Source organism: Miscanthus floridulus, chromosome 19, assembly GCF_019320115.1.
Source record: "Miscanthus floridulus cultivar M001 chromosome 19, ASM1932011v1, whole genome shotgun sequence".
Lineage (NCBI taxonomy): Eukaryota > Viridiplantae > Streptophyta > Magnoliopsida > Poales > Poaceae > Miscanthus > Miscanthus floridulus.
Genome location: NC_089598.1, coordinates 26,545,996 through 26,618,084, shown reverse-complemented (window position 1 = coordinate 26,618,084; position 72,089 = coordinate 26,545,996). Strand labels below are relative to the sequence as shown.

Below are 72,089 nucleotides of genomic sequence, written 5' to 3'. Positions count from 1 at the left end.
CATGAGTTCAACATACTCTTCCTTCCAGTAGAAGCCTGAACATCGTCCACTGCCATCCCACTGAAATTAAAACAAAAAATTAGAACTTTAATCACAACCATCATGAAAATAGGTATAAACTAACCATAATCATTAAATACGATAAAATAACTCATATTGCGATCCGAACACTTGTAGAAGATACGATCCTTGTTGGGACCCTCCTTCTTCACTCGGTACTCCATCACAATCTTCGTCTCATCACGACACTTGCCGCATGGAATGAGAGGGAGGCCCGGCCTAAGTCACTTTGGAAACCCATGAGAGGTCGAGGACCCGGAAGCAGTTGCCATCTACTCTCTATACTTATTTTTTAATACACTATAAATTTCTCCTTTTATAAACAAATAAAATTAAGAAACTATAAAATTATCTAGATCTCTAAACAATGATATTTTTAATGGTCATTGTGTTCTCGTCTTTTACTGCGGCAGGTAAATAATTCATATGATATTTTCACAAATTAACAGAAGAATGGGAGTGTACACACATAACAGACTACTGCGACGATATCAGGACGTGTGAATAAATAACCATCCGTACTAGTTGACCTTACTTACGTGATCATCTCGGCGAGCATTTCTCCACCGGACGGCACCGTACTTGGCCACGGAAGAGCTCCAATTCTACGAGGAAGGGAACACGGTCTTCCACGACCGTTGCCGCTCTTCCTCGTAGAATCAAAGCTCCTCCTTGACGTCCGTTACCGCTCCGCAGAGAACATGCTCGCCGAAATGAACACGGTCCGCTAGTTCAACTAGTACAGATTTTCTATAATTTTCTAACTATTTTCTAAGTTTTTCATTTCATAAAAACTTAAAATAAAAAGTACGGTGATTGACAGACTACTACGACGATATCGGGACATGTGAATAAATAACCATCCGTACTAGTTGAACTTGCTTACGTGATCATCTCGGCGAGTATTTCTCCACCGGACGGTACCGTACTTGGTCAAGAAAGAGCTCCGATTCTACGAGGAAGGGAACACGGTCTTCCACGACTGTTGTCGCTCTTCCTCGTAGAATCAAAGCTCCTCCTTAACGTTCGTTACCGTTCGGCAGAGAACATGCTCGCCGACATGAACACGGTCCGCTAGTTCAACTAGTACGAATTTTCTATAATTTTCTAACTATTTTCTAAGTTTTTCATTTCATAAAAAGTTAAAATAAAAAGTACGGTGATTGACAGACTACTGCGACGATATCGGGACATGTGAATAAATAACCATCCGTACTAGTTGAACTTGCTTATGTGATCATCTCGGCGAGCATTTCTCCACCGGACAGCACCGTACTTGGTCAAGGAAGAGCTTCGATTCTACGAGGAAGGGAACACGGTCTTCCACGACCGTTGTCGCTCTCCCTCGTAGAATCAAAGCTCCTCCTTGATGTCCGTTACCGCTCGACAGAGAACATGCTCGCCGAGCTGAACATGGTCCGCAAGTTCAACTAGTATGGATTTTCTATAATTTTCTAACTATTTTCTAAGTTTTTATTTCATAAAAAGTTAAAATAAAAAGTACGGTGATTGACAGACTACTGCGACGATATCGGGACATATGAATAAATAACCATCCGTACTAGTTGAACTTGCTTACGTGATCATCTCGACGAGCATTTCTCTACCGGACGGCACCGTACTTGCCACGGAAGAGCTTGGATTCTACGAGGAAGGGAACACGGTCTTCCACGACCGTTGTCGCTCTCCCTCGTAGAATCAAAGCTCCTCCTTGACGTCCGTTACCGCTCGGCAGAGAACATGGTCGCCAAGATGAACACGGTCTGCAAGTTCAACTAGCTACTTTAACCTTCTTTCATGTAAATATGCAAGCTTCAAGTGATTTTAAGATCAAATTGCTTACAAATGAAAAAAACCACAATAAATAACCATATATATATATATATAGTGAACAAAATGAGATAAGACAATGGTGAAAAATGAGAGTATGAGATTGGTAACCTTTACAACTAAAGAATCGACGAAGAAATCGAAGAAATCGACGAAGGAATCGAAGAATGAATGGAGGAACAATGGAGGGAGGGAGGAAGCAAGAACACTACTGCAGCGAGCTTCAAAATGTGCTGAGCTCGGGCTCGGGAAGAAAGGAGGCGGCCAGAATATAAAGGGGGACCTTTAGTCTCGGTTGGTGGCTCCAATCGGGACTAAAGGTAACTTTTCAACCCCGGACGCAGCCACGGCCCAGGAGTAGACCTTTACTCCCAGTTGGATTCACCAACCGGGAGTAAAAGTATACCTTTAGTCCTGGTTGGTGGCTCCAACCAGGACTAAAGGTCCCTGCCACCTCTGTCTGACGCAGTAGCCATTGGGCAGGGACCTTTAGTCCCGGTTGGAGCCACCAATCGGGACTAAAGGTATTTCTAGTCCCAAGCGCAAAAAAATTCCAGAACTAGAGTCTATTTTAACCGAGGATCAAAGATCTGTTCTCTACTAGTGCCACCTGCTGCCGGCGAGCCTGTTTGGGCTGGCGAAAAACGACTCGCCGCGCACGAGCCAACAACTCGCCAGGAGCAAGAGGGCCCGTGCAGCGGCGGCGGAGGAGAAGGGACGCGACTTGAGGCGCAGTTGGAGGTGCGGCATGTGGAGGCCAACGAGTTGTACCTGCAGATGTTGTTGTGCGAGCGCAGGCCTGGCCGCTTCGTCCAGATCATGGACTCCATTGCCGCGCTCGGCCTGGAGGTCACCAACGTCACCTCCCAGGCTCCCACGCGAGAGCCTCGTCCTCAACGTCTTCCATGCCGGCGTACGTGGACCTGAAGCTCGAAGGGTAGGCGGCGCCGTGCGTCGCGGTCGCGGACGTGGGCGAAGGCGAGTGTGGCGAGCGAGTCCGCACGGCACAAGAGACGCGGTCGGAGGAGAGCGGGGAGATTACAGGAAATCTTGGTACAGCTGTAAGGTCGAGTCTCTGAATTTGTCGCGGCCTTGGTGGAAGGAATGTCATACAAATCCGCGACCGTACGTGAGCCCCTGAAGCACAAGTGGCCTCAACAGCGTAGGGATGGCGCAAGTAGTTGGTACAGCCTCATCGTCATCTGTGAAGAAGGGGGCGGCTGCTGTTGCTTTTGCGGCGGCGGCGTTTGGGTCTGCGTCTGCGTCTGCGTCTGCGTCTGCGTCTGCATTTGGTACGGTGGTGGTGCGATCGACCGCCGGAGTTGGAGAGGATAGATCCGAGAGAGAGATGGAGTTGGTTTTGCTAGGACATGAACGGGAGGCGTAACGTAAGACACTGAGCCTCTCTCTTCCTCTCCCACAAATAATAAGCCAACACAAACAATATATATTATATGTCGTGTCTGGGCGCGGCGTCTCTTGCGGCTACTTATAAGCAGCGGGCACCCAGCCCAGACCACATGCATGTGCCAACCCCAAGCCCGCCCCTTTTGGGACGAATCAATCGATCATGTACACCACACCATGCACACTAATGACGACACTATAGCAGCCACTGTCATTTTTTTTATTTTAAAACGAACCGCCTGAGGAGCTGAAGCAAGGGTATCGTCGTACCGCCCCGCTCGTCAGCAAGAAAGTAAGTGAGAAAGCATATTTTCTTTCGGCGAGAAAGTAAGTAAGTGAGCATATCGAATGAGAAATGCAAACTCCAACATCAAGCAAAGTATAGACCGACTGATATATACTAGCTAGAGATATTTATAAAATGGCCAATCAATATAATGAGAATATTATTGATTGGGGAGAATGGAGAAGATAAGCATATCCACTATTCGCAACTACGAAAACTGGTGACCTTTTGTCAACCTGTTCGGGAGGTCGTAAACGATCGTGGATTATTTACTGCTGGCTGGTTTGATGTGAGAGAAAAACACTGTTCCCAGCTAGAAATTTACGATCGTTTACGAGCAAGCGAACAGGCTGATGTTCCCTCCTTTCGGCCACTTCGCCACGATGATGACGTTTTATATTTATTTATTTTTACTAGGTAGCGCGTCCGTACGTTGCTACGGGACAACTAAATCTTTTGTACTAAAAACACACGGATCGCACGATAAGATAACAATACTGTTAAATTAAATACCGACGTCAAAGTGACATTTAATTCAAAAAGCAAAGTTCGTGAAATTAACATAGTCACGGAGAGCGCGACGTCGCAGGCTCACAAACTCTACTGTATAGACTTTTTCGTGATACGGCTAAGATAATATTTTATATCGGCAGAAAGAATTCTACGATATCCATTTCTTTCATGCGCCAATAAATCCATGAATAAATTCCACTGTATCTCCATATAAACATGTACACATAGGTTTGAGTATATATGTAAATAGGTTCGTGCCCGTACGTTGCTACGGGACAACTAAACTTTTATACTAAAAACACACGGATCGCACAATAAGATAACAATACTGTAAAAGTATATGACCAACGTTAAAGTGACATTTAATCCAAAAAGCTAAGTTCGTGAAATTTACACATTCACAAAGAGCATGACGTCGCAGGCTCACAAACTCTACTGTGTAGATATTTCCGTGATGCGGTTAAGATCATTTTTATACCGGCAAAAAGAGATTTCCGATATTCATTTCTTTCGTGCGCCAACAAATCCACGAATAAGTTCCACCACATCTCCATACCATCCTGTACACGGCGCTGGCAAGCGAATTAGCCACAACTTATGTAATTAATTTTATAATTAGCTCATGTTTAGTCCTCCTAATTGATATCTAAAAATTCAATGTGACAGGAACTAAAGTTTAGTCCTGGGATCCAAACACCCCCTAACTCTTGACTTCTGCTAGCTACTCACTTGCACCACCATGCCTATGTGTTTGCATGTATATACTCTAATGCCATAACATCTAATATGGTCTTTATTGTCCATCCTTTAAAAATATCATAACTTTAAGGTTGTTATTTGTGTATGCTGTAGGATTGGAATGTTTTGCACTGATCCATGAGGGTGTCCATAAGAGTCAAAATTTTTATGCCATTATGATGTCTAAGCTTACCAATCAGACAGAGACGAACTTGATTGTTAAAATATTTTCAACACTGCTTTCATATACTCCCTCTGTCCCAAAATAGAATTCATTCTCGCTTCCCGAGAAGTCAATTTTTTTAACTTCGACCAATTATATACGAAAGAATATTAATATTTATAATACATAATTAGTATCATTACATAGACCATTGAATATATTTTTATAATAAACTTATTTGGAGATATAAATGTTGCACGTATTTTTTACAAACCTAGTCAAAGTTGAGAAAGTTTGACCCGTACACATCCCATAACAACTTATATTTTGGAGCAGAAGAAGTATATGCTAATGGGAGTAGTCAACTGGAAGTCATGATGAACACAACAATACTTTCATATTATATGCTAATTGGAGCACAAAGAAACGTAGGGGAATGGACCTATATACGAATGGTGGAAATATTCGTTTAGAAAATTGCAGAAGGTTCACCAGTCTCACCATGTATAACCTGCACATCTTTTATTTGGCACCACTGATGTTCTCAAGGAGCAGCCACTTTTTAATTTCAGGTCTGCATGCTGGAAACACTAAAATTAAGGGCCAACCTCATTGAGTCGTCTTGCTTGATCTTTGCCAATTGTTTCCTTCCATGCATGATTATTGTTTCCTTCCATGCATGTGGCCTCAGGTGATTGATTTGTTTCCTTCAAAGCAGACGGGGATCGCAGGGATGACCGTTTCTTTTTCTATCGCGCGGGGTATTGCATGGCCGGAAGGGAGGAGTCTTGCTTGATCTTTGTCAATTGTTTCCTTCCATGCATGATTATTGTTTCCTTCCATGCATGTGGCCTCAAGTGATCGATTTGTTTCCTTCAAAGCAGGCAGGGATCGCAGTTTCTTTTTCTATCGCACGGGGTATCGCATGGCCGGAAGGGAGAAGCGACCCCAAAAAAAAGTCGCACAAAAAAATAGTCTTACTTTTAGTCTTTTTAGTTGTAGGAGATTATATACTTGCTCTAACGCAAGTGTTGTTCTTTTGTTGATGGACGACGTATTCTCCTCAATAGTAAGACATATATGGTAGTTTCATCAATCTCGAGATATATCAATCTAGTCTCAATCTCTGAGAGCCGCTCATAGAAATAGTATATGCGCAGTTTTATAGAGGTATGTGTGTATGCAAAGCTAGACAACGAACATTTCATAATACACTATATTTTTGAATTTGAAGTTTAAAATTTTCTAACGTTTGTGGTATAGACCGTGTCAACGTTTGAAGTCATTTGGAATTTCTAAACTTTAAATTTCAAAATCTATGAAAATATAAAATAGATATTTAGGACTGTAATGATTTTAGATTAAAAATTTATAAACAACAAAGTTATAGATCATATTGATAACTTCAACTTTTGTATATTTCAAGTCAACATTTGAGGTCATTCCATAATTTTAAAATTTGAATTTCAAAATCTAATGAATAAAAAAGAAGTTTTGACAATTTATATAGTTTTAAATAAAAAACTTGACAACTACAAAGTTGTAAGTCTCATTGAGCTCTACGGTTTTGATATAAAGTTTTCCTTCATCAGACTTCATGTGCAATGGTTATGAATTTTTAGATAACTATAAAAGGTTATACTGTAATAGTCTAGGGTATTTTGGTCACTTTAATTTCTCTCTCCCATCCACTCCTAGATAATACTCCATCCGTTTCAAATTATAAGTCGCTTTGACTTTTTTGTTCACCCATTTTGCTATGTATGTAGACATAATTTATATCTAGATGCATAGCAAAATGGATATACCAAAAAGTCAAAGCGACTTATTATTTAAAACATAGGGAGTATTATTTTAAGAGACATAGTGTCCAACAGCAAATTTCCATATTTGAAGAGTGTCTTCTAGCAAAGACAACATTGAGCAGTATCCATCGGCAAATACCGTCACTGAAGAGTGTCCTACAACAAATACTGTGATTAAAAACTCTACTTGGAGCCTTTATTATATTTGTTTTAATGCAATAAAGTTTATAGGCACCTCCAACTCATGGCAGACATGATTTTACTTCAGGTGCTAATTAAGCGTGGATCGGAAAAACCATCTAGCTAGGACGTCGTATCACTGGTATGTATATTTGGTTGCGCCGCCAGGCATCGTTGCCCGCCATGCAGCGGCCTCAGGCCATTGATTTGGATCACCTAGCGCTAGCGGTCAGGATCGATGATGTCTGGCAAAGCAGTTGTCTTGCAGGCCCCCAACTAGAAGACCCCAAATTTCAAAAAAGAAAGAAACATTATGCTCTAATGAGTAATGACAGAAGATATTTGTTACTGTAGAACACTATTACATATGTTTAGAACGCAAAATTTGATTCACGGTGACAATAACGGAGCAGCTGGTGTTTCGGTTTCCTCACGGTATACATTAGAACGCAAAGTTTGATTCACGGCAGAGATGCTGATGTTTCAATACAAAACAAAGAAAGGCCATGTGCATGCTGACCGAGGTGGCATGGTAGGGAGGGGGGGCAGGGGGCATACGGAGAGTTGAATAGGTATATCTGAGGTTGATAAGGTCACGTTGTCTACCGACTCAGAGTCGTTCATAAGGAATGGAATAATCACGTGAGCTACGCTCCAATGTCAGTTTCTTTGTTTTTGTACTATGTTGCTTCAAAATACCTCAAGGACAACTGAGATACGATAAATTCGTATACACGAAGGGATCAACTAAAAACTGCAAGATGAAACTTTTTCGAAATTCCCAGTTGAAGCATTGGATTATATATATGATGGTAGAACAAACTAATTTAACTTGAATTGGGTTGCCCTGAAGCATTGGATTACATATAGTGGTAGAACAAATGGATTTACCTTGGGTTTGGAGAACTTTTAGAGTAATATAATAAATAATAAACCTAACCATACGGAACGGAATGCCGTGACATCCCAATCCCCCGATCCCAAACCCCACAAACATTTGTGCCGCGCGCTGTTGCCCAACACACACGGTCAAAGTACTTTTGTTTTGTCCTAGCCAGGGACGAGCTAGGCAGATGGCCAATTATAGAATTACTTATTATATATAAATATATAATATATATATTGTGCGTGAGAGCAGCTCCAGTGTTAAAAACTGTAAAATGGAACCGAGAACAATTGAATATAGTCGACAGGTCGTTGTCATAGCAAAAATCGACTTCCAAAGTTCCAAAGTCGGTTCGACTGTTCTGGAATAAAATATTCGTCCGAGTGCATGTGCAATGTCTGTTCAGTTCAAGGAAGAGGATAAATTGATCCACCGGTATTGGCAAAACCAAAAGAAAGGCAAGCAAAACTTCGAAAACAAAAGGAGACGTGCGCATCCCTCCGCCAAGCCACCCGGCTGCGCAGCCCTTCGTCTTCCATCTGCCCCCCTGGCGCCGGCGACATTTTCACAAAAAAAAAAAGCCCGGCCATGGCCACAGCCGCAGTAGTTCCGCGAGAAACCTGATCGATCTGCTTGGATCGACGACCGCATGACCTTATTATCTGCTACCCTCTAATGTCAATTTTCTGATACGTGGCCAGATTGTTAGGGAGGGGTGGAGGATTGAGAGGAGGAAGGATGTGGACAGGGAGGAGAGCCATAGAAAAGAAGGCGAGAGACGAGGAAGCTTCCGCGAGGAGACGAGGCAAGGAGAGACCTTTTCCCCGTATACATCGGTCCCACGAAACGATGTGCACGCTGGTGGAGGCTATCGAACCAAACTTTTTTTCATTGTTCGTCTAATCGACTTGCGTGGCCTGTAGCGGTAGAACCAGCACACGAGCTGCAGAGAGGAGATCCACCAGGTAGCTCTCAACTGATTAACAATGAAATCCTCCGCCCAAATCACCCCAAGTAGTACTAGAATAGATAGACTGACTAAACTTGATGCAAGAAGTTAACACAACCAGCTCCACCCATCAGGCAGACACGATTTACATCGGATGCTAATTAAGCGAGGAAAGCAAGAACCATCTAGGATGGATCACATGCATGCTCGCACGACAAAAGACGAACGCGCTGTTCGCTGGAGCTTATTCAGAACTACTTTTCAGTCATGGAATAATATTTTTCTCTCACAACATTTTAGCATAAGCATCAGCATAAGCCAAATTTCAGCATCAGCGAACATGGTGGATAATGTACAGAGCTACATATAAAAAAACTTCTCCTAGGAACTACATAAATAGAGAGAAAAACATGAATAAAATGAGCATATCTAATCTAGTTTGATTTTTGTGTTCTAATTTAAAGAGGTTGTGAGGAGAAGCGTGGCTAAAAGCAAAAAGGCGTGCTGTTTAGTTTCTATTTCAACTTATTTTACCCGATAACTTGTCCAACCGGTCCGAGTTTGCCACGCCCGGTCAAACCGAACCTTACCATTGCATCTCTCCAGCTAACCATTGTCATAAGTCCAAGACAAACCCATAAAACCCACATCCCTTAGGGCTTGTTTGTTTGATCCCAAATCCAAGGGGGTGGAAGTGATTGAGAGGGATTTAACCCTCTACAAGTCAAAATCCTCCTCTACCCCATTCAATCCGTCTCATCTCAAGATCAAACAAACACGGCCATAAAGGGCAAAAGTGTAGGGTCTCCTGGAAAGGTCCCATTTGCATGAACTCCTCTTTGTAGCAGAGAAGTGTTCAAATTGCTACTTCAACTCGTTAAAATTACCTATACCAAGCCAAAGATAAATTAGAACACAATTTTAAGTTCTGGAGAATTTCATTTGTTGTCTGTGTTTCTAATCGTGGGTCACCATAAGTAAAAGTATATCCGAGGAGTTGAGTTTGGATCATCACACACAGATACATTGATAGATCCCTCATCAATAGATAAAAGATTGATTATAAGATTTTTATCCCAAAAAGAGCCCAGTCTCCACTAAGATAATGCTTGGGTATCCATGAACAAGGAAGGCTTAGTCTATTGCCATAGAAGGGCAAGAAAGCCTTTGCTCCTCACAAACTCACGTTTGTGAAGAACAATAGCAAGTATTGCAACAAGTGCAAGCTTGTTGGACATCTGGAGGAGTGCACAAGCAAGAAGGCTATATTGTCAATCAAGTTTGATTCTTGCTATGTGGTATACATGCATGCTAGATTTGTTAGTACTCAAATTGTTGGTGGTAAAAAGAATGCAATTTGGCTCCTAAGACCTTTGTAACTAACCTCCAAGAACTTAAACAAGTTTGTGTACCTAAAAAGAGTCGATTCTTTTTTAGGTGAATTATAAGATTGGAGGGAGGCATTAGGTGTTGTATAGTGGATGCACTCAACATATGATGAGTGATTACAAGATGTTCAACTCACTCAACTCAAATTCTTGTGAAGAATATGACAATATTACAATTGGTGACAATGGCAAGGGTAAATTTGTTGGCTTGGACAAGATTGCAATATCAATGATCTCTCAATATCAAATGGGTTGCTAGTTGAATCTCTCAATTTCAATCTATTATCGATGGCACAATTTTGTGACTTTGGATTCAAATGTCTGTTCTCAAGTGAATATGTGGAGATTACTAGTGTTGATGGAAGCAACCTCATCTTCAAGGGCTTTAGGCATGAGAACCCCTATTTGGTTGATTTTGGTGCTAGTGAGACAAAGCTATCAACATGCTTGTTCACCAAATCATGTATGGGTTGGCTATGGCATAGAAGATTAACACATGTGAGGATGAAGCAATTGGATAGGATAATCAAGCATGACTTGGTCAATAGGTTGGAGAATGTCACATTTGAGAAGGTCCGGTTGTGTAGCTCTTGTCAAGCAGGAAAGCAAGTTGGAAAAACTCGTCTTAGAAAGGCCATGATGTCAAATATTATGTCTCTTGAGTTGTTGCAAATGGATCTATTTGGATTGACTACATATGTGAGCATTGGTGGAAAACAATTATGTGCATATGAGAACATTGTAATAAACATACCCATAAGCCGATGTTTTCCATTACAATTTCGTATGTTCGCTGATAACCATCATATGGCACCACGATGAGCACATCTTCCCTGTGTGTCGGTGTTTGATGACCGGCAACTCGTCATGGGGTTACCCGAGACGATGGTTGGTGGGCTTCGGCATATGCAGAACTCGATGGTGAACGCAGAGACAACAATTTATACTGGTTCGGTCCGCTAGAATAGCATCCTAAGTCCAGTCTAGTGTGAATAGTATATTGCGCCCTGCGCTTGGGGTTTAGACCGTTGGGTCTGTTCCTCTTGCCGATCTAGGGAGCTTTGCCCTCCTTTATATACCCAGGAGGCAAGTCTCCTAGTCGGTTACAATGGAGGAGTCCTAGTAGGATTATAGGGTAGCAATGTTACTAGGATTACATGTGGGGAATCCTAGTCAAACTAGATCTTCTCCCTTCCTTGCGGGGTACCCGGAGACTATGTCCCACACTGACTCCATGTCCCTCCATCAGTCACAAGATTGGAGAGTTTCCCAAATGCAAATTTCAGCACATAATGATTATTAGTCAAAGGATGCCCTCCATCGGGTCTTGCAAACAGCACCCTCCGCTCATCTCCCCGAAGAGGTCTTTAATGTTATATGACTGGCCTGAGTAGAAACAGGCATCACTAGCCACTTCCTCACTGAACTTTAACCCTCGGGTATCTGAATCAAACTCATCTTCCTCCTCTTCACTTACCCTATCCATTGGACCCTTCATTGGCAACACAACCATCCTACCATCTCATGGGTTAACACAAGGGTGTTCTGTGAGGGGACACTGAGATCGTCCTATTCCATGACACAACTTTTGTTCCGTGGCTACTCTGCACTAACTGTGATGCTATTTTTGTCACCAGCTGCAACCATAGCACTGCTCACCCACACCTTTTATGCACCACCCAAGTACACCGCTGAAAGGTCCTAATGGCTAGAGTGGGGTGAATAGCCTATTAAAAATTTCTACAACAACACTTAGCAAACCGGTTAGACAAATATGAGGCGAAGCGAGTGTTGCGCTAGCCTACTAAAATTGTAAGACACCTACCACAATTCTAGTTTCTATAGTCTCTATCCACACAACGGCTATGTCACTACACTAAGTTAGTGTGCTCTCAAAGGCTAACTAAAGAGCCACACTAACCAAACTAACAAGCTCTCACGACTAGCTACACTAAAGAGCTTGACAACTAGTTTGCGGTAATATAAAGAGAGAGAGCAAGATGGTTATACCGCCGAGTCGATGAATGAACCAATCAATCACAAGAATGAATACCAATGAAAACCAACCACCTCGGAATCGAATGATGACACAATATTTTTTTATCGAGGTTCACTTGCTTGCCGGCAAGCTAGTCCTCGTTGTGATGATTCACTCACTTGGAGGTTCACACGCTAATTGGCATCACACGCCAAACCCTCAATAGGGTGCCGCACAACCAACACAAATGAGGATCACACAAGCCACGAGTAATCCACTAGAGTATCTTTTGGCTCTCCGCAGAGGAAAGGTCAAGAACCCCTCACAATCACCAGGATCGGAGCCAGAGACAATCACCAACCTTCGCTCGATGATCCTCACTGCTCCAAGCCGCCTAGGTGGCAGCAACCACCAAGAGTAACAAGCGAATCCCACAGCGAAACACGAACACCAAGTGCCTCCAGATGCAAACACTCAAGCAATGCACTTGGATTCACTTCCAATCTCACAAAGATGATGAATCAATGATGGAGATGAGTGGGAGGGCTTTGGCTAAGCTCACAAGGTTGCTATGTCAATGCAAATGGCCAAGAGAGTGAGCTTGAGTCGGCCATGGGGCTTAAATAGAGAGCCCCCATGAATACATCCGTTGGCTCCTTTGTCCAGTGAAACATGGGCTGACCGAACATGCCGGTTAGGTTGACTGGACGTAGGACTCCAGCGTCTGGTCGCCCGATGCTCGCCACATGTTATCAGCCTCAAATGCTGAGCACCCGATCTTAACGGCTAGTCTGCTTCGCGCCATGTGTTAAGTTGCGACCGGACGCACTGTTTAAAGTGACCGAACGCTCCATCACTGGAGTCCAGTCGTTTCCAGTAAGGCACCAGAGCCAGTTATTTTTGACCAGACACGTCTAGTCCACCATGACCGGACACGCTGGTGCGTCCATTCCTCCTCCTCTTCTCTGCACGCCGCCACGTCAGCAGGACCGGATGCTGAACAATGTTTAGTCAGAGTCCGGTCACCTACGTTCGGTCTCAGGCCGAGAGTAGCCCGAGTGCACCACTAATTTTATAAATGACCGAACGCTGCTCCCCCGAGTCCAGTCACCCCATGACCAATGTCTGGTCACTATTTTTCAGTGACTATCACCTCCTTCACTTCACCAACTTCTCCACCCTTGCTCAAATGTGCCAACCACCAAGTGTACCACCTTGTGCACATATGTTAGCATATTTTCATAAACGTTTTCAAGGGTGTTAGCACTCCACTAGATCAAAAATGCATATGCAATGAGTTAGAGCATCTAGTGGCACTTTCATAACTGTATTTCGATACGAGTTTCACCCCTATTAATAGTACGGCTATTGATCCTAAATGTGATCACACTCGCTAAGTGTCTCGATCACTAAACCGAAAAGCTCCTATCAATTTTACCTTTGCCTTAAGCTTTTTGTTTTTCTCTTTCTTCTTTCTTGAGCTTTTTGTTTTTCTCTTTCTTCTTTTCCAAGTCCAAACACTTGATCATCACCATGACATCACCATCATCATGATCTTCACCATTGCTTCGCCACTTGGAATAATGCTACCTATCTCATGATCACTTAGATGAACTAGGTTAGCACTTAGGGTTTCATCAATTCACCAAAACCAAACTAGAGCTTTCAACCGCACATGAACCCAAAGCTTCAAGTGGGCAACCTCCTCACTAGAGATCTCGTATCACGCTCACCTCGGAGCTCATGAGATGAACAAACCTAACTTGGCGTAACAAGCTTATCAACCGAATTGGTGATCGAAATAATGAAGGTACCTTGTCCACATATGTGTCCATGGAGTCCCTAACATTGTCAACAGATGGACGAGATCTACCAAAGCAGGTTTTGCTTCATAATTCCAACGGTGTCTCGCCACCACATAGCTTGCAAATTAGAAAATCTAGAAAGCCCTGATCTCTTACAATTCTAGGAACGACTGCCCCTAACAAAACCCTATATGTGTCTCGATGTGGTGAGAAAAGAGATGAGACACTCGCCGAGCATCTCATAGTAAGCACATCCCAGGTGGGTTCCCATGGCCATCATCCGCTCTGATCATCTAAACCCCAAAGCAAACCACACCGCTACCATAAAGTTGCCTAGCACTCCCCTCTGTCATGACTCTAGAATAAGAAGGTAATCATAGTAGTTTCATTTAACTACGGTGGTTAAGTCCTCATATTTACATTTATTACTAGTCCTTCAATAATAAGCATGTGTCAACACCAAGACACATCTTCAGGATGTACTAGTCACTCTCTTTAATTGGCTTATAGATGTAGGGTGTGTGTTTTGCATAGGAATGGACAATGTTTCTACAACTAGTACTAGAGTATCTACATTGATGTGGTGCGTGTATGTGTCATTGCTACAAGGTATGTTCATATCCACGATCAGTCTGATCCATGTCAGAATCCAAAATCCAAACAACTACTACTCTATTAGGAATGAACCAAGTTTCAACAGGTTTATTTTATTTTTATAAAATAAAAGTCATAGCTGTGGAAGATACTATATATATACAGAGAGGGGAAAAATGATTAACGTTACAATCGGCTTGTCGGTGCCTTTCTTCGTGTTTATTAACAACATGGGTGTTTACCTAATGATTAACATTTAACTGCCTTAACTTTTTCACTAATATATCCATCTATCTAGTCTAGTTGTAATTGACAAAGAAAAAGTTTAACACACTGTCCGGACTGATCGCATGAGATGATGTCTCTCTCATTCTCGCGCCTATATAAGTAGCCAAACTTTTTTTTGCGACTTGATGATCTTTCTCTTATAAATCTTTAGTGAGCAGATGAAGAACACAGGATGGGGCCGAATGCCACTCACACATCCTAATGTCATCTGAGACCTGTCTAGCTAGTACACGAGAAACTCGATTACAAGAGCGATTAGCATACATCAAGGAAAATTCAAAGAAAGCTGCACCACGGTCTTTTATCTCTTTAAGAATCGGATATATACTAGATCGTTGAGTGTCTACTGCCTCCCAGAGCTTCACCAATTCCTGGCTATCAGTTTCAACTTGCAGACGCTGGACACCCCTCTCCGTAGCCAGCAATATCCCATCCTTGCAGGCTAATGCTTCTAATGCTAGTGAGTCCAGGCCATATGGGTACCATCTCGCTATTCCACTCACAAAGCTACCACTGTGATTTCGAAGAACAGCATCGGTTGCCCCCTGGCTAGTCCTTGGATCAAACGCCCCATCCACATTGCATTTCATGCAACCTGTCGATGGTGTCCTCCATGTTGGTTTAGAAAACCTAGTCATCCTTTGCATAGCTTGTTTGGTGGTCTACCAAAAATCATGGGCCATATCCACCGCCCATTGTATAGCTTTCCACAGCGGCAGCTGTTGCTCCCCATGTTTTTCAGTGACTATCATCTCCTTCACTTCACCAACTTCACCCTTGCTCAAATGTGCCAACCACCAATTGTACCACCTTGTGCATATGTGTTAGCATATTTTCACAAATGTTTTCAAGGGTGTTAGCACTCCACTAGATCAAAAATGCATATGCAATGAGTTAGAGCATCTAGTGGTACTTTAATAACCGCATTTCGATACGAGTTTCACCCCTCTTAATAGTACGGCTATCGATCCTAAATGTGATCACACTCGCTAAGTGTCTCGATCACTAAACCAAAAAGCTTCTATCAATTTTACCTTTGCCTTGAGCTTTTTGTTTTTCTCTTTCTTTTTTTCTAAGTCCAAGCACTTGATCATCACCATGGCATCACCATCATCTTGATCTTCACCGTTGCTTCGCCACTTGGAATAATGCTACCTATCTCATAATCACTTAGATGAACTAGGTTAGCACTTAGGGTTTCATCAATTCACCAAAACTAAACTAGAGCTTTCAATCTCTCCCTTTTTGGTAATTGATGATGACCCTTACACAAAGATATCGATTAAAATTTAATTGAATCCATGTTGCTTGCCCAAGCATATTTACCATGTGTAAAAGGATATGGACAAGTTTCATAAACCCCGAATGGTAGCAATTGCTCCCCCTACATATGTGCTAAGAGTTTGGATAGTAGCTTGCACATATGTTTAGATAGGAAATGTAGGAGTCAATGTCTACCAAAAGTTGCTAAGGTATAAGAGATGGACCTTTAAAGTGTGATACCAATCGGAGTGCACCAATATACCATCTTTAGCACCATTAGTAACTAGATATACACAAAAACTAGAATACCCCATGAGATCAACATTAGAAGCAAGAGTCTAGTTTCCATAAAATGAACATAAGTCTAGTTTCTTAACCTATACATGCTAGTTTTTTATTTCATCATTCAACCCTACAACTAGCATACACCACACAAGCATGGATATTGAAATTTAAAACCTATGCCATGCAAGCAAATATATGAAATGCACATTCAAATACACCATACAAGTTTATGAGCTTGCTCCCCCTACTTGTGTGTTTAAAATTTTAATTGATCCTCTTCCTTTATCATATCTCTCCCCCCATGTCAAATTCTCCCCCTATCACCTATATCTTTGTTTCTCTCTTCCTTTGTTGTCTTTTCACTATCTTTGTACACTATTTCTCTCCTTTTGTCATCAATGACCACAAAGGTTCAAAATGTAGATATGTTGAGATTATCAATGTCAATCAATAGGTTGAGGACCATTTTCCCAAATTTGGTTCAATCTAGAATATTTGCCAAATATATTTAACTCGGTTTGATCCAAGGATAAGCTTATTCACACCTCCAAATAAGGGTTATCTTGTACCATGTTGAGTTAAACACTTATAGCTCATTTTCTAGATCAAACACTAGGTTTATAAGCCCACAAACATGTCATATGCTACCACTAGACCAAATTAAGCATAGAAGCAATAGTGGTACCATACAAACATCAAAATCATTTGATTTTCAAGAATGAGCCTATTAAATGTGAAAGATGACTAGATGCACTAAACATGTCCTTAGCAAGGATGTATGCCATACCAATCAACTTTTACCTTAGATTACTCGAATGAGAGGCATGTCATATAAGTAGGGGTGCATCAACACATATTTGAGAAATCCAATATGTTCAACTCATTTCTTAGCTTACAAAACCTTTTCTCATCTAATGGCTTGGTGAATATATCGGCAAGTTGATCTTCGATGCCTACACTCTTAATGCAAATGTCCCCTTTTTGTTGGTGATCTCTTATAAAATGGTGGCGGACATCAATGTGCTTTGTTCTTGCATGTTGAACCGGATTATTGGTTAACTTGATTGCACTCTCATTGTCACATAGCAATAGCACTTTCTTGAACTTGATTCCAAAGTCACTCAAAGTGGCCTTCATCCAAATTATTTGTGCACAACAATTACCAGCAGATATGTATTCAGCTTTGGCTGTTAATAATGCAACACTATTTTACTTCTTTGATGACCATAAAACTAGTGATCTTCCCAACAATTGACATGTGCCCGAGGTGCTCTTCCTTTCAACCTTGCATCCCGCATAATCCGAGTCAGAGTAACCAACTAGCTCAAACTTTCCTCCTTTAGGATACCACAAACCAACATTTTGTGTATGCTTCAAGTACCTCGATATTCTCTTTGTAATATTTAAATGACTTTCTCTTGGTGAGGCTTGAAATCTTGCATACATGCATATACTAAACATGGCATCCGACCTTGATGCGGTCACATAGAGTAGGCTTCCAATCATAGACCGATACAATTTTTGATCCACCATATTGCCACTTGCATCACTATCTAAATTGCCATTTGTCCCCATTGGTGTGCTAATGGCTTTGCCATCACTCATACCAAGCTTCTTGAGCATGTCTTTGATGTACTTGCCTTGACTCACGAATGTACCATTCTTTAATTGCTTGATTCGAAGACCAATGAACTAACTTAATTCTCCAATCATGGATATTTCAAACTCATTAGCCATCATCTTTCCAAATTCTTCACAAAAGTCTTGATTAGTTGATCCAAATATGATATCATCAACATAGATTTGCAACACAAATAAGTCTTTACCAATCTTCTTGGTGAAAAGAGTGGTGTCAACCTTGCCCATCATGAACCCTTTAGAGAGTAGGAAGTCCCTCAATCTCTCATACCATGCTCTAGGTGCTTGCTTCAAGACATACAATACCTTCTTCAACTTGTACATATGGTTGGGCTTCTTATCATCTTCAAAACCGGGAGGTTGCTCAACATATACTTCTTCATTGATGTAACCATTGAGAAATGCACTCTTGACATCCATTTGATAGAGCTTAATGTTGTGGGCACAAGCATAGGCTAATAAGATTCTAATTGCTTCCAATCTAGCAACTAGGGCATATGTTTCTCCAAAGTCAAGACCTTCAACTTGTGTATATCCTTATGCTACTAATCTTGCTTTATTCCTTACTACTATACCATCTTGATCTTGTTTGTTTCTAAAGACCCATTTGGTTCTAATCACATTGTGTCCCTTTGGTCTCTCTACTAATTCTCATACTTGATTTCTTGTGAAGTTATTCAATTCTTCATGCATAGCATTCACCCAATCAACATCCTTCAATGGTTCATCTATCTTCTTTGGTTCAATGGATGATACAAATGAGAAATGCTCACAAAATGAAGCCAATCTTGATCTAGTTTGCACACCTCTTGAAATATCACCAATGATAGTGTCCAATGGATGATCTCCTGCAATATTGGTTGGTTGGAGGATTGGAATTTGATTACTTGCACTTGCTTGATCATTGGGTTGAGATGATGCACTAGCCACTTGATCTTGTTCATTATCATGAGAGCCACTTGTACTAGCTTGATTTATATCATATTGCACATTTGAGTTAGAGAGCACTTGCACTTGATCATCTTCATCATGATTCACTTGCCTAGGCCTCAATTCACTAACATCCATGTTCTTTATGGCATTTGAAAGTGGAATGCCTCTAACATCTTCCAAGTTCTCATTCTCTTCTTGTGAACCATTGGTTTCATCAAATTCAATATCATAAACTTCCTCAAGAGTACCACTATCCAGATTCCAAACTCTATATGCTTTGCTAGTAGTTGAGTATCCAAGTAGGAATCCTTCGTCACATTTCTTATCAAATTTGCCTAATCTAGTGTCTTTCTTCAAGATATAGCATTTGCAACCAAAGACCTAAAAATATGCAATGTTGGGCTTTCTACCATTCAAGAGCTCATATGGTGTCTTTTCTTTCAATGGGTGACAATAGAGGTGGTTGCTACAATAGCAAGCCGTATTGATAGCTTCGGTCCAAAAAGATTGACTCACATTGTACTCACTAAGCATAGACCTTGCCATATCAATGAGTGTTCTATTCTTCCTCTCAACAAGGCCATTTAATTATGGAGTGTACTTGGCCAAGAATTGATGTCTAATTTCAAATTCATTACACAACTCATCAGTTCTAGTGTTCTTGAACTCACTACCATTGTCACTTGTAACTATTTTGATGGTTGTTTCAAACTCATTGTCAATGTCCTTGATAAATGATTTGAATATTATAAATACATCACTCTTGTCCACTAGAAAGAATACCCAAGTATATCTAGTATAATCATCCACTATCACAAGCCACATTTTTTTTCCATCGATGCTAGTGTATTGTGTTGGTCCAAATAAATCTATGTGCAATAACTCAAATGCTTTACTAGTGCTCATCATGCTTTTCTTAGGATGGGTGTTTCCAACTTGTTTGTCGGCTTGACAAGAGCTACAAAGCTTATCCTTCTCAAACACAACATCTTTCAAGCCTCTAACTAAGTCATGCTTAACCAATCTATTTAATTATTTTATTCCAACATGACCAAGCCTTCTATGCCATAACCAACCCATGCTAGACTTAGTGAACAAGCATGTTGACAATTGAGCTTCATTATCATTGAAATAAACCAAGTATAGATTCTCATATCTAAAGCCTTTGAAGATCAAGTTAGAGCCATCTATACTTATGATTTCTACATCATCTATCCCAAATATGCATTTGAATCCAAGATCACATAAATGAGCCACGAATAGCAAATTGTAGTTCAAGCTCTCAACAATCAACACATTGAAAATGCTCATGTCATTGGATATTGCAATCTTACCAAGCCCTTGACCTTGCCTTTGCCATTGTCACCAAATGTAATACTATCATAACCATCATTGCCATTGGTATTGATTGAGTTGAACATTCTTGCATCACCGGTCATGTGTTGAGTGCACCCACTATCAAGAACTCAATGCCTTCCTTCGACTTTGTAATTGACCTACAAAAGAAGATCAATTCTTTTTAGGTATCCAAACTTGTTTGGGTCCTTGAAGGTTAGTGGCAAAGCTCTTTGGCACCCAAATGGCTTTCTTCTTTAAGCCCATCCATGGTGTACCAATGAACTTAGCTTTCACACCATTTGTATCTTTAATAAGCACATAGAAAGAATTAATCTTAATTGAGGATATATTAGCTTGTGACTTCTTGTTCATGCACTTTTGCTCTACATGACCAACTTGCTTGCAACTAGTGCAAAACCGATCATTATTCTTTACAAAGCTAGTCTTGTGAGGAGCAAAGGATGTCTTGCCTTTCTTGGGGGTATAGCCCAATCCCTCTTTATAGAGAGAGGCTCTTTGGCTACCCAAGCACATAAGAAAGCGGTCATCACCGCCATAGGCCTTAGCCAAGGTGTGAGTGAGCTCATTGACCTCCTTCTTGAGGGTCTTATTCTTAACCATTAGTGAGGCATCATATGTGAAACCATCACTACTAGATGAGGTGGAAGTGGAAGTGCTACAAGATAGGTTAGTGGGAGCAACAATGATAGGCTTATAGAATGATTCATTAAATAAGTCATAAGTTAAGCCTACATTACATGTCTCAACATGCTGCTTCTTATTTTGCTCATCAAGCAAAGAGGAATGAGCTTTTTCAAGCTTCTTGTGAGCCTTGCCAAGCTTCTCATGGGCTTTCTCTAGCCTCTCATGAGATGCATTGAGCTCATCAAAGGTTTGCTTAAGGACTTTTAGTTCCTTACGTAAGCTTTTGCATTCTCTTCTCTTAATGTCAAAGTGTTATTTAGCATCATCTAGCATGTCAAGTAGTTCATCCTTAGTTGGTTCCTCATCATCACTATCACTTTCATTTTCATTTTCATTATCATGTTCCTCATCACTTCTATCATCATAAGTTTGTACCTTAGTGGCCTTAGCCTTGAAGCATGATGGAGTATCGAAGAGAGAAGGCTTCTCATTGATAGTAATGCTTGCAAGTGTCTTCTTCTTGGTGGTCTTGTCATCATCACTATCATCATCATCACTTGAGGAAGCATCACTATTCCAAGTGACTACATATGAACCACCCTTCTTCTTCTTCTTGAAGATCATCTTGTCCTTCTTCTCATTCTTTTCCTTCGTGTCCTTCTTCTTGTTGTTATCATCATTGTCGCTATTGTATGGGCAATGGGAAATGAGATGATCCTTGCTTTCACATTTGAAGCACCTTCTTGACTCTTCCTTGTTCTTGGATGAGGATTTCTTCCTTCTAGCGTGGTAGCCCTTCTTCACCATGAATTTGCCAAATCTCTTGACAAAGAGAGCCATCTTCTCATTGTCATCATCATCCCATGAACCATCATCTTCACTTGATGTATCTTGCTTTGCCTTGCCCTTGGATGATGTGGCCTTGAATGCCACACTCTTCTTCTTCTCATCCTTCTCATTTGTCTTCTTCTTCTTCTTCTTTTCTTCCTTCTCATCATCATCTCTATATGTATCATTGGTCATTATATCTCCCAACACTTGGTTTGGTGTCATGGTGTCCAAACCACTCCTCACTAGAATAGTGACCAATGTGCCAAATCTTGAGGGTAAGCATCTGAAGATCTTATGGGAGAAGTCTTTGTCCTCCACCTTCTCACCAAGTGCTTTGAGATCATTGACAAGCACTTCTAACCTATGGAATATCTCCGACACACTCTCATCCTCATTTATCTTGAAACTAGCAAACTTCTCCTTGAGGATATATGCCTTGGCACCCTTCATGGCTTGAGTGCCCTCAAATGATTCCTCCAACTTCTTCCATGCTTCATGAGTCATCTCAGTGTTCTTGATTTGCTCAAATGTTCTCTCATCAATGGCATCATGAATGGCACTAAGAGCAATATCATTATTTTAGAGAAGCACTTCTTCGGCCACGGTGGCATTCTCCGGATCGACAATCTCAATTTTGGTTTCTATCAACTTCCACACCCTTCTATTGATTGACTTGATATATGTGGTCATCTTTGATTTCCAATATGGATAATTTGTTGCTATCAAATTGGGGTGGTTTCTTGCTGTTGTTAATTTGATCCATTTTGACATCGAAGGTTGTTAAGCCTCAAATCACAGTGACCACTGCTTTGATACCACTTAGAAGGTCCTAATGGCTAGAGAGGGGGTGAATAGCCTATTAAAATTTTCTACAACAACACTTAGCAAACCGGTTAGACAAATATGAGGCAAAGCGAGTGTTGCGCTAACCTACTAAAATTGCAAGCCACCTAGCACAATTCTAGTTTCTATAGTCTCTATCCACACAATGGCTATGTCACTACACTAAGTTAGCGTGCTCTCAAAGGCTAACTAAAGAGTCACACTAACCAAACTAACAAGCTCTCATGACTAGCTACACTAAAGAGCTTGACAACTAGTTTGCGGTAATATAAAGAGAGAGAGCAAGATGGTTATACCACCAAGTCGAGGAATGAACCAATCAGTCATAAGAATGAATACCAATAAAGACCAATCACCTCAAAATCGAATGATGACACAATAATTTTTTACCGAGGTTCACTTGCTTGTCGGCAAGCTAGTCCTCATTGTGGCGATTCACTCACTTGGAGATTCACACGTGAATTGGCATCACACGCCAAACCCTCAATAGGGTGCTGCACAACCAACACAAGATGAGGATCACACAAGCCACGAGCAATCAACTAGATACCTTTTGGTTCTCCATCGAGGAAATGTCAAGAACCCCTCACAATCACCACGATCGGAGTCAGAGACAATCACCAACCTCCGCTCGACGATCCTCGCTGCTCCAAGTCATCTAGGTGGCGGCAACCACCGAGAGTAACAAGCGAATCCCACAGCAAAACATGAACACCAAGTGCCTCTAGATGCAAACACTCATGCAATGCACTTGGATTCACTCACAATCTCACAACGACGATGAATCAATGATGGAGATGAGTGGGAGGGCTTTGGCTAAGCTCAAAAGGTTGCTATGTCAATGCAAATGGCCAAGAGAGTGAGCTTGAGCCAGCCATGGGGCTTAAATAGAGAGGCCCCACGAATAGAGCCGTTGGCTCCTCTATCCAGTGAAACACGGGCTGACCGAACGCATCGGTCAGGTTGACCGGACGTAGGACCCCAGCGTCTAGCCGTCCGATGCCCATAACGTGTCATCAACCTCAAATACTGAGCGCCCGATCTTAACAGCTAGTCTGCTTCACACCACGTGTTAAGTTGCGACCGGACGCACTGCTTAAAGTGATCGGACGCTCGATCACTGGAGTCTAGTCGATTCCAGTAAGGCACCAGAGCCAGTTATTTTTGACCAGACATGTCTGGTCCACCATGACCGGACACACTGGTGCGTTCGCTCCTCCTCCTCTTCTCTACGTGCCGCCATGTCAGCAGGACCGGACGCTGAACAGTGTTCAGTCAGAGTTCGGTCACCTATGTCCGATCTCAGGCCGAGAGTAGCCCGAGCGCACCACTGATTTTATAAATGATCGGACGCTGCTCCCCCGAGTCCGGTCACCCCGTGACCAACGTCCGGTCACTATTTTTTAGTGACTACCACCTCCTTTACTTCACCAACTTCTCCACCCTTGCTCAAATGTGCCAACCACCAAGTGTACCACCTTGTGCACATGTGTTAGCATATTTTCACAAACGTTTTCAAGGGTGTTAGCACTCCACTAGATCAAAAATGCATATGCAGTGAGTTAGAGCATCTAGTGGCACTTTGATAACTGCATTTCGATATGATTTTCACCTCTCTTAATAGTATGGCTATCGATCCTAAATGTGATCACACTCGCTAAGTGTCTCGATCACTAAACCGAAAAGCTCATATCAAATTCACCTTTGCCTTGAGCTTTTTGTTTTTCTCTTTTATCTTTTCCAAGTCCAAGCACTTGATCATCACCATGGCATCACCATCATCATGATCTTCACCATTGCTTCGCCACTTGGAATAATGCTACCTATCTCATGATCACTTAGATGAACTAGGTTAGCACTTAGGGTTTCATCAATTCACCAAAATCAACCTAGAGCTTTCAACCGCACATGAACCCAAAGCTTCAAGTGGGCAACCTCCTCACTAGAGATCTCGTATCATGCTCGCCTTGGAGATCATGAGATGAACGAACCTAACTTGGCGTAACAAGCTTATCAACCGAATTGGTGATCGAAATAATGAAGGTACCTTGTCCACATATGTGTCCATGGAGTCCCTAACATCATCAATAGATGGACGAGATCTACCAAAGTAGGTTTTGCTTCACAATTCCATCAGTGTCTCGCCACCACATAGCTTGCAAATTAGAAAATCTAGAAAGCACTGATCTCTTACAATTCTAGGAACGACTGCCCCTAACAAAACCCTAGATGGGTCTTGATGTGGTGAGAAAAGAGATGAGACACTCGCCGAGCATCTCATAGTAAGCACACCCTAGGTGGGTTCCCATGGCCATCATCCACTCTGATCATCTAAACCCTAAAGCAAACCACACCGCTACCATAAAGTTGCTTAGCACTCCCCTCTATCATGACTCTAGAATAAGAAGGTAATCATAGTAGTTTCATTTAACTACGGTGGTTAAGTCCTCATATTTACATTTATTACTAGTCCTTCAATAATAAGCATATGTCAACACCAAGACACAACTTCAAGGATGTACTAGTCACTCTCTTTAATTGGCTTATAGATGTAGGGTGAGTGTTTTGCATAGGAATTGACAATGTTTCTACAACTAGTACTAGAGTATCTACATTGATGTGGTGCGTGTATGTGTCGTTGCTACAAGGTATGTTCATATCCACGATCGGATCAGATCCATGTCAAAATCCAAAATCCAAACAACTACTACTCTATTAGGAATGAACCAAGTTTCAACAGGTTTATTTTATTTTTATAAAATAAAAGTCATAGCTATGGAAGATACTATATATATACAGAGAGGGGAAAACGATTAACGTTACAATCGGCTTGTCGGTGCCTTTCTGCGTGTTTATTAACAACATGGGTGTTTACCTGATGATTAACATTTAACTGCCTTAACTTTTTCACTAATATATCCATCTATCTAGTCTAGTTGTAATTGACAAAGAAAAAGTTTAAGACACTGTCCGGACTGATCGCATGAGATGACGTCTCTCTCGTTCTCGCGCCTATATAAGTAGCCGAACTTTTTTTGTGACTTGATGATCTTTCTCTTATCAGGAATCAACAGGAGTACAATCTTCAGTCAGTAGATGAAGAACACAGGATGGGGCCGAATGCCACTCACCCATCCTAATGTCATGTGAGACCTATCTAGCTAGTACATGAGCAACTTGATTACAAGAGCGATTAGCATACATCAAGGAAAATTCAAAGAAAGCTGCACCGTGGTCTTTTGTCTCTTTAAGAATCGGATATATACTAGATCGTTGAGTGTCTACCGCCTCCCAGAGCTTCACCAATTCTTGGCTATCAGTTTCAACTTGTAGACGCTAGACACCCCTCTCCGTAGCCAGCAGTACCCCATCCTTGCAGGCTAATGCTTCCAACGCTAGTGAGTCTAGGCCATATGAGTACCATCTCGCTCTTCCACTCACAAAGCTACCACTGTGATTCCAAAGAACATCACCGGTTGCCCCCTGGCCAGTCCTTGGATCAAACTCCCCATCCACATTGCATTTCATGCAACCTGTCGGTGGTGTCCTCCATGTTGGTTTAGAAAACCCGGTCGTCCTTTGCATAGCTTGTTTGGTGGTCTGCCAAAAATCATGGGCCATTTCAACCGCCCATTGTACAACTTTCCGCAGCGGCAGCTGTTGCTCCCCATGGTCTTTCCAGTTGCACTGTGTCCAGAGAGCATACATTCCAATAATGATGACACATCGATCATGTTCTAAACAAACCTCATCTCGTAAAATATCACTTGCCCAAGTCAAAGGATGTAGCGGAGGGAGCTTCACACCTGTTAGAGCTTTTGCCTCATGCTAGAAACCCCTGGCAGTAGTGCAATCCATGAAGATGTGCTTGATTGTCTCCCTTTCACTTCCACACCACTCACAGAAACCAACTGGTTCACTATTACGATGATTCAGAATATCCTTGGCTGGGATTAATTCATTTAATACCCGCCACCAAAAAACCTTGATCTTTGGAGGGACCTTCAGTTTCCACAGTATCTTTCAAGAATTATCACCTAACCCTCCAATTTCTTGCATGTCCGATTCAGCTAATTTCTAGTATGTTGATTTCACCGAGAATTTGCCATGTTTCTCCGGTTCCCATGCCCACCAGTCTTCTTCTTGTGGATGCAAGGGGATCCATAGTATGGCATTAGCATCAACCGGGAAGAAGACCGCCCTGATCAGCTCCTCGTTCCATTGCCCTGTGTCATTCAGGAGATCAGAGACCAAAGTAACCTCCTATCCATCACTGGGCGTCAACGGTTTAGCCCGAAAATGCAGGAGGATCCATCTATGTTGCCAAATATTTATAGATGTTCCATCACCAATTCTTCTGATCAAACCCTTCTCTAGAACTTCTCTTCCGGCTAGGATGGCTCTCCAAGTATGGCTTGCATGCTTCTTTCGTGTACTATCAAGAAAATTCTCGTCATGAAAGTATCGAACTTTGAGGACCCTAGCACAAAGACTGTCAGGCCGAGTAATCAATCGCCACCCTTGTTTCCCCAGCATAGCTTTGTTGAAGAGGTGCAGGTCCCTAAAAACCATGCCCCCTACTGATTTGTGTTGGGTCAGGCCCTCCCATCGCAGCCAGTGTATCCGATGGTTATCCGTAGAACTGCCCCACCAATAATTAGCAACTGTGGATCTCATCTTCTTACAAGTAGTTTTTGAGAGGAGGAAGTAGCTCATCGAATATGTAGGGACTGCTGTGCCACCGATTTTAGAAGGATTTCTCTTCCTGCACAGTTCGCATGTCCGCCACTCCAAGAACCCACTACCTGCTTAACTCTTGTCGGCAAGAACTGCAAAGCTTCTGAAGTATATCGGCCTAGTGCAGTAGGTAGGCCCAAGTATTTGTCCGAGAGTGCTTCTGTATCTATATGCAGCTCATGTCGAACCAACTCCTTCACTTCATCTAGGCAATTTTTACTAAAAAAGACGGTCGATTTATCTCTGTTAACTTGCTATCCCGATCCTGGCTATAAGTATCTAGGATCTCTTGAAGTCTGGCGGCCCCTCTTTGCGACGCATCAGAAAAGACTACACAATCGTTCGCAAAAAGAAGGTGCGATACTCATGGAGCGTGGATGCCCACGTGGACACCTCTGGATAAATGCACTGGACCAACAAATTTCAACAAAGAAGACATGCCCTCTGCGCACAACAGGAACAAATACGGCAAGACGGGTCTCCTTGCTGTAATCCTCTAGTGGGGCTTAAAGCATCTAAGAGAACACCATTAACTTTAATTGAAAATAAAACCGATGTCACGCACCTCATTATAAGTGAGACAAAATTCTCATGGAACCTTTGAGCATAATTCGATAGTCATACTCATGCCTTTTCCATATTGAGCTCTACCGCACATGCCTCCACCTTTCCTTTCTTCCTCTGATCAGTCTGCCAAGGATCCGGAGGCGATTGGCCACCACCTTTGAGCATATTTTATATATATTACGTTGCAAAGGTAAGTAGCCGAACTTTTTTATATATATACATAACTTTTTCTTTCTTCCTCTGATCAGTTTGTCACCGACCCGGAGGCGATTGGCCACCACCTTTGAGCATATTTTATATATTACGTTGCAAAGGGTAAGTAACTGTCGATCTAGTTGCAGCAGCAAGCAGTGCAGCACACAGCACACTTTTCAGTTGCCTGCATGGAGAACAAGAACGCACACGCGGCGGCGGCGGCATGGCGGTTCGTGCGGGCGCTGGAGCTGCGGGACCCCTCCGTGTTCCCGGCATTTGGCACCGCCGCCGAGGCCGAGGGCGCCATGGCCGCCGCTCTCCGGTCAGGTCACTTCAACAGCTATCCCGCCGGCGTCGGCTTTCCGGGGCACGCGTCGTCGACGGAGTGGTCGTTCCAGCAGGCGCACGCCTGGCTACCGCTCGAGCATGGGCAACCTTCCGTGTTCCCTAACTCCGACATCGACGTTGAGGTCGAAGGGGAAGTGTCCGCCGCGCTCTGGACGGGCGACTTCAACAGCTATCCCGCCGGCGTCGGCTTCCCGGGACACGCGTCGTCGACGGAGTGGTCGTTCCAGCAGGAGCACGTCGAGGGGGAAGTGGCCGCCGCGCTCTGGACGGGCGACTTCAACAGCTATCCCGCCGGCGTCGGCTTCCCCGGGCACGCGTCGTCGACGGAGTGGTCGTTCCAGCAGGCGCACGTCGAGGGGGAAGTGGCCGCCGCGCTCTGGACGGGCGACTTCAACAGCTATCCCGCCGGCGTCGGCTTCCCCGGGCACGCGTCGTCGACGGAGTGGTCGTTCCAGCAGGCGCACGCCAGGCTGCCGCTCGAGCATGGGCAGTCTTCCATGTTCCCAGCCTTCGGCACCGCCGCCGAGGTCGAGGGGGAAGTGGCCGCCGCGCTCTGGATGGGCGACTTCAACAGCTATTCCGCCGGCGTCGGCTTCCAGGGTCACGCGTCGTCGACGGAGTGGTCGTTCCAGCAGGCGCACGTCGGGCTGCCGCTCGAGCATGGGCAGCCTTCTGTGTTCCCGAACTCCGACGACATCAACGCCGAGGTCGAGGGGGAAGGGGCCGCCGCGCTCTGGACGGGAGACTTCAACATCTATACCCCTGGCGTCGGCTTCCCCAGGCACGTGTTGTCGATACTTTTCATTCCTATTACTTGTCGTGTGCCATGTCTGTTTCCATCTATATGTTCAGCTTCACTACCTCTACCTATCACTGGCCATACATGCCGTGCATGTTTCATACTGCCTATTTATACATGTAGCGATTCCTTATGATAGAGTTCTATGTTGTTGACTACGTAGGGTAGGCATGTGTTATCACTTAAGTATGATTGGGTTAGCTAGAATAACCAATTTAATTGAAGAACTGGATACATGTATGCACCTATAGATCAGAGAGATAACTGATTCGGTACCACCACTAAATCGCACTGCATGATTTGGGACTGTCACCTGTATTTCGTTTCGCTTGTACATATTACAACAATTTGCTCCGGATTTATGATCGATATATTTCTGCAGTTATCTTTGAACAATCTTCATCCACTTCTTTTGGCGTGTAAATGTAAACTTTGAGGATATATTATTGCCTGTTATATGTAGGTCAGCACCCTCCTTCCAAGGGCATGGCCGTGTGGAAGCATACGAAGGTGAAAACGAAGAGCTTGCTCAGTTAGACACGTAAGTGCATATGTTTTGTGGGATTGATTTGGTACATATATATTACTTCGGTTATGCTTGTCAGTCTTTAGAATATAAGAATTAACGTTCTCAAACACTTAGCTCTTTAATTTGTTACACCCAAACAACTTCTCTGTTATATCAAACCGTTTGCTTCTGCATTTTGCACCTCATTTTTTGAGCAAATATTTTGCACCTCATTATATTGAAGAAAAAAAATGTATGGCCAGGTTGCTGTCACCGGAGCAGCCCCTTCCGCTGCTACAAGTTCTTGGAGATGCTGAGGCTAGAGCTACAGGGTGAGAAGTTTTTGTGAAACCATGGCTAATCATAGCTAGAGTTTGTGATTTCAATCATTGCTAGTTAAATGTGATCAGTTAGTTCAAAAATGTATTGAGTGGTGGTGATGTAACAGATGGAATGACATTCAGATTTCAATACACTGCAGGCCTGTAGTTCAAATCGAGCAGCTTGGTCCTAATGACCTGCAGCATTGTCTTCGCCAAGGGGAGTCGGACCGTGCATTAGACATTCTTGCTCTGATGGTCCAGGAAGGAAAAGCTATAAATCGTGCCGTGGACATCGAGGTAGACGAGCGTGACATCAATAGGGCTCACCCTGAGCTCGTCATTTTGCTGAGAGGGCATGCTTACTTCAGTATCAGAAAGCAAGGGGATACTCTTAGAGCTGAATCATACTACCGTAAGCACATCAGAGGTGTTTATCCTGATGGCGTGAGCACTGGCAACCCTTTTGTGGACACGCTCTTGGCCCGGCTAGAGACAACAGCTAGGGCTGGAGGTCGGCCAAGGTAAATGAGCAGCTTGTTACTACTAGTATTTTGCGTACAAAAGATACTATCTATGTAGTCTACTTAATTCCTCTAACCTCAATATGATCGAGGGATAAGCAGCTCTAGTTATTTCGTGCACCCCTTATTTGCGTTTTCTACAGTGATAACCATGACTTCGGCGACACGAATGTAACACACCGCTGCGTCAATGACTACCTCAAGGTGTACTTCCCAGAATTCCGGTAAGTCTTAATTAATGACAACGTACGTGTTTGCTTGGTATTCGATACTTATATATATTTTGGCCAGTAGTATATGAGAGAGAGACCGTGTTTGCTTGGGATTCGGTACTTGTGTGTGTGTGTCCGAGAGAGAGAGAGAACAAGTTGTTTGCTAATCTAAACTCGTGTCATGGATGCATTCATGCAGGAATGAGGTTGAGAATGGAAGAACCCGACTGGGGCTGTTCGGCGAGAAGGAAGGCATGTGGGTGCGCTGCCTTGCTTGCCACAAAGAGTACAAGGGCTACAATCGGTCGAAGCTGCAGTATCACCAGCTAAGGAATGTTCGCGGCAAGCAGGCGCTGTGTCAGGCTTCCACCGCGTATATACGACAACAGATTCGCCGAAGAAGATGACAGCGGCCACAGAGCCAGGGACGGGGAAGCCATGGCGCTTGTTCCTCCTCCTCCGGATGGAGCATCGCGCTTCTTCCTCAACTTCTCTGACTGATCATCCTCTTCCGCTTGATGCTGGGAATGAAGATGGTATATCTTTTGTTCATCGAGCCTGCTTTGGAGGGAGTTCAGACACGGATAACAGAAGTGATGGCATAGCATAAGTGGCGGGCGGTACCTAGCTATTCTGGTCGAGTTCGTGAATTCATACATACATCAGACGAGTAGGCACTGTTCGCTTCTCTTATAATCCGTATTTTTCAGCTTGTTTTTTCAGCTGGAACAATATTTTTCTCTCATAATAAATCAGCCAAAATAGTATTTCGGCTTGTTTATATATTCGACTGTAATTATTTGGTACCGTGGTACTAGGGGTGCAAGTGGGTACTCAATGGTGTTTTCTTGGTCACCTAACTAATTACGGTCAAATACCATTCTAGTTCATTTTTCCACCTTCCTCAAACTACTAAAATATCATTCTTTTCATTTGATCAATTTTTTGGGTCACCCCAATGACCCAAAATAGTTTGAACTTGCATCCTGGGGTGGTACCCAAGTCCTCTCCCGCACACGCAAAGGCGCCAGACACCCACTTCTGGTGTGTTTGGTTTTGGTTTGTGAAATCACATCATGAGTTCATTTCATGATTTTTTGGTGGGATCAACTGTGCATATACTGGTTATTAGCTTGTGAGAAATAATGTGGTGATGAATCAACGATTCTATTCCACAAATCAAACAAAAAAGTGAGGAATGAGAAGAAGATGAAACCAAACACACCCACTCCAGGTGCCGCCCCTTGTTTCTCGTCCACCCGTCCGTCCACCGCATGGCGTCTTTTTCTTTTTGTCAGGTTACGGAACAAGGTGATTTTGTAGCCAGGATGATTATAGGCAGAAAGGTGAGGACGAATTTGGTCGAGCATTTCAAGATTTGAGACAGCTAACAATAGTTGTGAATTTATTACATTTGCATTAGCACTCAGGATTTGCAGGTCTGTAAAAAATAAGCAGGTATCTCAACTCACTATAAGATTTCAACACTTGCATAAGCCCATGGGTTTATTGCTTGTCTATGCTTCAGATTCTAAATACTATTGGGGCACAAAGGCTCAACCTCACAATAATCATACAACCAAACAGTAAATGAAAATGTTTTTTTAGAATCAGTCGAATGTCGATAGTCTAAGGCTGCTCAGGGGGAAGTTGCGCTGTGGGTTCTTAAGCAATTCAACTTCCCTGTTTCAAAGAAAAGAACACAGGTTAGGACACTGGCAATAGTTTCCCTACGAACTGAAGATGCAAGAGCTAAGCTACACTTCTTGAGGCTTTTGCTCACTGCTTGCCTGAGCTTCATAACACAAGGATTTGGGCTCTTTTGGCACCTGCCGAGCAGGTTCCCTACAGTAAAGAACACAGGTTAGGACACTGGCAATAGTTTCCCTACGAACTGAAGATGCAAGAGCTAAGCTACACTTCTTGAGGCTTTTGCTCATTGCTTGCCTGAGCTTCATAACACAAGGATTTGGGCTCTTTTGGCACCTGCCGAGCAGGTTCCCTACAGTAACTCATTGGTAAAATTAATTATAAAATATGTTCTAGTGCTCATTCAAAACACTTTAAGCACTAGGATGTCAAATAACATACTGTGCATGACAACCTCGATGGAACTAGGGCATTCATGTTTACTCCCACCTGAAAAGTTTGGAGAAAGAAGAGATCATGCAATCTGGATAATAGTTTAAGAGAAGCCAATAGTGCAAGAAAAAATAGTAGTGAAGGGTTACTGTTACCTCTTTGTCAAAAGTACATGAAGGACAAATGCTTATAGCTGTCTCTTAAATGAAATTGTCTCAATTTAGTATGGCAATTCCATGTAGCTCCATATAATATATAAAAGAACTGGAGTGCTAGAGATCAAAATAATCATAGGATTATATCTTACTTTGCTCAATAGATTATGAACCATTTCATCCCCTAGACAAATAAGTGGTCTCGGTAGCTGCTTGACTGCCAATATCTCCTACTGGGTCGTTTCTCTGAAATTAAGGGGCCTCAGGTCAAATTATTCGTCATGCAGAAACCGACCATGAATCCATGATACTAATAAAATTTATTGTTTGAAAATTTTACAGATGGCATAGAAGCAGATAATTTAACATGCTAAACCGTAAGGAAGTAGCATTAGCTTTAGAGTAGGAGCACATCAAACATACTAACAACAATCTTCACATACCCAGGCTACAATAGACAACGACGAATTTGATTATACTAAATTCAGCTGTACAATAACCACAGGGCATGTAAACTTGCATGAAGAATTACATAGACTTCATCTTGCAAGCCTAGCGATGCACAACAAAAGTGGACCACTAATCGAACCATAAGAAAATCTGTTGCTGCCCTGAACCAAGCCAATGGCAAAGGAGGCGTTCCATTATTTACTGACATATTTCACTGCTACTACAAATTATTACTATTTCTAGAAGCAACCCTCATTAATATGGATTCGTATCAACTGAGTCTAGATCCCGTTTACTCTTCCTCCCCAATGCTCTACCCTGAGATTACTGACTTTAGAAAAAAGAGATCTGCTCTAACATGCACAACAAAAAGGCTGCATATGACAAAAGGAGCATTCTATTTTACCAAGCATAGCCATTTTTTGGTTTATGAACCTAGTACAGGTAAAAAAAAGAACAATCTGTTGGAATTAACAACTGCACATAAATATGTCGGAGTTAAAACAATGCATATCTTAACAAATAGGTTTGAGATAATCACATCATTCAAGCATTTTCGTGAATAGGCAGAATTCAGTGGGCCACTCATAGCATCCATTTTCTATGGAAAACAATTTAGGAAAAAATAAGGACAACAGAAGAATGTAACAAATAAAAGAACCAACGAAGAAGATTTGTAAACACACTAAAGCTATAAAACATTACCTTAGTCGATGATGCTGATCTGAGTATATACTCTTCCTGTTTCCTTCTTTCACCAAATAAAAACTGATCCACCGTCTCATCACAAACTGAAAACCATAAAGGCATCAAATATACGTTGGCTGGTTTCTCCAGCTTGACAGTGGAAGCATGCTGAATGGCATAATGTAGAGCTGTAAAATGTAGTTGACTGTCTTTACTTACTATTCTCTAATGTTCAAGAAAAACATCGAGAAATTCTATAGGACAGAACTGTCGAACTTATTCACATAGGCACATTACCTATATGTAGGCAAGATGTCAATGATTAGGCTTTAGAATATGTTTCCTGCCTCAGTTCAGAACACAGAAAAACATATTTTTATAGAGGGAGAAAAAAACATATCTAGCTATCAAAGGTGAGGATAAAAGTGCATGTTTGGGGCAAAAAAATAAGGGGCATCAGCAACATGGCATGTTGTCAGAAACCTTACTCCTTCAATCGTACAACATATTTGGAACAAATAAATCCTTCAATCGTAGAACATATTTGGAGCCAATAAGTGAACAACAGTATAGGAATCTTCATAGATCCACAGAAATGAAATTGCAACACTAAGAGGTCAGTTTCAGTGACCACTCAAAACTATCAATTTATATAAACATGGAGTAGGTGCTAAAATCAACATAACGGGACATATGCTCCTGACAGTCCCTAGTATTTCCTGTAAGATGTTTTAGACTATATCTGGATCACTAAAAATTTGGAAAGGAAACTAAAAAAAATGAAGACGCACGTAACAGCAAGACTGACCTCAGCCTCCTCCTCGAGCGGCAGATGGCTCCGCTCGTTCATCGCCATCGGCGTCAAGATGTTTGAATCAACAATGGTAGTACCCCTAAAACCTTATCATTTGGCATAATGGCATAATGGAGACAAATTTACTCCTTCTCCACAAAGAATATGCGCTGACGGAAATAGAAAATCAACTCACCATCTAGATCCCAACTTACATGCCCAGTCGCAGCTCCGATCTTGACTCCTGTGCTCGTCGTTGCCGTAGACATCACCCAATTGTAGAAGCTTAGCAGCTGCATAGCCTGGGACTGCGGGGCAGTAAGGCAAGGTGCGGCTGGCGGCGTCTTCGTCGAGGAGGAGGATGCAAAACATGGCGGAGCCGGTGGGGTGGGGATCGACGCCGGCAGGTGGGGGACGGTGCAGGCAGAGCGGCGGATTGGAACCGATGGAACTGCAGAGAACGTGGTTTGGGCCGAGGGCGGGGTCGGGGGATGGGGGCTGGCCAGCTGAAGATTCTTCGCCCTCGGTGGTATGGGCTCGGCAGTCTGTGGCAGGCAAGAGGAGGCCCGCGTTACTTGTCCGGGAGAGGAAAAACTGATCTAGCCCGTGAGCCGACCCGTGCACGTGGTAGCGGGCCTTGTACAAGAAATAACACACGGCCCACGTGACTGTGAAACCACCAGCCAGCCAGCCTCAGCCAGCCTAGGTTGAGGGAAACGCAACACGGTTCAGGACTCGTCGCCGGCGGCAGATGGCCATGGAGGAGACAATGGCCAGAATGACCCTGCCGAGACAGACAGTACTGCTGAGTGCTGCTGGCTCCAGCGTCGTCCCAGCTTAGCTTTCGACGAGGCCAGCGTCCGTTCACTGTTGACATGTTATTAGCCCCGTGTTTGGAGGGCCATGACGATAATTAATACAGCAACAGTGCACAATCTGTCAATCTGGTTCGCGCGCGACCACGATCACGATGGGTGTCTCTTGACCCTCTGCTGGCCGAGTCATAACTCCTACCAAGGAGGTGTTTGGTTTTGACTACTAAACTTTAAGAGCTACTAAATGGTTTAGTCGCTTTTAGTAACTCCAAAGTTAATAGAGAAAACTAAAGCCCTTTTAATCATATTTAGTCATAGTGTTTAAAAAAAAAAAGTTACTAATAAAACTCAAAGTTACTAAATTTAGGAGCTACCAAACAGACGATCAGCTCGCCCTCCTATTGCTTTGCCTTTGCTATGCTACCCGTTCAGAGCCGGAGCGGCTTTACAGATAGATTGATAGTACTACTACTCCAGCAGCCTGGCTGCACTGCAGGCACGCACAGTACCCATCAGGACAAGCAGAAGAAAGTTCTGCTGCCGGCACCGGCAGCCTGCAGCTGCAGTGCAGGCTTTCTGCATTCTGAATACACCCAGTTTAGTTCCAAAATTTTTGGTAAAATAAACACAGTAGTATTTTCGTTGTTATTTGACAAATAGTGTCCAATCATAGTCTAATTAGGTTTAAAAGATTCGTCTCGTGGATTTCGTCTAAACTGTGTAATTAGTTTTATTTTTTATTTATATTTAATGTTTCATGCATGCGTCCAAAGATTCGATGTGATGGGGAATGTGAAAAATTTTGCAAAATCTTTTGCAAACTAAACTGGACCTAGGAGTAGTATAGTATCTGGTTGCAGAGATGCAGACTTCAACTCCACTGGCCTCCTCAGCCTTGGATCCCCCACCCAAACGAACCCTTTGACCATCGCCGCTCCGCCACTCTGTTGCATCGCCGTCGGTGTCAGTGTGACGGTGTCCGTCACCAACCCTCTCCCAGGTCCCAAACTCCCAAACAAAGGCCAAAGCGCCCCACCCCACTCACACTCCACGCCGTGGTCTCGCCTGTTGGTTTTCTCTGAGTTATATTCATCATGATCAGGGATATTTTGCATAGGAATAGAATACATGTTCAAGATTTACATGAGAGGCAGAGAGAAGGGGAGTGAGAGGTAGCAGACCATCGAAGGCCGTAGTGGTTGAAGCACCGGCCGGGATCTCGTTGGCGGACGCCATCTGCGCGCCGGCAGCGATGTTCGGTGGAGAGGGAGGAGTCGGCGCTGTGGCGTCCTTGGCGGCGGCGTGTGCGTCGAGGGTGGCGTTGTCGGCGTCAGTGGTGCTTCCCGTCGCTGGCAGCGCCCCTTCTCAAGATCGGGTTAGGGTTAGGATGTCGGTGGGGTGACTGGCGGCGCGGTGAACCTCGTACTGCGAGCCCCGGTCCCCACCTTTCCTTTATAGCGCTGTGCGACGGGGGCCCACCAACCATGTAGGGTTGGGCGCCCCCGATTAGGGCACGAGGCCGTTGGGCCTAACTGGTGGGAGATAAAACCTAACATTCTCCCCCTTGATCTCTCATCTATTCTTCGTTCTTTAATTTCATACTCAAAACTTTCAATTCATATTTTTCTTACTTCCATCCTATTTCATCACAGATTAGTGCATAGAACTGTCTCATTGTCACAGCAATTAGTGCCGTTAGACTAACAGGCACAATACACTTCTCCGTTTTGAAATGTAAACTTTCTTTGGGCCCTTCGTATGTTCAGGAATCATAGGCTTTCCCTTAAACCCATGCCGGCTACGTGTTCTCTAAACACGTTGGGTGGTAAGCCTTTTGTGAGCGGATCCGCGAGCATTTTCTTTGTACTTATATGATCAAGATTTATTATATGATCCCAAACTTTATCTTTCACAATATAGTACTTTATGTCAATGTGTTTGGCAGCACCACTTGACCTATTGTTGTGAGCATACTGTACCGCTAGATTGTTATCACAATACAATCTCAGTAGTTCATTTACATTATCAATCACTTTTAATCCGGGTATGAATTTTTTCAGCCAATTCACCTGCCCCGTTGCCTCATAGTATGCTACAAACTCGGCATACATTGTCGAGGATGTAGTTACGGTTTGTTTAGAGCTTTTCCACGATATAGTCCCTCCTGCGAGAGTAAATACATATCCTGACGTGGATTTTTTTTCATCTCCCGCATAATCAGAATCTAAATACCCCTCTATCTGCAGGGTATCAGATCTTCTATACGTAAGCATGAGGCCTTTCGTACCCTACAAATAACGCAGGACTTTCTTCACTAATTTTCAATGTTCAATTCCTAGATTCTTTTGATATCTGCCAAGTAACTCGGTAACAAAAGCTAAGTCAGGGCGTGTACACACTTGAGCATATTGTAAACTTCCAACAGCTGAAGCATACGGTACCGCTTTCATTCGGTCAATTTCATATTGGTTCTTGGGACACTGATGTTCCCTAAATCTATCGCCCTTGACTATAGGAGCAGGTGAAGGACTGCACGCATGCATACTAAATTTCTTCAGGACCTTTTCTATGTATGCCTTTTGCGATAATCCTAGAAACCCTTTTCTCCTGTCTCGGTGAATCTCTATTCCCAAAACGAACGAGGCCTCACCGAGATCTTTCATATCAAAGTTTGAGGACAAGAATTTCTTCGTTTCCATTAGTAGATTGATATCACTACTAGCAAGCAAGATATCATCCACATACAAAATTAGGAATATGTACTTTTCCATTCTTGAACTTTGCATAAACGCAATTGTCCTCAACATTTTCTTCAAACCCAAAACCTTTTATCGTTCTATCAAACTTCAAATACCACTATCTTGAAGCTTGCTTCAATCCGTAGATTGATTTCTTCAGGACGACATCCCATATTTTCCTTTCCTTTTATGACAAAACCTTTCGGTTGTGCCATATAGACATTTTCTTCTAAATCCCCGTTTAGGAAAGCCGTCTTTACATTCATTTGATGTAACTCCAAATCATAGTGGGCTACAAGTGCCATTATAATTCTGAAGGAATCTTTACATGAGACTGGAGAAAACGTCTCATTGTAATCAATCTCTTCTCTTTGCGTGAAGCCTTTCGCCACAAGTCGCGCTTTAAATCTTTCTATATTTCCTTGGGAGTCAATATTTCGTTTTGTAGACCCATTTACAGCCTACTGTTTTGGCTTCTTTAGGAATATTTTCTAAGTCCCAAACTTTATTGGTACTCATTGATTTCAATTCATCTTCCATGGCCTTAAGCCACTTTGATGAGTGGTCACTTCTCATGGCTTCTTCAAATGAGGTGGGATCATCCCCCATCTGACATTCTTCTGTTTCATAAACTTCATAGTCATCAGTAATAAGCTGATCTTCTTATTCTTTGAGACCTTCTAGGTGCCTCCGGCACTTGTTCCACATTGGGCTGTTGTTGTTCTTCCTCATGTGCAACATTTGGTTCTATAGGTTCCTCAAGGATAGGTTCCTCAAGGACAGGTTCCTCATGTTCATTCATTGTCATCACAGGGAGAACTTGCAACAGGTGTTGGCACTACAGTGTCCTGCACTGTCGGTGCAACAGCAGTAGGTAGCAGTGAAGAATGGTTCGTCAACCATCGGAGTGGGTACATGTACCCGCTTCTCCTGTAGGCTGATTTTCTCGTGCTACCATGCTCCCCCTGATCATGTTATCCTCCAAGAACACAGCGTGTCTTGTTTCTACAATCTTCGTATGTCTGTCAGGACAATAGAAGCTGATATCCTTTCGATCTTTCTGGATAGCCAATAAAATGGCAGCTGACTGTCTTGGAGTCTAACTTTCCTATGTTTGGGTTAAACACTTTTGCCTCAGCTGGACAGCCCCACACACGCAAATGGTTAAGTGAGGGTTCCCTTCCTGTCCATAATTTATACGGTGTTTTAGGCACCGATTTACTTGGTACTCGATTAAGTATGTGAATGGCGGTTTTCAGTGCATCCATCCATAAACCAATCGGTAATGTGGAGCAACTCATCATGCTTCTTACCATATCCATTAAGGTATAGTTATATTTTTCAGCCACTCCATTCTGCTGAGGCTCCCCCGGTGTAGAGTACTGATCAACTATGCCATTTTCCTGTAGGAACCTTGCAAATGGTCCAGGAATTTGGCCATATGGGGTATGTCGCCCATAGTACTCTTCACCTCGATCTGATCGTACTATCTTGATTTTCTTATTGTGCTGATTTTCAACTTCAGCTTTAAATATTTTGAATTTATCCAATGCTTCCGATCTTTCTTTAATTGGATAAATATTGTCATAACAAGAGTAGTCGTCTGTGAATGTTATAAATGAGTCATAACCATCCACACTTTTCACAGGAAAAGGACCATATATGTCTGTGTGGATTATTTATAAAATTCCTGTGCTTCGTTTGGCATCTTTCTTAATTTTCTTGACATACTTTCCTTTGATGCAATCAATACATTGTTCTAAATCTAAAAATTCTAAGTGCGAGAGAATTGATTCCTTAACCAATCGTTCCATTCTCCCCCTCGAAATATGGCCCTAAGCGACAATGCCATAATTTCGAAGAGACAGTACCAATTCTCTTCCGCTTCTTAGTTACATCCGCAGATGAGGAATCATTCACATTCTCATCGCATACATTGTTCGCATTCTCAGCAAGAGATAATAAATAAAGCTTGTCTTGTCGGAAGGTAAGACCAACACATTTATTATTAACCAGTATCTTACACTTACCATCACTAAAATGGCAATCAATTTCATCATCATCAAGTTTCGAAACACTTATCAAATTTCTACGCAAAGAGGGAACATAAAGTACTTCTTTAAGTCTAAGTACAAAATCAATTATTCAATTCTAAAGAAAAAACTCCAATGGCTTCAACATTGGCTTGCACTCCATTTGCAACTTTAATCGTTCTTTCTCCTCTTTGTAAGGTTCTCGTCCCACTTAACCCCTGTAAGGAATTTGCAACATGAGTAGTTGCACCTGAATTCAACCCACCAAGTGGATGTATCGTAACATAAATACAGGGATTCATCTACAAATATAATAAATTCATCACCTTTCTTTAGCAGAGATTTCAGGAAGTCTGGATAATTCCTCTTATAGTGTCCCTTCTGGAAGCAGTGCTTGCACTGATCTTTTTCAGCTCCACCATACTACTGATTCTCAGAATCCTAGGGTTTCTTTCCCTGTGAATTGGAGGAAGATGTCTTATCCTACTTAGGTTTTCCCTTGTGGTTTAGAATTCTTGCCATTAAAGTTCTTTCTTTTGTTATCCTTCACAAAATGAGGCGGATTCACCTTGTAAGGACTTTATCCTCTCCTCTTCTTGAGCACACATTGAGATGAGTCTTTCTATGCCCTAATCTTTCAGGCTGCATATTGTAGTTCACAATGAAGGTGTCATATTCTTTTGGCAAAGAAGCAAAAATCAAATGAATCAGGAAATCCTCCTCCTTCAAATTCATTTCTTTTAGCTTAGATGCCGTAGTGTTCATCTTCAAAATATGCTCTCTTATGCTACCACCAGTGAATTTCTCATTCACAAGCTTCTTAATCAGTGAACTTGCTGTGGCCTTGGTAGACCCAGTAATCTGACTCTTGATTTTCTCAAGATATTCTTTGGTAGTAGCACATTCAGGGATTGAGCCCCTTATTTGTTCTTCTATGGTGGCCTTGGCCACCAACAGGCACTTGCGGTTGGAGAGAGTCCATTGCCTATGTTCAAGGTCATATTTCATTCTTATTTCAGCATGATCACGCTTTCGAGCAGCGAAATCAGCGTCAGATTCATTTTCATCCTCTCACCGGGTCCTCTGGCTCAGTAGGACACTGGTGAGGTGATGGCAAAATCGATCCTCTCCCAACTGCAAGTTCCAATCATTCATACTTCTTCCCGCCACACATGGTGATTGGTCCCATTGAGTGTCGGGATGTTGGCAATGTTCACAATGCATTTGCCTCCTGAAATCACACCAGAGTAAGTAAGAAACATTTATACATAAAAGTCCATGCTTTAACTCAACGTTGGTCAAATTAAAACTTATAATTCATCCATGCAAACATTTTACATCACCGTTGGGACAGAAGTAAAATTAATGCATAATTTCTCATGGAATCAAAAATTATAATATTGTTATTAACAACGTTGGTCTGAAAATAACAACATCATAATCTCATCAAAATTATCAGAAATTCATTTCTCTTCAAATTAAATTATCCCGTTGGTTCAAATTTAATCAAAGAGAACAATAATTATCATGCACAGCGGAAACATTAATAATCTTTTCATATTATTATTTTCCAGAAGCACTAAAAAAATTCACTGTTTTCTGAGCAAAATATCGTTGGATAAAATTTGCACAGAAAAATTGTATCAAAATCATTCAAATTCATCAAAATAGCATTGAAATTACTTCTGAAAAATAATAACAAAATTTCATTCTTTCATTTCAGCCCAGCGCGGCCCAAGACGGCAAAAAAACGCCTCGGCTCAGTCCTCCGCGCGCGTAGGCCGCACCCAGGCCGCAACCTGGGCCTGGGCCGACAAAGTGCCGCGCGCGCTCGCGCCCGCCTGGGCCGGCGAGTTGGCCCATCCAATCTCGAGTGTCCGTCTTGATCCGACGGCCAAGTGTCCATTTCGGCCGGATCAAAAACGTCGCGCGCGGCCGGTGGCCTGGAAACCCTAGCGCATTCGCCCCTGCTCTCTCTCTCTCTCTTCTTCTTCGCCGCACTCTCTCTTCTCTCTTCAGTGCAGCGCAGCCGCAACCGAGAGTGAGCGTGACGAGCGAGCGGGCGGTGGAGCGAGCCTCAACGCCGTTGCCGGCCCCCTCGCCGGCGCACGTGCTCTCCAACGGGTGAGCACGCTGCCGTCGAGCGGCCTAGCCGCGGCGCTTCCTTGGCCGAGCCCGACTGAGCCAGCGCCCCCGGCTCGGCTTCTTCTCCCGCGCCGGCGAAGGTTCATCCGACGCACGGCGAGGTAGATCCGTCCTCCACTTTCCTCTTTCTGATTTGAGTTGTTCTTTTCGGGTTCATCCGAATGGGAAAATAGGGTTATGGTTCGTTCATATTCTTTCCTTTCTTTCTTCTTTCGGATTTGGGTCTAGGGTTTTCTCTTATCCGAAGGGATTTAGGTCTAGGGTTCTTCTCTTATCCGAAAGGATTTAGGTCTAGGGTTCTTCTTTCTATTTTCTTTTTCCCGATCCACATCAGATCGGTCGGTTTCATTTCCTTTCTTACCCCGATCTGATTTCTTCTCTAACCGTGGCTCCGGTACCATTGTTAGTTTTCTCTTAGTCATATTCATCAGATCGGGATATTTTGCATAGGAATAGAATACATGTTCAAGATTTATATGAGAGGCAGAGAGAAGGGGAGTGAGAGGTAGCAGACCATCGAAGGCCGTAGTGGTTGAAGCACCGGCCGGGATCTCGTTGGCGGACGCCATCTGCGCGCCGGCAGCGATGTTCGGTGGAGAGGGAGGAGTCGGCAGCTGTGGCGTCCTTGGCGGCGGCGTGTGCGTCGGGGTGGCGTTGCCGGCGTCGGTGGTGCTTCCCGTCGCTGGCAGCGCCCCTTCTCAAGATCGGGTTAGGGTTAGGATGTCGGTGGGGTGACTGGCGGCAGCGGTGAACCTCGTACTGCGAGCCCCGGCACCCACCTTCCTTTATAGCGCTGTGCGACGGGGACCCACCAACCATGTAGGGTTGGGCGCCCCTGATCAGGGCGCTGAGAACAAGGCCCAAAAATGCCGTTGGGCCTAACTGGTGGGAGATCAAACCTAACATCGCCATGTCGCGTCTCCCAGAGACAACAAAACACGTCACGTTCCTCTTCGTCGTCGTCGTCGACGGCGTCGCGGGTGGCCGTGCTCACTCACCGTTGGTGTGGTGGGGAGAAATGGACGCTTCTCCTGCACCGCTGCCGCCGCCGCCACCGGGGTCTCCCGCCATCGAGCGGAAGCTGAGCCCGGGGGTGCTCCTCCTCATCGCGATCCTGGCGATGGTCTTCTTCATCTTCGGCCTGCTCAACCTGCTAGCACAGAACCTGCTGCGCCTGCGGTAGTGCGCGGCGGCGGCGGCGCCGGGTCGGGGATGCCGCCGCGGCGCCGAACGGAAGCAGCCCCACGGCGTTCCAGGGCCAGCTCCAGCAGCTGTTCCACCCCCACGACGCGGGCGTCGACCAGGCCTTCATCGACGCGCTGCCAGTCTTCCCCTACCGCGCCAGTCGCCGCCGCCACCGCCGCCAAGGACCACGACAGCGAGCCGTTCGACTGCGCCGTCTGCCTCTGCGAGTTTGCCGACGACGACAAGCTCCGCCTGCTCCCGACGTGCGGCCACGCGTTCCACGTGCCCTGCATCGACGCCTGGCTGCTCTCGCACTCCACGTGCCCGCTCTGCCGCGGCAGCATCCTCGCCAAGGCCGACTACTACTACTCCAGCCCGTCCCCGTCATCGTCGTCCTTGCTCCTGCTCCACCACCACTCGTATGGCCTCGCCGAGACGGCCGCCAGAGACGGCGGTGATCCGGGAGCCAGAGACGGCGACGAGTCACCCGAGGACGCGGTGGAGGAGATCGTGGAGGTGAAGCTGGGCAAGCTCAGGTGCGTCGACGGCAATGCCAGTGCCAGGGACCTCGTGGCCGACGGCACAGGTAGCAGCGGTGGCAATGACAGGGGAAGTCTCGGGCAGAGGCGGTGCCTGTCCATGGGATCATACGAGTACGTCATGGACGACCACGCCGCGCTCCGCGTCACCATCAAGGCGACCCCGAAGAGGAGGCCCGCGAGCTCGAGGTCGTCGCGCCGCCGCCACGCGCTATCGGCGTGCGACCTCGGGTGCCCCAAGAAGGCGGGCGCGTGGGAGACGGAGGCCGCCGCAGCTTCCGCGGACGCCGACGGCCGCTGCGGCGACGGCCCCGGCCCCGCGGCAGAATCCTCCGGTGAGAGACGCGCGGCGTCGTTCCGGTGGCCGGCGATGGCCTCAGGCTGCAAGAGGCACCGCAGGGACGAGAAGCCTTGCGACGTCGAGGCAGGTGGCTCCGGGGACAGTGGCGTCTCGTCTGTAGCGGAAGAGAGGCCGCCGTCGGTGCCTTGGGCGGCGATCCTCTGGGTCGCCGGCGGGAGGCAGGGAAGCCATTCGTGATCCGCATTTGGTTTGCACGTTGGTTCAACACACACAAGATTGGATTTTTTTATTCCTTGTTTGATTTCTGTCTCCTTTTGTTTTGTTTCTTCGATAGATTGATACTGTAGTGATCGCAAAGCAAGCTGGAAATTGTATAAATAAAAAGAAAAAAAATGTGTTGCAGGAATTGCATTGGCCTGACAAAAACTTAGCAGAGTAAGAGGAATTCGTTCTTGGTGATTTGCTTTAGAGGTTGAACAGAGGTGGAGGATCTTGGAAGCCACTCATGAGTCATGAATAATAAAGAAGAATGGTTGTTTTGGTTGGCCAGGTTGATGGTGATGGATTTAAATTAGAACTCCAGTGTTTTTCTTTAAAGCCGGCTTGTTCGGCTTTTTTTTTCAACTGGAACAGTGTTCTTCTTTTACAACAATTCAGCCAGAACAGTGTTTTCAGTCAGTTTTAGCCAAGTTTTAGTAAGCTGAACATGGCCTCAAATCTTGTTAGCATCTCAGACTCTGAATGATGGAAAGAATCGGAGTCAAGAAAGTCTGTCTTACTCATCACTTCAGGACACAGATTTAGTTGAGAACCTGTCCTGATCAGCAGATCATCCACTCCACTCTGTTTCAGCTGCACTTCAACTCCTCTGAAACTCTTGCAAAAACAGGTGAAAGCAGACAAACAAAGTGCAGGCCTGTCTCGTAAGATAAACAACACATCATCACTGCTGGCCTACCGGGCCATGGATCACTGGCATAATAGCATCAAGTGGTGCTGTGCTGGCACAGTTGACTAGCAACTGCCTGCTGCAGGTGCTGCCGAGCTGAATGCTACCATGCATGCATGTCAGCATGTGACGCGAAGGCGAGTGGAAGCCGGATGCGCATTTCAAATCCTGTTCTTCCCATGTTGTTGTTGTTTTTTTTAAAATCGGTCTTCCCATGTTGTTTTGTTTCCATTCACGAGCTGTTCTTCTGGCAGGTGGCAGCTGCTCAAGTAGCAAAAATCTTAATGCTAGTCGAGTGGGTCCTGCACACCATCTTAATGCTACTGTAACATGCAACAGGCTGGTGCAATAGAGCTGCAATGTGACGGCTCCTACCCATACCGAAGCTGTGGAACCCTCATAAATTTTTAGGCAAAATTCTATAGTATAAGTGGGGATGAAACTGTAAGAAGATTGAAATTAGTGATTGTATTCCATATTGTGTACAAGAGTACATATACGGCTGGGGGTGGCATGCAAGCCTAACCACACAGGCGCTACAATCCCTTCTATAGTTACATTAGTCTAACACTCCCCCGCAGTCTGATCGGGAGCATGACGAACGTTCGGGCTGGATCGAAACTCCTGGAAGACAGTGGTCGGAAGGCCCTTGGTGAAGACGTCGGCGTACTAGGATGTCGTAGGAACATGGAGTACCCGAACATGACCGAGGGCGACCCGCTCACGAACAAAATGGAGATCAATCTCAACGTGCTTTGTCCGCTGATGCTGTACGGGGTTGCTGGAGAGGTAAACAACACTAATGTTATCACAATAAACCAAAGTGGCACTGCGAGGCGGGTGGCGAAGCTCCATGAGCAACTGGCGCTAGCCAGGTGGCTTCAGCGACACCATTGGCAACAGCTCAGGTATTCGGCCTCTGCACTAGACCGGGACACTGTATGCTGACGTTTGGATGACCAGGACACCAAATTGTCCCCGAGGAACACTGCATACCCTAGATGTGGAGCGACGAGTGTCGGGACAGCCAGCCCAGTCGGCATCAGTGTAAACAACCAGCTCAGTAGGCGAAGAACGGCGTAGAGTCAAGCCGAGAGAAAGAGTGCCCTGTAGGTAGCGAAGAATCCGCTTGAGGGCAGCAAGGTGTGGCTCGCGTGGATCATGCATATATAAACAAATCTGCTGAACGACATAGGCAATGTCTGGGCGAGTGAACGTCAGATACTGCAGTGCACCGGCCAAGCTGCGGTACTGAGTGGAGTCGGCAACAGGAGGACCATCTGCAGATAATTTGGAGTGCAAGTCAACAGGGGTGCTACAAGGTTTGCACGCGCCCATTCCTGCACGCTCCAAAATGTCAATAGTGTACTGTCGCTGAGAGAGAAACAGACCATCGGTGCAATGTGAGACTGAAATGCCCAGAAAGTGATGAAGTTGACCCATGTCTGTCATCGCAAACTCACGCTGAAGGGCTGCAATAATATGGTGGAGAAATCCAGCTGACGAGGCAGTGAGAACGATATCATCCACATACAACAGCAGATAGGCGGTGTCGGATCCCCGGTGGTATGTGAAGAGGGAAGTGTCGGACTTGGCCTCAACAAAACCGAGAGACACGAGATGAGTGCCGAACCTGGTGTGCTAGGTAGCGGGGAGCCTGCTTCAGACCATAAAGAGACTTATTGAGCCGACAGACAAAATCCGGATGTGACGGGTCAACAAAACCAGTGGGCTGTACACAGTATACCGTCTCCGTCAGAGTGCCATGTAAAAATGCATTCTTGACATCCAGCTGGTGTATGGGCCAGTGCTGAGCAAGAGCCAAGGACAGGACCACCCGAACTATCGCGGGCTTGACCACTGGACTGAAAGTCTCATCATAATCAACACCTGGCCGCTGTGTAAAACCCCGCAAAACCCAGCGAGCCTTATACCGATCAAGTGAGCCATCTACGAGTAGCTTGTGACGATAAATCCACTTGCCAGTCACCAGATTAACTCCAAGGGGCCGAGGAACAAGACTCCAGGTATCATTGGCAAGAAGTGCATCAAACTCAGTTTGCATAGCAGAGCGCCAATTGGGGTCTGGCAAAGCATCACGAACAGAGCGCGGCAGGGGCGACATGGGCACGGCTTGGAGGTTGAGATGGTCCACGGGGTGCGCGATGCTGGCTTTGCCACCCAGTGCGCATAGAATGCGCATTAGGTGACCGGGACAATAGAAGCCGGTCGAGTAGCAGCGGTATGGCCGGTGCCGCTAGCAACAGACTGTGCTGGAGCAACAGGGGCAGCAGAACTGGCAGTACGGACGAGCTCCATGGGGACGGAGGCGCTACTAGCAGCAGCCTGCGCACTGAGGCACAAGGGCAGCAGCGCCTGGTGACGGGGGCCCGTGCGACCACGACCCAGATGACGGAGGCGCAGAAGTAGCAGCACCTTGTGGGACTGGCACAGAAGCAGCAGCACTGTGCGGGACTAGCAACCGTGGCTCGGTGCTGTGTGGTGCATGCCGAGGTGTGGCAACAGGCCCATGCACGGGCACAGTGCCATGCACACTTGGCGACATGCCGGGGTAACCGAGACTGATCAGCGGAGTACCTGCACGGACAAGACGAGCTCTAAGCTAGTGGCGGAGCAGTAAGATCATGATCATCAATTAAAAAATCAAGGGCAGCCGGTGCCATGGGTGTGGTCGACATGTCGGAGAAAGGAAAAAAAGATTCATCAAAAACAACATGTCGAGAGATGAGGATGCGATTCGACTGAAGCTCGAGACACCGATATCCCTTGTGTTCCGAGGAGTAGCCGAGGAAGACGCACAAAGAAGAGCGAGGGGCGAGTTTGTGGGGTGCTGTGTAGGACATATTGGGATAGCAAGCACACCCAAAAACACTGAAGGTGGGCGTAAGAGGGCTGAGAGGAATGAAGGGCGGTGTATGGTGTTGAGAAGGCGATGGTTTTAGTGGGTAGGCGGTTCACAAGATATGTCGCAGTGTGAAGAGCCTCAACCCAATAAACCGGAGGAAGACTCGCCTAAACAAAAGGGAACGCAGAATGTTGTTAATGGTGCGAATAGAACGTTCGGCTTTCCCATTTTGTTGAGAGGTATATGAACACGACATGCGGAGTGCAACACCATGAGAGAGGAAGAACGTGCGGGCCTGAGAGTTGTCGAATTCTTGGCTGTTATCACACTGGACACTCTTGATGGTGATGCCAAATTGCGTGCGAACATAAGCGAAAAAAATTGAAAGGGTGGAGAAAGTCTCGAATTTGAGGCGGAGAGGAAATGTCCAAATATAGTGGGAACAATCATCAAGAATGACAAGGTAATACTTGTAACCAGACACGCTAACAATGGGAGATGTCCAAAGATCACAGTGTATTAAATCAAAGTTATGATGAGCTCGAGAGCTAGATAATCCAAATGGTAGACGTGCATGGCGACCAAGTTGGCACGCATGACATATGTGGTCGATATCATCTTTATTACAGGAAATGACACTAGAGCTAATAAGTTTGGACAAAGCTTCACGCCCAAGGTGACCGAGACGGCGATGCCAAAGGGAGGTGGGTGCAGTGAGGAACGCAGAGGTGTTGGTGGAGGGTGCATAGAACGGGTAGAGGTCACCGGAGCTATTGCACCTGGCGATCATGTTCCTGGTTTGCAAATCCTTCACAGAAAGGCCAAAAGGATCAAACTCAATGGAGCAGTTATTGTCGATGGTAAAACGACGAATGGAAATTAAATTCTTAATAATGTTGGGAGACACCAGCACATTATTGAGAACAAGAGTACGCTGTGGTAAAGAAAAAGTGTGTGATCCAGTGGCTGTGATAGGAAGCAAGGCACCATTTCCCACAACGATAGATGAAGAAGTGAATGAAGAGGGTGGGGAAACGGTGGAGAGTTTACCAGCGTCCGAGGTCATATGCGATCCTGCACCGGAATCGGCATACCACTCGGAAGTAGCGACCAGCGGGGTTAGCGTCATGGTGTTGAAGGAGTGCGTCAGGGTGTCCTGATGCCATGACCCGCCGTGAGTAGGGTTCCAGGGCGCTGCCTGGTACGCTGGTGCAGGGCGCCTGAAACACTGGTGGTGCAGGTCCCCCGTAGAACGCGCCGTATGGAGGAGGTGGGGTGCCGTAGGTTCCACCATAGGTGCTAGGGGCGCCGCCGAAGCTGCTGTACTGTGGAACAGCGCTGAACGCAGGCGGAGGTGGTGGCGTGTGGGCGGACTGGTCATATGGCCACATCCGTACAATACCTACCCATGGGTACGCAAAGGATGGATGCATGCCAAGGGGTGCAGCACCTTGTCCGCCTAGGAGGAGCACCACCAGGATGAGCTGATTGGCCCTGTTGGGCTCCGCGTCCGCCGTGGCCGCGACGACTGACCAGTACGTTGGCTGCTCGTGGGCGCTGGGGGGCGTGTTGGAGGAGGTGCCCCCGAGCGTGGAGGTGCTGGAGCGCCAGGGGCCGCAGGCCTGCGGTGTCGCAGCGACGAGGGCGGACGACGAGGATGGAGGACGGGCGTCGATTTCCATCTCCTCCAACAGGAGATGTGTCCGGGCCTCCGCGAACGTTCGAGAACGGCCTGTGCATCTTGAGGATGGACACCATGTGGTGGAACTTGCCGCCGAGGCCACGGAGGAGCGTGAGCACCATCTGCCGATCCCCGATGGGGTCGCTGAACTCGGCAAGGGAAGCCGCCATGGACTCGAGCTGGCGGCAGTAGTCGGTGATGCTCAGGGACTCCTATCGGAAGTTGCGGAATTTCAGTCTCGAGCAGGAGCACCCGGGACTCCTTCTGGCCGAGGAACTCGTCCTCGAGATAGCACCACGCCCCGCGAGCGGGACCCTACCGCATCATCAGGGATTGCTGCAGGTCGCCGGAGACAGTGCCGTAGATCCACGTCAGGACGCAGCAGTCGGCTTGAACCCATGCCGGGCGCAACGGGAAGGCTTCGTCCTCAAGGACAGTGACTGAGTTAAGGCATATTTGCCGAGGACGGTGAGGAACATGCCGCGCCACTTGGTGTAGGTGTTCGTCGCTTGATCGAGAACGACAGGGATGAGGGCCTTCACGTTGACGACGACAGTAGCTTGCGCCCAGAGGGCCTCATGGGCACGCTCATACTCGTCGAGGGCAGCGGCGCGAAGTCGAGCCTCCTCAGCCTGACAGGCCGCATCGGCACGAGTAGTGGCCTTGACTGTGAGACGACGGTCTTCGGCCTCCTTGGCAGCAGTTGCGGCGGCGTCATCATCATCGGCCATCATAGACGGGCCGACGGCCACGCGACCACACCTGATGATGGAGTCACAACGGGGATGGGCGAGCAGTTGCGGGTGGATCGGACCAACGTCCGCGCTCGGCGATGAGACAGCACGAGGCGGGCGATCGGATCAGGATGGGATCGGTGACCGCACTCGGTGACAAGGTCAGGTACGGGATAGGCGATCTGGTCAGCGGCAGGTGTGAGAGGTGGACGATCGGATCAACAGCACATCCGGCGATGGAGTCAGCGGCGGAGCGGCGATCGGATCGGCAGCGGAATTGGTTGCGGAACGGAACCGCGTGATACCATGTGAGAAGATTGATCTCCATTTTGTTCGTGAGCGGGTCTCCCTCGGTCACGTTCGGGTACTCCATGTTCCTACGACATCCCAGTACGCCGACGTCTTCACCAAGGGCCTTCCGACCACTGTCTTCCAGGAGTTTCGATCCAGCCTGAACATTCGTCATGCTCCCGATCAGACTGCGGGGGAGTGTTAGACTAATGTAACTATAGAAGGGATTGTAGCGCCTGTGTGGTTAGGCTTGCATGCCACCCCCGCCCGTATATGTACTCTTGTACACAATATGGAATACATGTGAGAAGATTGAAATTAGTGATTGTATTCCATATTGTGTACAAGAGTACATATACGGCCGGGGGTGGCATGCAAGCCTAACCACACAGGCGCTACAATCCCTTTTATAGTTACATTAGTCTAACAGAAACTTAAGATCGAGCAGCAGTCGGAGGTATGTGTTGTTCAGCCCTTTCTAAAATTTTTCCTAGATCCGCCACTGGTTAGACAATGCATGTGTTGTTTATCTTCTTCTTTTTTTGAAAAAAGAACTATCCAAAACACCTTTTCATGCGAAGGCAAATCAAGGGATGTAGTATCTTCTTATGATTATGAATAGTGCAGAGCTAACTACACCCTGGAAAACTTTGCATACATTGTGCCACTCACCAACCAGAGGCTGGTGTGCGTGAGTCAGATTTTGACAGAGCAGAGTATAGTTGGCCAAACGGGCCGCCCGGCACGGCACTAGCACGGGCACGGCTAGGCATGGCCCAGGCCAGGCACGGCACTACGCGGCACGGTAGACTAGCCGTGCCGTGCCTGTTAGTGCCACCGTGCCGAGGTGCCGGCCCAGGCACGACACTATTATGTCTTAGCCGTGCCGTGCCGTGTCACTAGGCACGGCGGCCCAGCAGTGCCCGTGCCGGCACTGGCACTATAAGTGATCAAACACCTCAAACTGATCAAAATATCAGGGACAAGTTCATCATCTCAAACACCTCAAACTGATCAGAATATCAAACACCTCAAACACTTCATCATCTAAATATTAAGTTACAAGTTCAGAGAACTTATCAAATACTCAAAGTTACATGTTCACAGAACTTATGAAAGACTCAAAGTCACATAATCACACAAACACAGGCAGAGAACAAGGGTTAGGGTTAGGGATCCAGCCATCATCACTCGTCGGCGCCCCGGTCCCTCAACGGCTTCAGACAAAACAGAGCAAGGGTTAGTAGAGATTGAGGGTTAAGGTTAGGGATTGAGCAAGGGTTAGGTCGACGATGACTTACCTTCAAAGCCGGAGCACCAGAGTCGCCGACGAGGTCGACGAGGCACGGATCCGGTGAGCACAGACGACGAGGGACGGATCCGGCGAGGAAACCGACGGATCTGGCCAGGAAACCGACGGATCCGGCGTGGAAACCGACGGACCTGGCCAAGAAACCGACGGATCCGGCGTGGTCGACGATGGATCCGGTGAGGACGAAGCAAGATCAAGGGTTAGGGTTAGGGATTGAGCAAGGGTTAGGGTTACGGATTGTGCCAGTGCCGGCCAGCAGTGGCTCCAGAGGCCACCGGAGAGTGAGAAGAAGAGAGGAAGTCGGAGGTGAGAGAGGAGAGCGAGTCGCCGACGCGGCGACGCTGAATCGCCGAGAGAGGAGAGCGAGGCGAGAGAGGAGCGGACGAGACGGCGCTGTGAGGGAGAGCCGAGAGAGGAGAGCCGAGAGCGAGGCGAGAGAGACAGAGAGTGAGAGCAAATGAATTAGGGCAACGGAGATACAGCCGGCCGGCCGGGACGGGCGGTTTTATACCCCCGATTCCAACGGCCGGATCCAACGGTTAGATGGGAGCGAGGCCAGGGATCCAACGGCCACCTGCGGCCGAGCCGTGCCGCTGCCGGGCCGGCCCATATAGCGTGCCGTGCCTGGGCCGGCACTACGGGCCAGAATGGCGGCCCAGACACGGCACTAAGGCCGGGCCGTGCCAGGCACTGGCACTAAGGCCGTCGGGCCGGGCCATTCCTGGGCCGTGCTAATTAGTGCCGTGTTTGAGCCGGCCTATAGTGCCCGGGCCAAATGGCCAACTATAGAGCAGAGGGCAGTAAAGCTTCCCTTTTGAATTCTTTCGCCTAGTTTTTGTTCTCCTTTTAGCCTGCCTGGGTGGCTGGGTTCAGGAGTGTCCATGCTGCAACTGCAAGCATCATTGGCTTAACAAAACCCTGGCAGACTGGCAGTGAAAGGTGAATGCGACCGGTCAAGCGGGCACAAAAGCTGGTTCAGAATTGACCATGTTTTCAAGGATGGGAGCAAGCAACATGCTATCATCTGGAGTACTAGATGATGGCAAGGTTGAGAAAGGCAAGCAAGCGTGCTGTATGCGTCTTATAACTTCAACAATAATACATGACAAGCGGGAAATTAGCAAATCACGCAGTAGTTTTTTTTTAAAGGACGGCAAAAGATTTGCCGTAATTTTTATTAGACGAGGAAAGCAAAAAAGCACATAAACAAGAAAAAACAACTGCAGCCTCAGCCGTGGTCAAAGAAAATACCAAAACATGACAGCAAACCCCTAACAACTCCTGGATGAAAGAAAAAACGATAACCAAGAACACCACTGGACCCCTGCTTTGGCACAGGAACAACTGAGCACAAAAGGCGGCAAAGGAAAAAACTACTGCACTGTAGGGAGGCTCGAAAGCATTGCCAAGCTGTACACAGCTATGTCATCCTTGCATAGAGAAGCGACTTTGGACTTTTGTTGGAAAGTTTTTCTATTCCGTTCCTTCCAAATGTGCCACCATAAGTAGATTATGATTCCATCGAAAGTCTTCTTTTGCGTCCGGTCAAAGGTAGCTCGACATCTCCTCCAATAGCCGTGGATGGATCAATTTTGGTGTATATTCCGAATTTGGTCAATATTGCACCAATTTTGTAAAATTGCCCAAGCCTCCTTTGTAAAGGTACAGTCCTTGCAGAGGTGTTGTGGCGTTTCCGGTAGCAGTCCACAAAGCATGCAAATGGGATCGTTTGGCCATCCCCTTTTAATCAAGTTATTAGCCGTTAAAATCTTGCGGTGAAGCAGTGTCCAAGCAAAAAATCTGCATTTCTGCTCTGTCCGCGCTCTCCAGATTGGTGTTAGCCTCAGCTTGCTGTAGGTTCCTGTAAATTGCACTTTGTAAGCGTTGCTTGTCGTGTATTCTCCATCCACTGTCCATCGCCATCTTATTGCATCTTCGATGTCGTTGTTCAACTGAATTTGATGTATGGCTTCCCATAGCTCCACATATTCTACTAGTTCTTCTCTGGTCGCAATAGGCAGTAGATGCTCTATCCACTTGTTGCCAATGAGAGCCTTATGTACGCTAATTTTCTTTCTTCTGCACTTGGCAAATAACCTGGGGGCTATGCTTTTGGCTATCCGACCATTGATCCAACTAGAGGTCAAAAAAACAGCCGAGTGACCATTGCCCACCGTGACCACAGTGGAAGCGTTGAAAAGTTCCATATCAATTTTATCGCATGGTATGTCTAGTTTGTTCCAGGCTCGATGCTTGTGCTTCCACCTGAACCAAAGCCATCGCAATCTGAGTGCTCTTGCAAATCCCTCTAGATCCAATATTCCTAGCCCCCCTTTTTCCTTTGGGAGACAAGTAGTCGGCCAGTTTATGAGAGAATGGCCGCCCTTGACATTTTCAGGCGCTTCACCTCGCCATAGGAAACTTCTTCTGATTTAGCTTAAAAGATTGAAAACTGGTAGTATCAGTTGCTGATGGATAGTCAACAATTGCAATGATAAACGGAGTGTTCAGTTTTAATGCGTACAGTTTGCAGTTTCAATCAACTAAAAAGATTCATGTACTCAGGCTATGCATGTGCATGCATGAAAGATATGCCAGCATTGTCCTGTACTCCTGTGTCAGAAATCCCTTGCATTGCGCTTTGATCTATTTCTGAACAAGAGAGCTGATCCATGCTCTTGCGATTGGCAACCCTTCAAAACTCAAAAGAAACAAACGCGAGAAAACCCATGGGTCACCTCTTGTCATTATATTGAAACAGTTAATTGTAAACATGGTAATCTTTTTTGGGGGAGAGATAAACTTTGACAAAATTCAATCCCCAAAAGGCAGGGCAGGACCGCAGGCCGGTAGGGGCAGATCGCACATGAATATTCTTGTGTCGGTGTGTAATCTCTGACGCTCCGAAGAGACCAGGACCAGCAAGAAGCAGGCAACAAAAGGCAAAGCGCGTCACATGTGCGAAAGATGCATGGTCAGATGGTCTCCAATGCTATCCCTCTCTGCGTCTAATGCTACCCGGATCCCTGTTTGGCGATGGAGCGCCATGATGAGGCCACCGGAAGAAAGCTGGTGTTAGGCAACCAATTAGCAGCATTAGTTAATAATAAAAGGCCATAGCATTTCCAATGTGTTGGGATTTTGGCAAATATTTACTCTTGCTTCTTCTCCGGCGACACTGGGTTCCGCCAAGCAGAGGATGCTGTGGATGTTTTTCCACTCAGTTTGCCCAATTCAGTTTGGGGGAAATGTTTCTATACACATGAACTGGAATCCTGGTGTTGAGCTGAAGATGTATTGGTCTCAGTTTCTCTGGAGGTTTCATTATTTCATACGTATTTGGCAAAGATTGTGCTGACACTATGCATGGAATACGGTCACCGGCATTTCTCCGAAGAAACCTGCTCCTCTCTAAAGAAAATTGCAAGCTACATAATCTATACTGTATTATTTTTTCCCCAAAAGGGCGACAAAAGTATTGCCACAAGTATCATTACAAGGAGATACTAAAAAAAAGTGGCGCTCAAGGGTTTTTTTTTTTTACCTGTCCTAAAACCCCATTACTAGATGCTAGGCCATCCTCACCACAACAACTTCGGAACAAAGACTAAGCCAAATAACAACTTAACTCCAGTACTCCCTCATGCTTGCTGCAATGAACCAAACTGTTCCAAGAAATGACCCAACAGTTGACACTTGCTCTGGGTTGCAAGTTGCAACACAGAGCACAGCAACCCAACTGTCAACTCGCATAACAACTCAGGATCTATATTATCACATCTCACAAGAGGTCAAGCCACATCATTCAAACCCTTATGACTATGAGACTAGCTATACTTTTACAACCCCATATGCAGGAGAAAATTCAAACCCTTAACTTATGTACCGAAGGAAGTTTGGGGGACAGAAGTGGAAGACCAAGCTGCAAGTAGACAGCACAGTACAAACACCAGGAAAAAAAACGCCAACCATTAACTCTTCAAGCTCTCCAGGTTACTCCTACCATCAAGCTTTGACGCGAAGAAGCGCTTTCTGAAATCCACGAAACTAATTGAGCTATACCGTGCCTCACTGTCGTTCTTCACAAGCTCTGGCAGAGGGCCGACCGTCGCATCCAGGGCACACCGCGTGGAACAGCTGCCACTGACATGCGCTCCCTGGTTGGGTGCACCATGGCCCTGTGCTCAATGCTTTTGTATCTCCCATTACTTAGAATCTGTTAGTGATTAATTGACTATCATGGGTAGGCAAAGACCTTTCAGCTTCCATAACCAAATTTACTAGCACCAAGCAACACTCTAAACAACTACAATGCTCACATAACATGATGTAGAGACCAGGCACATATAATTACTATAATACTTACCTCAAGCGTGTCTCCAACATTAACGATGAATGCACCATCAATGGCGTTTATGGCAACCCACTTGCCATCCTTCCGGATCTGCAGCCCCTGAACATCATTTGCTTGGAGTAGCAGCGTCAGTCCCATTCTATCAGTATGTGGTGACAGACCTACCACCTTGCTGGCTTGCTTGCATGGAGGGTAGTAGGTCATCCACATGCTTTGAGGCTGGCCTCTGAATATCTCCAGGAAAGACTGCGGCTCAACACCCATGTCCATAGCCAGGAACTTCAGCAAGCAAGATACTAGTTTCGCTGCCTCAGAAGAGTACCTATCTACAGAGTTCCTGTCAAGAGTAATCATGCAAGGATGTAGTCAAAAGGACAAATAGTGAAGTGGTATTTACATCAAGATTCATGATGTAGAATAGTGGTTTTTTGAGTTCAGGCAAACCTAAAAGATGGAGGGTGACTAGGCCAGAACCTCATGTCCCTTGAATCGATCAGACGGAGCACAAGGCCAAGCAAATCTGCCCAGTCCAGTATTTGGTTCTCAGAAACAACAAAGTGCTGGCCATACCCTTGAAGATTGCCTGGTATCATCGAGTACGCCTTCTTTGCTTCCAGTGGTTGTTTGAAAAATTCGGTCATGTCGTTCCTGAAGTTGCAGATCACTTCGTTTGGTACACCATGGTTAATGACCTGTGGTTTCAACCAGTGTAGAACAAAAGTTTTTTTTGTACATTCTTTCATTATCAACCGATAAACAAGATCTTGCGGGTTTGCAAAAAATGCCAACACTGAAGTTAGCTACGCACCACTAACTTGTAGCTATTGACATTTTTTCCCTGTGATGTGAAACAACATCGACTCCAAAGAGCAGTTGCAATTCAACAGATTAAACTTAGGTTGGACCTAAATATTACTTTATGAAACAGCTAGAGCTTCGCTTTGTATACCTGAAAGAAACCCCAGTGTTTACAGGCAGATCCAAGCTTCGCACACTCCTCCTTGGATGACTGTGGATCCAGCAACTTGTTGACATCGATGATTGGAATTGCAGAAGAGATATCATGATCAATGATAACCTCCTCAGCACCCTCTTCGTCCCTGATGTATCTTCCAGGGATCTGTTCATCTGATCTGTTGTAGGTTTCTGCAAGTGCCTGCACGTTTGGCACTGGTAGAGATACTCCGGCTTCCGCGTGTGCCATTGCTATCTCTCACTCCTGCAGGCGCAGGTGATAAACTGATAACCTTGAGTACCTCGTTTCACAATATGCCTTCTTATACTGAAGACAGCTAGTAAGGCTGATATCTAGGAGCATTTGGTCAACAGAACTGCATAGCTGCCCAATGAATTGTTGTCACAAGTACAACTCTATAACCTACAGAAATTTGGCCATGAGCCATTAATGTCATAATGGAAGGAAACACAGGGCAGTGCAAGATAACTTGCAATTTTCTTCAAGAGGGCATGCAAGACGAAACTACCACATACATTTTCCAAGCATTATTTTTCACTCTTCCTTAACAAAACGTCCACATTGTTGTGTCACATACTCTCATATAGTTTATAAGTAGTAAAGGTCTGAAACTCTATCAGGTTGCTCATGGTGGATCCAGGAGTCGAGATGGCTGTTCACAATTCACATACAAGATCTTAGATCAGAGCTCATTTCAGTGTGACTCTGCTTACTGCATTAACATGTAAATTGCTGCGCCTGCACTAACAATACAACAACTAGGCTGGTAGTTGAGGTGCCTGCAAGCGCTATGGCGGAGCTGAGCCGTCCAGTGTGGATGGGGGCCGTCGTCCCAAGCAAACCAAGCCAAGCACGGGTGCGCCGTGGACCAATACATGACCATGGCTGTATTGGGACCGTACAAGCACCGATTACCCTAGTTCGTCTACCAAATTGAGCAAATCACATGGTGTTGGACTAATCTGCACCCACCAGCCTGCTCAGCTGACATTGACTTTGAGGATACCAACTCCTCTCCGTACAGAACATCTAGCAAACCCACAAGCCACAAATGTTTCACAAAAGAAAATGGGATTATTGTGGTCAGGGTTTTAGTGTGCGGGTGGGAGTGGGATTTACCTTCTCTGGCGGGTGTTGAGGGCGGCAGGCGGCGGCCGCGGTGGGTGGGTGGGAGGCGCTGCCGGAATCCAAGAAGAACGGCCCGCCGGGCGCCGGCGGGAAGAGGAGCGAGAAGGAACACCGGAAGGGCGTAGCTATTGTCGAGCCGTCGAGTCGGCGAGAGGACGGGGTTGTGGACAGGAAAACGAGGGACGTCCGAGGCGGAACGCCGTTGATTCGGCATCCGATGGCAGGAAGAGAACTGACGCCGCGCCGGCCGCGGAAACACAGAGCAGCTGTCGGCAGGAGAAGCGCGGCGCGGCCCACTCCGACGCAAGCGGCGGCGGAGTAAAATAAATAAATAGAAACGGCGCAAGAACGACAGAAACGGCGTGCACAGACGGAAAAGAGCGCCTTCCGCGAAGAAGAAGATCGCCGGAGGCAGAGCCGCAGAGGCCAGAGGGTACTAGCTGCTCTGTTATTCAGTCTTTGCCTTGTGCCTCTACTAGTCCATTTTTCTACTCCCATCTTCTGCGTGAATGGATCACTGGAATTGATCGAGCGTTCATCGTCAGATTGCTTTGAACTTGATCAAGCTTCCTCTTTTCTCATGGAAGAAGGAGCTGGTTGAATCGGAGAAGAGACTAGCACAGAAGATGCCAGCCAACACAGCGCATGGACGACCATACGCAAACTCAAGTATATAGATTTTTTCTTTTTGTGTGCAAGCATTCAGTATAGCAAAAGAATTTGCGGGTCCATAATATATATTTTCATTACAGAGAGTGGTCGTTTTCATTTGTTGATTCTCATGTTTCAATCGTATATCAACATTTAGATACAACATAGCATGCACAATTGCACATTGCAATTGCAACTATACACGGTACTCCCTCCATCCCAAATTATATCATTTCAAAGAGTCAAATCATCTCAAATTTAACTAAATTTATATAATAAAATAATAATATTTATGATATCAACTCATTATCATTAGATTTTAGACGTGGTCGGCGTCCGGGCGCTAGCCCCATCCAGATGCCCGTGCCTACCTTCTCCTGTGTGCCACCCCAGCATCGAGCACCCATCTGCATGCCCTGCTCCCTCAGTCTCGCATGCGCCAGCAGCGTCCTCTCTCTACTGCATGCAGCTGCAGGAGTGGCAGCAATTTTCCTCCGCATGCACGGTTCCCACGCGAATGCGCTCCACTCATGAAGAAATAGAACAACGCCTACCCCACCTGCAACTATTGTGCTTGCATGCCTGCCCCTGTATGCCACATGCAACTGCTGCCCCCCGCAACGCCGTGCACGTACGCATGCAACTGCACGCCACATGCCTGTTGATGCGCATGCAGGTAGGGACAGCGCCACATGCCTGTTGACGCACCACACGCCCGCTTCGCTTGCCGTGCACGTGGGGACCGCTAAGCCCATGGGACTGCATCTGCATGCGCCCGCTTCCTACATCTGTTAATGTTGCAATATGAAAGCAGTTCTGTAACATACGCCTGAAACAGGTGAAACATTTACAAACAACGTTTGCAACATATGTGTATAACAACTACAACACCCAGATAAATACACTTGCAACATACGTGTGAAACAGATAAAATATTTTGAATACACGCTTGCAACATATGTCTAAAATATATGCAACATTGTAACATATGCAAACATCCAGATGAAACACATGCAACATAGGTCTAAAACAGGTGAAACATTTAGAACATACACTTGCAACATACATTATAGTCACTGCAACATATGTAATATCCAGATAAAACACTTGCAACATACGTTTGAAACAACTGAAATATTTCAAACATACACTTGCAACATGCGTGTATAGCCATTGCAACATATCCAACACCGGATCTACTTTTGCAACATACAGATAAAACATAGCATACATCTGAAGCGCATGAAACATACGGTCGTAACATGTGCTCATCTACTTGCTGTTGCCCAAGGGAGGCTAGTTGGCGTGGCGCGAGGAGCGTAACACGAGGCGCGGCCAGCGCGAGGCATGGACGACACGAGGCACGGGTGGGGTGCGCAGCATGAGACGCGAGGCGCAGGGCGCACGTGGCACGAGGTAGGTCCGGTGCGTCCGTGTGAGGCGCGAGGTGCAGGGACGCATGGCACGAGGCGGGAGGCACAAGGGCACGAGGCGCGGGGTACATGCGGCGCGAGGCAGGTCCAGTGTGGCCGTGCGAGGTGCGAGGTGCAGGGGCGCATGGAGTGAGGCGAGAATGTGTAGAGGCATGAGGCGGGTCCGTCCCATCTGGATGGACAGATGTCCTGGATTAACGTTAGATTTTTTATTAGTTATATTATATTTTCATAGTATACCTATTTAATATTATAAATTTTTATAATTCTCTCTATATTTTTAGTCAAATTTAAAGTATTTTGGCTCTCCAAGAAAATTGAAATAAATTATAATTTAAGACTGGGTATATATCAGTACTAGCCCATTGATACTCCGCAGTACACGTGCATGCAGTGGGAGATGCTCTTGTAATTTGGAGTCCGGACGCCCATGAATTATCTCCGACATTTTTACACTGCTAATGTTCATCGTTTGACAAAGAGTCCATCATTTTGATGGGGATTCCGTTGAATTATAGCCAAACCCAAGAGCAGCCTTGTTTTGACGGAGTATCCGTCATATTTGACGGAGGGTCCGGTAATTTCCACCGGACCGTCATATTTGACGGAGAGTCCGGTAAATGCACAACAGCACAACCCAAACTTGTAAAGTTCATGAACTCCCAAAATTATGAAACAAGTTTTGTTGTGTTACTTAGAATATTCTCTATCATCTAGACATAAATTTGACACCAAAAAATATATTTTAATTTTGACTTAAAATAATAATTTTTTAGTTTAATAAATAGATAACTTATTCTCTAGTTCATCAAAATTCATGAAACTTGTTTTGTTAACTTCATTTAAGCATGTGCCATCTATGAAACTTGTTTTGTGCATCATCTCCTTGCATATATGCACTTGGCATCATTTTCATGCTTCATGTATTGGTCAAACACTAGGCACCCTAATAAAGATGCAACCTATAGTTTCACTTTGACACTTTGAACACAAATCCTTTTTTAGAGGAAATCCTAAGCATCTTAGGAACACACTAGCAGCCCATGGAAAGCTTGACTTGAGCTTAAGACATTCTTTCATGAAGCACATGGTTCTTCACCTAGAAAAGAGTTCCATTGAGCTAGATGATGAGTTGATGTTATGTAGGTTCTTCTAACTAGCTAGATATGTTCCATAGCATCCTAGAAACACACCCTAAATATGTTACACATGCAAACACCTTAGCACAAGATTTACATTTCGAGATGTATCAAACAAACACTGCCCAACATCCATCACTTCCGGAGGAGTGTCCGTCAGCCACATACCGACTTGACCACCGAGAGATGCTAAGAGTCTTTATATTTGACCGGAGTGTCCGTGAAGTTCCACTGAGGGTCCATCGAATTATAAAATAGAAACCCAAGACTACCGAGTTGCTACCTAAACTTGACGGCCGTACCTTGTGCCAGAGGGTCCGTCAGGTCAAGGCTGTCCAATTTCACTAAGTGTCTGTACCCACGGACCGTCCGTCCTTTCCAACGGAGTATCCGTCAACCTAAGTCGATAGCACATATACCATATGTCACCTACACATAGTAGTATATATGATTATGAGATGCCAGTGGGCTAGCACCTTGGTGATGAGCGATTGACAACACAGTGTGCGTGTGACGTGTCTCTTGGCAGGTTGTGGTTGCAGGTGACAGGTGGAGACAAGGTACATGCGGCGACGAGTGAAGAACGAAGATAGGATGCCGCGTCGAAAAACCGCGGGGGCGGAGAAGGGCGGATCGAGGCTTGCGTTCGAGGGACAGGCGATCGTGCGGTGTACGTCTACTGTACCTGGCTACATGGCGGGAGGACGTCGAGGGAGGTTTCCGGATTATGCCACAAAATCCGGGGTTCGCTGGTTGAGCCACAAAGCCATGCATCGTACCGGGACGCCCGTGCGGCAGGCATTGGCCGAAGATGGAAAATTCTGGCGATAGCGATACGATTTCGGATGGTCGTGCGGCGACATCGCGAGGATCACATCGCGGAGATGGAGGGATCGCGGACATCGCGGAATTTGCCATGGAGGACGTAATTGGAATTTACGCCCCTACATTTGATTTATTTAGCGTAGGGGGTTATGTGAAAATAGGTCGTGCCACCCTTTGGAGATATAAATATGTGGCACCTAGGGTTGAGAAGGAAGGAACGTCCTCGTCTCCTCGATCACGTGTTACGTTAGGGCGTTATAGGCACTGTCAGCTACACTGTTCATCGTTGCGCCCCGCCGTCGTAGGTTCGCTGAAGCTCGTCCACCAACCGCCGGAGCGCCACCCGCGAGGTGCCGCCTTCGCCTACGGCCTCCCGCGCCGCCTCCCGGACGTGCTCGGCCATGGCGCGCATCCTCCACCTGGCCTCGCCGGCTCGCCACCGTCCATCACCTCCCGGACCTTCTCCGCCACCTGTGTCCTACCGACAAGCTCCAGTGCCACGTTCGCGCCGGCCCTCACCCCCGTGCGGACACCGGCGCCGAGGATGTCCGCGACGTGCTTCGCGTTCGCGGCCTGCTCGGCCATCACGGGCCACGCCAGCAGCGGCCGCCCGACGGCGAGGCTCTCCAGCACCGAGTTCCAGCCGCAGTGGCTCACGAAACCTCCCACCGTCGGGTGCGCCAGCACGCGCCGCTGCGGGATCCACCCCCTGACGACCTTGCCCTCGGGCCCCGCGTCCACCGGCGGCGACCACGTGTCGGAGGAGGACCGGACGGCCCAGAGGAAAGCGTGGCCGGAGTTCGCCAGCCCATGCGCGAGCTCCTGGAGCTGCGCCACGGTGACGTGGACCTGCGTGCCGAACGACACGTACACCACCAACCCAGGCCGCCGCTCGTCGAGCCATGCGAGGCTGTTTTTGAATAAGTCCTGAGCTTGCTAAACTTTGGTAAGTAGAAGGTAGATTAGCAGGCTATGCTAAGAATGGCATGTCCCAGATTGTTGGGATGGCAACAATTGCTCACGAGCATGCCGTGATTGTCTCAGTCATTTGTATCTATTTTTTCCTGCATATAATTTTGCTTATATAGGAATGAAAGATCAATAGAAAAGGCAGCCGCTTGGCAAGCACCAAATTCATGTGTTCCACTTTGTGATCGTGTGTGTTATTCCTCGTATTGTTCGGAATTCTGTCAATTGGTATCAGAGCTCGGTTCCGCCGTCGCCATGTCACAGTCACCCTCCAAGACGGTGCTGTCGGGTGATGGCTCCGACATGAAAAAGAAGGCCCCGTCGCGTTCGCCGCCCACGTCGCCGTGGCCGCTCTCACAATCGCCACTCGCGCACCAGGGACGTCGGCTCGCGCGTTGTCGAGCGAATCATCGAGCGGCCATCCGCGAACGTCGTGTGGCCAATGCTGACCCAGACTAACTATCCGGAATGGGCGCTCGTCATGGAGGTGAACTTCCAGACTCTCCGTGTCTGGAACGTCGTCCGCAATGGCATCGCCGACGACCCCGACGAAGAAGAGTACCCCGACGATCGGCAGGCGATGGCTGGTCTCCTACACTCAGTGCCCTCTGAGCTATGGAGTACGCTCGCCACGAAGAGGACAGCAAAGCAGGCCTGGGATGCGGTCATGAACCCACGGATCGGCGACGAGCAGCGCCCGCGATGCCAGCGCGCAGCAGCTCCGCCGAGACTTCGGCAATCTCGCCTTCAAGGAAGGAGAGACTGTCAATGAGTTCGGCGTCCGCATCACCGCACTCGCCACCAACCTTCGTTCCCTCGGCGACAACATCACCGACGTCGAGGTAGTAAAGAAATTGTTGCAGGTGGTCCCCGAACGGCTGAATCAGGCCGCGGTCTCCCTCGAGATGTTCCTGGATCTGAACCAGGTGACGATCGAGGAGATCATCGGTCGGTTGCGTGTGTTCGAGGAGCGCGCGGAGCCCAACAAGGTCATGGACGCCATGGGGCGCCTGATGCTCTATGAGGAGGACTAGGAAGCCCGACGCAAAGCACGTCACGAGCAGGAGAACTCCGGTGGCGGATCCAGTTCCGGCAACCGCGGGAAACGCCGCGGGCATGGACGCGGTCGCGGTGGAGCAGGTCGCGATGGCTAGAACGCGAGCGCTGGGAACGCCGACGGCGGCAAGGCACCGCTCGGCACTACCTGCAACAACTGCGGTAAAAGTGGCCATTGGGCCAAAGATTGCCATGGGAAGAAGAAGGGCGTGGCTCATGTCGCGCAGGCCGAAGAAGAGGAAGGGGCGCTAATGTACATCGCCGCGGACGCGGAGGTTACCACGGCGCCCAAGTCGTGCCCACACTCCAGCTCGCCACTGCAAGCTATTGCATAGGAGCGCGTCCACCTCGTTGAATGGAAGGTTCTCCTTCACCTCAGTGAGGAGGAGAAAGAGGCCATGGGGACTCGCCGCTGGGTGCTTGACACCGGCGCGACAAACCACATGACGGGTCATGGTCTGTCTTCACCGAGCTGAACACCGGTGTTGCCGGAACTATCAAGTTCGGTGACGGATTGGTGGTCGCCATCGAGGGAAAGGGCACTGTCCTCTTCGCCTGTAAGAACGGGGAACATCGTCGCCTCAACGGTGTCTACTACATCCTGCGCCTCACCACCAACATCGTCAGCCTCGGGCAGATGGATGAGGACGGCTTCAAGGTCGACATCGAGTCTGGGATCCTGCGCCTCTATGACTTGCAGTGACAACTCCTCGCTAAGGTGCATCGCTCGGTGAGTTGGCTGTACTACCTCGACATGAACGTCGTCGCGCCAAGTGTGTCTCACAGCCCGCGCCGATGACGTCGCTTGGCGCTGGCATGAGAGGTATGGGCACCTCAATTTCCAGGCGCTGAGGAAGCTAGGGTGCGACGAGCTCATGCGCAGACTGCCGGTGATTGATCATGTAGATCAAGTCTACGAAGATTGTGTGCTGGCGAAGCAGAAACGCACCTCGTTCCCGCAAGCCGCAAAGTTCCGAGCGAAGGAGAAGCTTGAACTTGTCCATGGCGATCTATGTGGACCGATCACGCCGTCGACACCAGCCGGGAACGGCCTACTTCCTGCTGCTGGTAGATGATATGAGCCGCTATATGTGGCTCACACTCTTGCGGTCCAAGGCAGACGTGCCGGCAGCGATCATGGAGTTCCAGGCCCACGTCGAGCGAGAGACGAGCAAGAAGCTAAAGGTTCTGCGGACTGACAATGGAGGTGAATTTACCTCGGTCGAATTCACTGAGTATTGTGCAGGTAAAGGTGTCCAGCATCATTTCTCGTCTCCCTACTCGCCGCAGCAGAATGGCGTAGTAGAGCACCGGAATCACATGATCGTGGGGACGGCGAGAAGCATCATGCACGCGCGTGGCGTGCCTGGACACTTCTGGGGGGAGGCGGTGCACACCGCCGTGTACCTCCTCAACCGAGCACCGACTGCCGCGCTCGACGGGAAGACCCCTTACCAGGCGTGGTATGGGAAGAAACCCCCGTGCACTTTCTAAAAGTGTTCGGCTGCATCGCCTACATCAAGCGACTCCGCCCACACCTCGCCAAGCTCGATGACCGTGGCTAGAAGGTCGTCTTCATCGGCTACCAGAGCGGGTCTAAAGCATATCACTTCTACGACCCCACGACGGAGCGCGTCCACGTCTCGCGCGACGCGATCTTCGACGAGAGCGCGCGCTGGGAGTGGGCAGACGACTCCACCGACCTCGAGCAGGAGCCCTTCACCGTTGAGCAGGAGTACGAACTACCACGCCGTGCCTCTGGTGCACCACCGTCGGTCGCGACATCGGTGGAACCTGTGACACCGCCCACTACGCAGGAGTCGTCTGTAGCTGCTGCATCACCTGTACCTGCTACACCCATCAGTACACCATCACCGCGAGCTTCGATCGCCCCCATGGGGACACAGGTCGAGTTCGCTACGCCTCTCAGCGACGATCCCAACCTCGACGCGGATGATGACGAGGACGTGGAGCACCGGTACCGGAGGCTGGACAACATCATAGGCTCGGATGCCATTCTAGGCCTAGCGGACCGGGACATAGTGGAAGTTGAACTGCATTCAGTCAGCATGGAAGAGCCGAGATTGTTGAAGGAGACCGGCGGTGATCCAAACTGGATTACTGCGATGGAGGAGGAGATGACCTCCATCCGCGACAACAGAACCTGGTCACTGGTGGATTTCCCACAAGGTCACCGCGCCATCGGCCTCAAGTGGGTGTACAAGGTCAAGCACGACGAGAACGGGAGCATCACCAAGTACAAGGCCCGTCTTGTCGCCAAGGGATACGTGCAGCGCCCCGGCATCGACTTTGAAGAGGTGTTCGCGCCTGTCGCTCGGCTGGAGTCAGTACGGCTGCTTCTCACCATTGCAGCGCACTACAGCTGGGGTGTCCACCATATGGATGTCAAGTCGGCGTTCTTGAACGGGGAAGCTCCAGGAGGAGGTGTATGTCCAACAGCCGCCAGGCTTCGTCGATGGCAAGCACCAGGACAAGGTGCTGCGCCTTCACAAGGCGCTGTATGGACTCCGTCAGGCTCCACGGGCTTGGAATCAAAAGCTCGACGCCACGCTGCTAGCACATGGCTTCACACGCTGCACCAACGAGCACGGGATGTACATCCGTGGAAAAGGAGCAACACGCCTAATCGTGGGCGTGTATGTTGATGATCTAATCATCACCGGAGGCAATACAGGTGCGGTGAGCAAGTTCAAGGCCGAGATGATGAACACCTTCCGCATGAGCGACCTCGGGCTCCTCTCGTACTACCTCGGCCTGGAGGTCACGCAGGGAGCAGACAGGATCACCCTCCAGCAAGGAGCCTACGCCACCAAAATTCTTGAGAAGGCGGGGCTGGGTGCCTGCAAGCCAAGCGCCACTCCCATGGAGATGAAGTTGAAACTGCTGAAGGAGGGGATGACTCCAAGTGTTGATGCCACTGAGTACCGCAGCCTCATCGGCAGTCTCAGGTACCTCTGCAACTCCAGACCCGACCTGGCATATGCAGTGGGCTATTCGAGTCGATTCATGGAAGCACCGCGTGAAGAACACCTTGCTGCAGTCAAGCGGGTGCTCCGCTATATAGCAGGGCAGTGCATTGGGGGCTGCACTATCGTCCAGGAAGAAGAAATGAAGGAGTCCCCAAGCTGCTGGGCTACTCTGACAGTGATCTTGCCGGAGATGTCAACGATCGGAAGAGCACCAGCGGCCTCATCTTCTTCCTTGCAGATGGGCCGGTTGCCTAGCAATCGGCCAAGCAGAAGGTGGTCGCGTTGTCTTCCTGCGAGGCAGAATACATCGTGGCTGCTGGAGCTGCGTGCGAGGCGGTTTGGCTGGCACGCTTGCTGGCTGAGCTCGTCGGAGGAGCAATCCTCGCGCCAAAGCTGAAGGTGGACAACAAGTCCGCCATCTCATTGATGAAGAATCCTGTGCATCATGACCGGAGTAAGCACATTGATGTGAAATTCCATTTCATCCGGGAGTGTTGCGACAGGAAGCTGATCGACGTCGAGTTCGTTGGCACTGAACTGCAGCTAGGCGACATCCTCACAAAAGCGCTTGGGCGCGTTCGGTTTCAGGAACTTCGTGGCGAGATCGGCATGAAAAACTTAGTCTAGTTGCTCTGGGACTTAGGAGGAGATTGTTTTTGAATAAGTCCTGAGCTTGCTAAACTTTGGTAAGTAGAAGGTAGATTAGCAGGCTGTGCTAAGAATGGCATGTCCCAGATTGTTGGGATGGCAACAATTGCTCACGAGCATGCCGTGATTGTCTCAGTCATTTGTATCCATTTTTTCCTTCATGTAATTTTGCTTATATAGGAATGAAAGATCAATAGAAAAGGCAGCCGCTTGGCAGCACCAAATTCGTGTGTTCCACTTTGTGATCGTGTGTGTTATTCCTCATATCGTTCGGAATTCTGTTAGAGGCACCCTTTGGGGTCCTCGTCGTCGTCATCGTCGCCCTCGGGTGACTCGCCGGCGGCGAGGAACAGCGGGCCAACTAGCCAGGCGCGCGCGCCTGGGAGGTAGAATGACTCGAGGATCGCGGCGTAGTCCCCGTCCAGCGCGTCGAAGCTGTTCACCAGGACGCCCCAGCTCTTGTAGTCCCAGTCGCGGACCTCGTCGAACAAGAACCGTGTCACCGGGTCGTCGAGGTCGGCGGCCTGCGCCACGGCGTGCGGGACCTTGTCCGCGGTGATCGTGACGCTCTCCGGGAACCCCGGGACGCGGAAGGGGGCGCCGTCCTAGATGCTCTCGGCCGGGGGCGGCCTGGTCGCGAGGGAGAAGCAGAGCGCCAGGTAGAAGGCCGACATGTCGTGGAACGTCACGCAGGGGACGCCGGCGTCGCTGGCGACACGCTGCGTGAACCCGAGGAAGAAGTCAGAGACGAGCGCGAGCGGTGGCGCGGGGAGGGAGGCCAGGTACCCCGCGAAGGGCTCCCGGAGCCGCGCCGTGGCGCGCAGGAACACCGGGAAGAGCAAGTGTGAGGGGAGCGCGTCGGTGGACTCGACGCCCGCGGGCAGCTCCGGGTGGCTGGGGAACGGGAGCGCCACGAGGCCGACGCGTGCCGGGAGGCGGCGCTGCGCGAAGCCGAGGTTGTCTGGGTGGTGACCACCGTGACGCGGAGGCCGCCGTGGTGCGCCGCGAGCGCCGAGGCGAAGTGGAGGAGCGGGAGCGTGTGGCCCTTGGCCATGAACGGGAACACCACGACGTGGTCGCGGCCGGAACCGGCCGGGGCCGCAGGACGCGCGGCGTCGGCGGTGGCCAGGTGATAAGAATTTGTGCCCACTGTACTCGTGTAGTGGCGTTCGGGTGCGGCAGGTGAGCGGACAGGACGCACGACTTCTAGCACGTTTTCGGCTGGTACACTCGGGCGCGGTTGATTTTGGATGATTTAATAGTGTTATGTGAAAACTGAAATAAGCTGAAACAATCTAAGAACATATCAGCCGAACACTTAAAATTAGGTGACTCTGGATCAATCACGAATTCATCATCGTAGACACGAAAAACATGTGATGTAGCGCTGGCATTGGCATTTCTTCCTTACGATAGAACGCATAAAATTTAGTTTGTGGCCAATTACCGGTAGGTCCCATTTCAAGCTATACGTTAATTAGGTATGAAATTTAGATTCTGCTACGAATATTCTAAATTGTAGTTTAGTTTAGACTTGTTCAAATTGTAGTTTATTTTATACTTGTTCGAAGTCAAACTTTAGTATTACCGGATAAATCTTAAGAAAAATATATTAACATCTATAAATTTAAACAAATGCACAACTATCAAGTATTTTATGGAGAATTCAGTGAAACTAATTTTGATGTCATCAACGTTTGATGCACAATTTTCTATAAATCTGATGAAAGTGACGAAATTTGACTTAGGCTCGTTTAGTTCACGAAATGAAAATTTTTGGATGTCACATCGGATGTTTCGGGGATGTCGGAAGAGGTTTTCGGATACTAATAAAAAAACTAATTACATAGCTTGCCTGGAAACTGCGAGATGAATTTATTAAGCCTAATTAATCAATCATTAGTGCATGTTAGTTACTGTAGCACTTATGGCTAATCATGGACTAATTAGTCTTAAAACATTCGTCTCACGATTTCCAACCAAACTGTGCAATTAGTTTTTTTCGTCTATATTTAATACTTCATGCATGTGCCGCAAAATTCGATGTGATAATTTGGGGTGGAAATTTTTGGAAACTAAACCAGGCCTTAGAAGATAGAACAAGTTTAAAGTGAGCTGCAATTTAGAAGGGATGTATATTTAAATAAGAACCTTAAAACATTCTCTCGGGAGCAAATAAAAAAGCTCGAACAAATAACTCTGACTTTGAGAGACCCAGAACTAGAACTCAGATTTGCTGTGCCCTTAGCTCCACCAAGAATTCTTGCAGCTCAACTAAGACCCTGTTTGTTAGAGGGCTTTCGCTTTTCCAAAACAATGAAGGCAAGAAAAGACATATTTTGTGGTTTCAACTTTTAGCAGAAAACGGTTTCAGTTCCATCGTTTTCTGCTTTGTTTTAGCTGCATCAGTTGTTTTCGCATGTACATATTTGGCAGGACTTTTGATTAAGCCAACGAAGAAACACTGGCAAGTGCCAAAGATGGTCTAATAGCTTAGGTGTAACGTAGGTCTAACCATAATAGCATTGTGCCAAACGAAGGTCTCAGTATCAATTTTTTTGTCCTTGTGATGTGAGCATGCAAGATTAGTTTGGATGTGTGTCTGACAAGGAAGTGACAAGTTAATAACCAGCAATTTGTTTCAATCTTTTCCAATCGCCTCTAAATATGAATGCTCTGATTGACTTATTGTTAGTTACGTACATCTGCTCGCTTGAGATTTCTGTGGCTGATTGAGCTGCAGCTGCACAGCCCATCGGCTGCTATCTCAGAGCTGCAGCTGCAGACTATTTGCCGCTGTAGGAACGGCTACACTCCTGTTTGGGATGCAGGAACTGTTGGTTGGCTGGCTGCTATATAATAGATAGTTTGAATAGATGAACGAAAGGTTTAAATTGACTACGAAGCCATGGCTGTTGACGGATTATGAGTGCTACTGTGCTCTTGCTGGTGCGAGTGCTACTGCTGCCCATTGCTTTCTGCTGCTACTGTGGATGCACAGTAACTTGCTGGTTGGTGCCAAAAGTCACTTGCTTCATATGCTATTTTTTTTTCTCGTAGCTCACTGCCACACAGCATATTGCATGAATATTATAAAATAATACACAGACCTTGAGGTGTTGGGATACTAGTGTCACGTTGGGTGTTCGGGATAATAATAATAAAACAAATTACAGAAGTCGTCAGAATCCATGAGACGAATTTATTAAGCCTAATTAATCTATTGTTAGCACATATTTATTGTAGCACCATATTGTCAAATCATAGACTAATTAGGCTTAATATATTCGTCTCGCAAATTAGTCTTA

The 72,089-nt window shown here is 46.6% G+C and overlaps 1 protein-coding gene and 3 pseudogenes across 1 annotated transcript; 1 reads left to right on the top strand and 3 right to left on the bottom strand.

Moving 5' to 3' along the window:
- Nucleotides 1-32,287: 32,287 nt before the first annotated feature.
- On the bottom strand, nt 32,288-37,074 carry LOC136525766 (uncharacterized). The gene is made up of 6 exons (XM_066518640.1): nt 37,020-37,074; nt 36,311-36,414; nt 35,239-35,659; nt 35,039-35,130; nt 34,249-34,334; nt 32,288-33,339 (listed from the first exon to the last, which is right to left on the bottom strand). Exons 1-6 carry the CDS (start codon nt 37,072-37,074, stop codon nt 33,324-33,326), a joined length of 774 nt encoding a protein of 257 aa, XP_066374737.1. The 3' UTR covers nt 32,288-33,323.
- A 6,698-nt stretch (nt 37,075-43,772) lies between these two features.
- Nucleotides 43,773-45,016, top strand: LOC136526721 (RING-H2 finger protein ATL46-like; annotated as a pseudogene).
- Nucleotides 45,017-55,371: 10,355 nt separating this feature from the next.
- Nucleotides 55,372-59,754, bottom strand: LOC136528139 (2-oxoglutarate-dependent dioxygenase 11-like; annotated as a pseudogene).
- A 3,644-nt stretch (nt 59,755-63,398) lies between these two features.
- LOC136525765 (UDP-glycosyltransferase 73B5-like) lies at nt 63,399-70,241 on the bottom strand (annotated as a pseudogene).
- Between the last annotated feature and the right edge of the window lie 1,848 nt (nt 70,242-72,089).

Bases quoted from the DNA above. Each gene is read 5' to 3' on its own strand.
- LOC136525766 (XM_066518640.1), bottom strand. From the start codon at position 37,074: ATGGCGTCCGCCAACGAGATCCCGGCCGGTGCTTCAACCACTACGGCC. The intron at 36,415-37,019 runs GTCTGCTACCTC...TTCAGAATGCAG, and splicing joins AACCACTACGGCCTTCGATG to AAAGCCTGCACTGCAGCTGC. The intron at 35,660-36,310 runs GTAGTAGTACTA...TTCTTGTACAAG, and splicing joins AGTGCAGCCAGGCTGCTGGA to GCCCGCTACCACGTGCACGG.